We start from the raw sequence: 72089 nt of genomic DNA, 5'->3' as shown, positions 1-72089 counted from the left end.
CCATGGTTAAACTACTATTTGTTATGGGCTATGAAGCAAGCCAACTCAAATGAGACAATGCATCTTAAATAACTGGAGAAGTTGACAAGGCAGAATTTGGATCAAATCCTGTATACTCAAAGAAAAAAGCACACATTTACAAAATGTAATTCTCATGAAATACCTGGCACTTCAAATGATCAGAAAACCCTTCACAAACCTCCATTACTCTAAGCATTACTCTCTCACTTTATGAGCAAATCACAGAGAACAGGGGTAAAAATAAACAGGTTAGTTCAATGGCCATCCCATCCTGATGAAGTACAATATAGATACACCATAAATTCAACCTTCCTACAACAAACTCACACTCACAACAGTTGAAGTCAGAAGCTTACATACACCTTCGCCAAATACATTTAAACTCAGTTTTTCACAATTCCTGACATTTAATCTGAGAAAACATTCCCTGTCTTAGGTCAGTTAGGATCACTACTTTATTTTAAGAATGTGAAATTTCAGAGAGAATGATTTATTTCAGCATTCATTCCTTCAGTCATTTATTTATTTATTTATTTCATCACTTTCCCAGTGTGTCAGAAGTTTACATACACTTTGTTAGCATTTGGCAGCATTGCCTTTAAATTGTTTAACTTGGGTCAAACATTTTTGGTGGCCTTCCACCAGCTTCTCACAGTAAGTTGCTGGAATTTTGTTCCATTCCTGCAGGCAGAACTGGTGTAACTGAGTCAGGTTTGTAAGCCTCCTTGCTCGCACATGCTTTCTCAGTTCTGCCCACAAATTTTCTATCGGATTGAGGTCAGGGCTTTGTGATGGCCACTCCAATAACTTGAATTTGTTGTCCTTAAGCAATTTTGCCACAGCTTTGGAGGTATGCTTGGGGTCATTGTCCATTTGAAAGACCCATTTGCAACCGAGCGTTAACTTCCTGGCTGATGTCTTGAGATGTTGCTTCAATATATTCACATGATGCCATCTACTTTGTGAAGTACACCAGTCCCTCCAGCAGCAAAGCATCCCCACAACATGATGCTGCCAGCCCCATGTTTCACGGTTGGGATGGTGTTCTTTGGCTCGCAAGCCTCACCCTTTTTCCTCCAAACATAACGATGGTCATTATAGCCAAACAATTCAACTTTTGTTTCATCAGACCAGAGGACAGTTTTCCAAAAAGTAAGATCTTTGTCCTCATGTGCACTTGCAAACTGTAGTCTGACTTTTTAATGGCAGTTTTGGAACAGTGGCTTCTTCCTTGCTGAGCAGACTTTCAGGTTATGTTGATATAGGACTCGTTTTACTGTGGATATAGATACTTGTCTACCTGTTTCCTCCAGCATCTTCACAAGGTCCTTTGTTGTTCTGGGATTGATTTGCACTTTTCACGCCAAAGTACATTCATCTCTAGGAGACAGAATGCGTCTCCTTCCTGAGCGGTATGACGGCTGCGTGGCCCCATGGTGTTTATACTTGCGTACTATTATTTGTACAGATGAAAGTGGTACCTTCAGGCATTTGGAAATTGCTCCCAAGGATGAACCAGACTTGACATCATTTTCTGACCTCAATCCGACAGAGAATTTGTGGGCAGAACTGAAAAAGCATGTGCGAGCAAGGAGGCCTTCAAACCTGATTCAGTTACACCAGGTCTGCCTGGAGGGAGGAACAAAATTCCAGCAACTTACTGTGAGAAGCTTGTGGAAGGCCAGCCAAAACGTTTGACCCAAGTTAAACCATTTAAAGGCAAAGCAAACAAATACTAACAAAGTGTATGTAAACTTCTGACACACTGGGAAAGTGATGAAAGAAATAAAAGCTGAAATAAATCATTCTCTCTACCATTATTCTGACATTTCACATTCTTAAAATAAAATAGTGATCCTAACTGACCTACGACAGGGAATTTTTTTTAGGATTAAATGTCGGGAATTGTGAAAAACTGAGTTTAAATGCATTTGGCTAAGGTGTATGTAAACTTCTGACTTCAACTGTACCTCCATCCCACCATTTCACTACCAATCCTACACTATGTCCAATATTAGGAAAAATAAAATAGGAAAAAAACTTAGGAAAGGACTTCAGAGTTCTTCAATATCAATCAACAAATGGCAACAGTGATTAGTTTTATTTCTCCCTATCAAACCCACCATCCTTAACTCAGTATATGCACTAACATCAACTTGCCCAGCTCACTCCAGAAGGCTTCTAGCAATTCACATTCACCAGACACAATGGTGAACTTTTTGAATACTTCAGTTTCAAACGAATTTGGGATCCAAATGAACTTCATACTTTTTAAAGCTACACTGCTGCTCTTTAGTCTACCACAGCTAATCATATATCATCAGGACCCTGAATTCAATCTCCTTTAACATGTTAAAATTTCAATTATATTACACAAATTATTCTTCAAAATAAACCACAGATTTTGTTTTGAAACCTAGAAATCTGAACCCAGCTGCTGAAGGAAGTAACTGACAATTTGCATATCCCAACACATGAATCACCAATCTCCACAGGCAGTACATTAGCCTTTGCCACTTCCACCTGCTCTAATGGAATCCCACACATCTTCATCTTTCTCTCCCCCCCCCCCCCAATCCTCACCTCCATTCTGCTTTCCACTCTCTCTGGCTCGCTGGTCTATTCATTTCCCACCCAATCCCTTCCCTTGTACTTTACAATGGTCCAACACTTGTCCCTTAACTGCCATCCTGTGTCCTGAATAGTCTTTCCAGGTGAGGCAAAGATTCACATGCACATTCACCAACCTGATTCAATGTAGTCAGTGCTCATGATATGGCCTCATTTACCTCAGCAGGCCCAGCATAGACTTGACAACTGTTCTGCAGAGTGCCTGCACATTGTCCTGAGCTTCTGGTTGCATGTCATTTCAATTCTTCATACCTGTCCTCAGCCATCTCCACTGCCATGATAAGGTCAAATACAAACAGCCCAACATAGATTGGGAGACCGCTTCACCAAGCTCCTACACTCCGTCCGCCAGAAAAAGCAAGATCTTCTGGCGGCCACCCATTTCAATTCTATTTCCCATTCCCATTCCCATTCTGATATGTCAATCCACGGTCTCCTCTACTGCCACAATGAGGCCTCACTCAGGTCGGAGGAGAAACACCTTATATTCTATCAGGGTAGCCTCCAACCTGATGGCATGAATATCAATTACTCGAATTTTCACTTATTGCCCCCCCACTTCACCATTCCCATTTCCCTCTCTCGCCTCATCTCCTTAACTGCCCATCACCTCCCTCTGGTGCTCCTCCCCCTTCCCTTTCTTCCATGGCCTTCTGTCCTCTCCTGTCAGATTCTCCCTTCTCAGCCCTTTATCTCTTTTACCAATCAACTTTCCAACTCTTTACATCACTCCCTCCCCCCTCCCAGTTTCACCTATGACCTACCATCTTGTACTTCTTCCTCCTCTCCCCCCACCTTCTTGCTCTGACTTACCTTTTCTTCCAGTCCCAATGAAGGGTCTCAGCCCAGAACGTCAACTGTTTACTCTTTTCCATAGATACTGCCTGACCTGCTGAGTTCTTCCAGCATTTTGTGCGTGTTGCATAAATATTGAAATTTCCAGTTTCAGGAAATTTCACCGTTTTCTTTTTCTGTTCTCTCCAGCCCCCTTTGTTTACCTTTTCTACCCCTCTCCTTCCCTCCAACCATTACCTGAACTGATTACCCTCTCCCATCAGGCCACCTGGTTCCACCAGCCCCTCACTCACATATCTATCTACCTGGGTTGCTTGATTCGCTTTCTCTGCCCCACTCCCCCAACTGGTTTTGTCCATTCATTGTCATCTTATTTGGTTCCACTATCATCCACCAGCCTGTTTCAACACTTATTCTCCACATCTCTCACCTACCCATCATCTAACAACTTCTGTCTAACCCTTCCTCTCACTTCTAATACTGTCTACCTTTCCTCTTTGAAGGTCTCATATTGAAGCATCAGCCATCCCCTTGCTTCCACACATGCTGTTTGATCGACTGAGTTCTTCTGGCAGTTCATTTCTTTGTAAAGATTCCTGCAGTTTCTGATTCGCTATCCCATCATTCCAAGCATGAGGTCAGAAATGTCTGCCTGGTCACTGTTATCAAGGTTAGAATTTTGAATAGAGAAAGATTGAAGAGGTATTCAATTTGTTTGAAGATCCAATTTTCAAATGAAACGTTAATTTGAGAATCTGCGTGCCCAATCACATTAAAAATATTTTGTTCTCTTTCCAGAGACTTGATCAATGTCCCACCTTGAAACAGGGGAACAATTAGAGTATTTAAAACCATAAAAGGAATGATAAATCCTGTAGAGCAGTTATACATGCTCAGATTAATGTGGCAAAGTTATTTGTACTAGCTGCGGCTTTTTGCAGTGAGGGGCAAGTGCTGACATCAATAGAGAACCTGAAATGGTCCTAAATACTGTTGAACTTTTGAGCATCTTATAGTCACCTAGAGACTAAATGGATAACTCGGAGTTGAAGATATGTGTTGCTCTTTTGATTCATTGCGTCAGGGCTCATTTAAATGGGTTGGGTTTTATTTTCTCTGTCCTTTTTATAGTTGACAGTTTGGAGATAAGCAGAACATCTGTTCCACATCTGTTGGTTTCTGATACGTGTTGGTAGAAGTCTACCAACAGTAAGAATATTTCAAATTGACGGCTCAGAGAGAAGAAATGTAAACACTCATTCCAGTTGTATGGTGGGGATCTCAGAGGGGAGCAAGTCCGGAGAAGATGCCAATGATTGGAAAAGGGGTACCTGATGGTTTCTTGGAGAAAAAGACAACACGTTTCTGTTGAAATACATCATAAGGGTCAGTTTAATATCACTGGTGTCAAGCACCTTCCACTTTCTGATCCGTTGGTCAGCATGTGAAAAGAAGACAGCAACCTGGCCTTGTGCACATCCATAAATATGATTCTGCAAAGCCAGTGAATTGGCAAATGTTTATATACAGATAAGTCAGGAATGACAATCAACAACTGAATCATCTGTTTGTTGATACCATGCTGTAGCAGCACAAAAAATAATTCATTCAGCCCACTGAGAAAAAGCCAACTCTTTCAAGGGAAAATCAAATGCCTTCATTTTTCTCACAAGATGTCCCCTCCATGTCATAAACAAGAGAAAATATGCATACGCTGGAAATCCAAGCAACACACACAAGGTGCTAGAGCAACTCAGCAGGACAGGCAGCATCTAGGAAAAGAGTACAGTCAATGTTTCAGGCCGAAACCCTTCGACAGCACCTGCCATATCATTGCAATTTTCCCTCCCTTGTTTCAAAAGGATTGACAATACTGTTGAATCTGTACCTACACCCTTTCTGAATCCTCATCATTTGTTCCATGAAAAGTTTATGGTGCCAAACACTTTTGATGTGTACCCTTCAGTTATTGACCTCTCAACCACCTGAAACAATTCTGCTTCATTTATCAAAAGAAGTGTTCCCACAACATGCATAGCTTACTTTGCAAAGAAGTTCTTGTTCGTTCCACACTTTCCACATGCTTGAGTGAACAATGATTCAAAGACTTTATTTCATTCAGGAATTTTGACTCTCCCATTCTTGCTTTCTGTGCTTCTTTCAAGGCCTTTGTCAAAATTATCAAATCCCAGGGATTCTGACTAAAAAAATACATAATCCAAATTATATTTTCATATATTGCTAATTCTGATTTACAGTGCAGTTTATTTTCAAAGTTAACATTAAAAAATCTGGTGTCTATAAGACCAGGAGAGGTTTCAGAGAAGGGATTTAAAATTATATGTCGAGCGCATTACGACAGAAATATTTAAAACGGAGTACTCAGATGCTGGGGACCAACTATGGGTCCAAGCAGACAACAGTGAACAAATAAACTCTTCTTGGGCTTCTAGCTGGGTATAGGTATCGATTATGACCAATGTTTTGATGACAAATTCTGGCATTTTCTTCAGGGCTGATGCCAGGGTATGTCTAGTCCGGTGGTATATAGACCACCATAGTTTGTCCCTCCTGATTGGTTAGTCCTCATCCAATCAGTTTTCTGCTTTCCCACCATATTTACAATTGAATTCAAGGATTTACGATGGTAAAGGAAGCCATTGAACTAAAACTAGAGGAAAAGAATTTTAACAAAGATGAAGGTCTCGCTCTAACTAGGAACACTGTTCTTCAGAACTGGCTGTAAAATGAATTTTTCCAAAATGCACAAAAAAGCAATTTCCCCAAAAATAATATTGTGAAATCTTAGGTCTCAACTGCCCTTGTTTGGGGAGTGATTAGCAAAGAATAGAGAGGAGCCCAGTCTAAATGATAAGAGTTGCCACCAGCCAATGAAAAAAAATGGTGCTTGTGGTAGATGGTGGCATTTTGTGCTGGAACTCCAGTATGCTGGAAGTTCAAGAGTGTCAGAAGTGTATGTAGTTGCCAATACTAGGGAGAAGGTCCTTAACAAACTGAAACGTCCGAAGGTAGATAGGTCACCTGGACCAGATGGTGTACACATTAGGGTTCTAAAGGAGGTGGCTGAAGAGATTGTGAAAACAATAGTAATGATCTTTAAAGAATCACTAGATTCGGGGATGGTTCCAGAAGACCGGAAAATTGCAAATGTCACTCCACTCTTCAAGAAGGGATAGAGGCAGAAGAAAGGAAATTATAGGCCAGTTAGTCTGACCTCAGTGGCTGGGAAGATGTTGGAGTCAATTGTTAAGGATGTGGTTTCGGGGTACTTGGAGGCACATGATAAAATATGCCAGAGTCAGCATGGTTTCCTCAAGGGAAAATCTTACCTGACAAATCTGTTAGAATTATTTGAAGAAATAATTGAGCAGGATAGAAAAGGATAATTGGTGAATGTTGTGTACTTGGATTTTCAGAAGGCCTTTGACAAGGTGCTACACATGAGGCTGCTTAACATGTTAAGAGCCCATGGTATTACGGCAAAGATACTAGAATGGATAAAGCATTGGCTAGTTGGCAGGAGGCAACAAGTGTGAAAAAGGGAGCCTTTTCTGACTGGTTGCCGGTGAGTATTAGTGGCACCGATTCTTTTTACATTATATGTCAATGACTTGAATGACAAAATTGATGGCTTTATTGCAAAGTTTGCAGACAATACGATGATAGGTGAAGGGGCGGGTTGTTTTGAGGAAGCAGGGAGTCTGCAGAAGGACTTAGACAGATTAGAAGAATGGACAAACAAGTGGCAGATGGAATACAGTGCTGGGAAGTGTATGGTCATGCACTTTGGTAGAAGAAATGAAAGGATAGACTATTTTCTAAATGGAAAGAAAATACAAAAAACTGAGGTGCAAAGGGACTTGGGAGTCCTTGTGCAGGATTCCCTAAAGGTTACTTTGCAGGCTGAGTCGGTGGTGATGCGCTGTTAGTGTTCATTTCAGGGGGAGGAGAATATAAAAGGATGTAATGTTGAGACTTTATAAAGCACTGATGAGGCCTCACTTGGAGTACTGTGTGCAGATTTGAGCCCCTTATCTTAGAAAGGATGTGCTGAAACTGGAGAGGGTGGAAAGGAGGCTCACAAAAATGATTCCAGGATTGAATGGCTTGTCCTATGGAGAGGATCTGATGGCTCTGGGCCTGTATTCACTAGAATTCAGAAGAATGAAGGGTGACTTAATTGAAACCTAGTGAATGTTGAAAGGCCTCAATAAAGTGGTTGTAGAGAGGATGTTTCCTATGGTGGGAGAGTCTAGGACCAGAGGACACAGCCTCAGAATAAAGGGGCATCCTTTTAGAAAGGAGGTGAGGAGGAATTTATTTAGCCAGAGAGTGGTGAATCTGTGGAATTTGTTGCCACACTTGGCTGTGGGGGAAAAGTCTTCATGTATACTTAAAGCAGAGGTTAATAGATTCTTGTTTGATCAGAGCATGAAGGGATACGGGGACAAGGCAGGAGACTGAGGTGAGAGGAAAATGGATCAGCCACAATGAAATGGCAGAACAGGCTAGATGAGCCAAATGGGCTAATTCTGTTCCTATACCTTATGGTCCTATGGTGGGTTATGCTAAACGTGAAGAAATGGAGAAAGCTCACATAGACACAGAGAAAGCTCGTGTAGACATGGAGAGAACACGTTTAGAGGCTATATTAAGTGTACTCAGGGAAGAGTATTAAGCTGAGCCTGCCTTAGCAAAGGCAAAGATGTATGAAGCAGCAGCTTAGTTAGATAGTGGCCAGTATACAACCAGAATCTGTCATGCTTTTCTGTCACAACAGCCAGTGCAGCTTACTAAAGAATATGTCCAAATGCTCTTTAGTTATAAAAAAAATGCTTCAGCTCTACGAGGAGAACCCTTGCACTCCATGCAGCCAACATGCCTCTCACATAATCCGGGTATTGACAGTCAAGATCCACAGCAGCAAAGACTCACAACATCCCCTTCCGCAGTTTCATCACAGCAAAATCTTCAGTCTGTAGTTACTTACCAATATCAGAGGCTTTTCACTAAATGTCAGCGAACCAAAGAGCTGATTATCAGTTACGGGAAGAAGAGGCCAGAGGTCCATGAGACAGTCCTCATTAGGGGAATGGAAGTAGAGAGGGTGAGTAGCTTTAAATTCTGTGGCATTAACATATCAGAGGATCTTTCCTGGGACCAGCATATACTGTAAGTCCCGTCACAAAGAAGGCACAACAGCACCTCCTATTTCTGAAAAATTTGTGTATATTCGGCATGTCACCAAGAACTTCGATAAACTTCCATTGATGCACAGTAGACAGTATCCTGACTGGTTGCATCACTACCTGCTTTGGAAACGCCAATGCCCAGGAATGGAAAAGGCTAGAAAAAGTAGTAGATACAGCCCAGGCCGTCACAGGCAAAACACTTTCTGCCATTGAGTACATTTACATGCAGAAAACAGCATCCATCATCAAAGACACCCACCATCCAGGCCAAGCTCTCCTCTCACTGCCACTATCAGGCAGGGGACACAGGAGCCTTAGGTCTCACAGCACCTGGTTCAGGAACAGTTATTACCCGACAACCATCAGCCTCCTGAACCAATGTGGATAACTTCACTCACAACAATTCTGAACTCATTCTATGACCTACAGACCCACTTTCAAGTACACATTACAACTCTTGTTCTCAGTATTATTTTTATTTGGACAGTTTGTTATGTTTTGCACATTGGTTGTTTGTCAGGCTTTATCTGTTAGTGTATAATTTCTTTTTTTTCTATAAATGCTTGCAAGAAAATGAACCTCAAGGTAATATATGGATAATACATTTATTTGATCAAATGTTTGTTGAACATAGCCCAGCTAGAATGTAGGTGGGAGCTGATCTACTAATGAACAACAAACTTATCAGCAATAATACCTGGAAACATGCTTTCATAAGAGGAGGCTCAGAATTTGTAATATTTTATTTTACATGAATGGGGAGTTTGGAGAAAACATGAGTACTGGCATTTATTACTTACAATTTGAATTGATCAGATATACATTTTGTCCCAGATAGTTGCAAACAAGCTCCATGGTTCATTGTATTACTGCAGCAAAGGATCCCACTCTAATCGCAAAGGAGCAATGCACTGCTTTTCTGCCTTTCTTCAGACACCTGCTTTATAAAAAGAGATTAATAAATTGTTGATGGAGATTTTCTAATCATTACATAGATCTAATAATTTGAAAAAGAACAAGATGTGCATTTCCCAAGGAACATCTGATGATGATGTGCGGGCTGCTTTCAAGAGAGTGACTCCAAGCAAAGCACCAGGTCTGGAGAGAGTACCTGGCCGAGTACTGAAGGCCTGTGCTGACCAACTGGCTGGTGTATTCTCGGTTATCTTCAACCTGTCGCTCCAGCAGTGTGTGGTATCCATCTGCTTCAAACAGGCTTCAATTGTACTGGTGCCCAAGAAGAGTGTGTTAACCTGTCTGAATGACTATCACCCAGTGGCACTTACATCCACAATGATGAACTGTTTTGAGAGGCTGGTGTTGAAGCATATCAGCTCCTGTCTGAGTGCTGACTTGGATCTGCTTCAATTCGCCTACCAAAGCAACAGGTCAACAGCAGATGCTATCCTGTTGGCTCTTCACACAATGCTGGAATACCTGGACACCAAAGGTGCATACATCAGGATGCTATTTATCAATTACATCTTGGCATTTAACACCACCATCCCCTCAAAAGTAATCAGACCTGGGCCTCAATACCCCCTTGTGCAATTGGATCCTGGATTTCCTCACTTGTAGATCCCAGTCAGTTCGGATTGGCCAAAACATGTCCCCCACAATCTGCATCAGCACAGGAGCACCGCAGGGATGCGTACTTACCCCCCTGCTTTACTCACTTTGCACCTATGACTGTGTGGCTAAGTACAGCTCCAACACCTTATACAAGTTTGCTGAGCACACCGCTGTTGTGGGCTCTATCAAAGGGGGTGATGAATTATTATACGTATATGAGGGAGATTGAAAACTTGTCTAACTGCTGTAAGAACAACAGCCTCTCACTCAATGTCAATAAGACCAAGGAACTGATTGTAGACTTCAGGAGAGGGAAACCAGAGGTCCAAGAGCCAGTAATCATCAGAGGATCAGAGGTGGAGGAGGTCAGTAATTTTAAATTCTTGGTGTCACTCTTTGAGAGGACCTGTTCTGGACCCATCATATAAATATAATTTCAAAGAAAGCATGACAGCGCCAGTACTTCCTCTGGAGTCTGCAGAGATTCAGCTTGTCATTGAAAAACTGGGCAAACTTCTATAGACATGTGGTGGAAAGTGTGCTGACTGGCTGTATTATGGGCTGGTATGGGAAGGGCAATGCCTTTGAGCAGAAAATCCAAAAAAAAGTAGTGGATTTGGCCCCGCACATCACAGTAAAACCCTCCCAACCACTGAGCACATTGATATGAATCATTGCTGTAGAAAAGCAGCATCAATCAAAGATCCTCACCAACCAGGCCAAGCTCTTTTCTCACTGCTGCCCCTCAACCATCAGGCTCTTGAACAAAAGGGGACAGCTACACTCATTTAAAGACTCTGTTATATTGTTATTTCAGTCTCATTATTTATCGCTAATTATTTATATCTGCATTGCAATTTGTTTACAATTAAGTTTTCATTGATGTGTACAGCTTACAGTTACTGTTCCAAGGATTTGCTAAGTATGCTGGCAGAAAGTGAATCTCAGGGTTATATGTGGTGACATGTATGTACTCTGATAATAAATTTTACTTTGAACTTCGTCTTTCTACTTACTCATACAAGTCTGAGAATGTTAACTGGTCCTTTTTTCTATTGGGCAGCATATAAAGAAGACAAAACATCATTGTTAGTATTCTATCAAGGTATTTCAAATGCTACTAAAGTGGATTTGTTTATTACTTCTTTGGGTTTGGTTTTCTCTGGACTTTATTTTCACATGAAAAAGGAATTTTCCCTCGTATTTTCCCTTATGGAAAGTATGACAATTAAAGAAGAGGAAGTACTGACACTTTTAAAGAATATAAAAGTGGATAAGTCTCCAGGTCCGGACAAGATATTCCCTAGGACTTTGAGGGAAGCTAGTGTAGAAATAACAGGGGCTCTGACGGAAATATTTCAAATGTCATTAGAAACGGGGATGGTGCCGGAGGATTGGCGTATTGCTCATGTGGTTCCATTGTTTAAAAAGGGTTCTAAGAGTAAACCTGGCAATTATCGGCCTGTGAGTTTGACGTCAGTGGTGGGTAAATTGATGGAAAGTATTCTCAGAGATGGTATATATAATTATCTGGATAGACAGGGTCTGATTAGGAACAGTCAACATGGATTTGTGCATGGAAAGTCATGTTTGACAAATCTTACTGAAGTTTTTGATGAGGTTACTAAGAAAATTGATGAGGGTAAAATGGTGGATGTTGTCTATATGGACTTCAGTAAGGCCTTTGACAAGGTTCCACACGGAAGGTTAGTTAAGAAGGTTCAATCGTTAGGCATTAATATGGAAGTAGTAAAATGGATTCAGCAGTGGCTAGATGGGAGACGCCAGAGAGTAGTGGTGGATAACTGTTTGTCAGATTGGAGGTCGGTGTGTAGTGGTGTGCCTCAGGGATCTGTACTGGGTCCAATGTTGTTTGTCATATACATTAATGATCTAGATGATGGGGTGGTAAATTGGATTAGTAAGTATGCAGATGATACTAAGATAGGTGGTGTTGTGGATGATGAGGTAGGTTTTCAAAACTTGCAGAGAGATTTAGGACAGTTAAAAGAGTGGGCTGAAAGATGGCAGATAGAGTTTAATGCTGATAAATGTGAGGTGCTACATTTTGGTAGGACTAATCAAAATAGGACATACATGGTAAATGGTAGGGCATTAAAGAATGCTTTAGAACAGAGGGATCTAGGAATAATGGTGCATAGTTCCCTGAAGATGGAATCTCATGTGGATAGGGTGGTGAAGAAAGCTTTTGGTTTGCTGGCCTTTATTAATCAGAGCATTGAGTATAGGAGTTGGGATGTAATGTTGAATTTGTATAAGGCATTGGTAAGGCCAAATCTGGAGTATTGTGTACAGTTCTGGTCACCGAATTATAGGAAGGATGTCAATAAAATTGAGAGAGTACAGAGGAGGTTTACTAAAATGTTGCCTGGGTTTCATCTCCTAAGTTACAGAGAAAGGTTGAACAAGTTAGGTCTTTACTCTTTGGAGCATAGAAGGTTGAGGGGAGACTTGATAGAGGTGTTTAAAATTATGAGAGGGATTGATAGAGTTGACGTGGTTAGACTTTTTCCATTGAGAGTGGGGAAGATTCAAACAAGAGGGCATGAGTTGAGAATTAGAGGACAACAGTTTAGGGGTAACATGAGGGGGAACTTCTTTACTCAGAGAGTGGTAGCTGTGTGGAATGAGCTTCCAGCAGACGTGGTTGAGGCAGGTTCTATGTTGTCGTTTAAAGTTAAATTGGATAGATATATGGACAGGAAAGGAATGGAGGCTTATGGGCTGAGAGCAGGTCGGTGGGAATAGGATAGGGTAAGAGTTTGGCATGGACTAGAAGGGCCAGGATGGCCTGTTTCCATGCTGTAATTGTTATATGGCTATATGGTTATACATACCGAAATGTTCATGAGGAATAGGCAACCCTTGTCTTGTTAAAAATTGAAATGACTTTAAACTATCATGAGCAATAACTACAGATAACCAATATTGACAAACAGCATCACAAATATCCAAATATGGAATTTTCTCAGGACATTATATACAGAGAACTTTTTAAGAACTCTAAAACTATGTTATAATTCTCATATTTTAGTTAGAATATACACATTTTGGTGATTGTTTTTGTCATTTAGCTAAAGGAAGCTTAACTAATCAAATGAGGTAATTTCAAAAGGAGGCACTCTCAGTAATGTGCACAAACACTGCATGTAGAAGAAAAATAGTAAGACATTGTGATGAACATTAAGGGGTTAATGACCTTGTTCTAGTCTGTGAATTCAAAGTCTGTAATCACTTATCTGCGACTAACGTACACTGTGTGACTGAAATGTGCTTTGTAGACGGGATGAGAAAGTAACCATGTCTGTCCTTTCTTGTTCTAAGAATCATCACATATCTGCGCTTGGGGAAGCCTGATACACTGTCCTGAGAACTAACACTTAGGAAAATGTATAACCTCACAAGGACATTTTGTGCAGCTTCGCTATTCTGTAGAATTGTAGTTTAGATTCCTCCTTACAGCTTTGAATGCTTCTTGTCGCGTACGTTTGGGGTATAAATAAGAGTGTACTGTATTGTTAAGCAGAGTTCCAAGATCCCACTTTTAAGTGTTTGGGCTCTCCATGATATCATGTAAATAAAATCCTTTAGTCTGAAACAACTCTCTGTGTCGGCCTGATCTATTCTGTCTGCTGCTCCTGAAATTTATCTGCAACACTGCAAAATGGTGTAATCCTAGCCACACAAGAAGTATTCATGTAAATTTATTGTAGAATAACATATATTTTAATTTTCATAATTTTGATCTTTTACATTTTGCACATCACAGTTATTCACAAGTGATCAATTGGTCTGATTATGAGTCAACAGAAGAGATGCTTCATTAAAAGCCTCAGCACATGGATAAGGCCAACTTTCTGGCTTTTTTGATTGATAACAGGGTACCTCAGAGAGTAAACTGAGGATGACAGCTAAAATGTTTTGAAAAGTTTTTGTGTAGTTAAACCAAAGAGTATTAGAGTGATATGACAGCAATGTTCAAAATTGTGAAGGATGGGGAAAGCAAATAGTAACAGATCCTTTCGATTGAGTAATGAGATATTGGCATTAGATTAAAAAAAAGAGCAAGCTACCTTTTAGAGTTTTATAATACCATGGCATATGCAACTGAAGTTAATGGCTAAGGCAAAGACCAATCAACAATTGTGAAATTGATGAGGCAGTGAAAGTAAAGAAACAATGACATATTGAAAGAAAAGAAATAGGTGTTGAGGATGAACAAAAAGGACTGGTTGATAAATCACCTCCTATTTTATCGTTTCTATCCAATTTAAGATGGCGCTAGAGATATACAGCAACGTTTTGCAGGCTGCTCACAAAACTATTCGATATTCTTCTAGATATACTTCTGAACTACGATCACTGCAATCCGCAGCCTGTAATTTCCCAAATTAAAAATGTACTTTTGAATCATCTAAATGAACTAGTGACCAGATCTTATGATCTCCTGAAGGATTTGGCAAACTTAACTCTCAGGAATTCAGGTATCTTGAAGAGGAAGAAGGTTGGTCATCGCTGGAGCAGACTTCAAGCCAAATTAAAGTGTCAAGGTAAGAGGCTACCTCTTCCAAGCAAAATATTGACCAATATACAGTCACTGGAGAACAAGATAAAGAACCTAAGGGCAAAATTGCTGTATTGGAGAGGAATGAGGGATTGCTGTGTTCCCCGTTTCACCGAGACATGGCTAACTCCAGTGCTGCATTTCAGGGGGTCCTCCATCCACCAGATGGGTTGAACAGCAAAACATTTGGGGAAGTCAAGTAGTTGGGGAATCAAAATCAGAATCAGGTTTACTATTACCAGCGTGTGTTGTGAAATTTGTTAACTTAGCAGCAGCAGCAGTACAATGAAATACATGATATTATAGAAAGAAAAAATAAATAGGTAAATCAATTACAATAAATATATATACGTTATTGAATAGATTAAAAATACAGCAAAATCAGAAATAATATATTTTTTTAAAAAGTGAAGTAGTGTTCATGGATTCAGTGTCCATTTAGGAATCAAATTACAGAGGGGAAAAAACTGTTTCACACACCTTAGTGTGTGCCTTCAGGCTTCTGTACCTCCTACCTGATGGTAACAATGAAAAGAGGGCATGGCCTGGGTGATGGGCGTCTTTAGTAAAGGGCGTTACTTTTCTGAGGTACCACTCCTTGAAGATGTCTTGGATACTACAGAGGCGAGTACCCAAGATGGAGCTGACTAATTTTATGACTTTCTTTCGGTCTTGTGAAGTAGGTCCCGTCCACTCCCCCCATATCAGAACACTCTCCACGGTACATCTGTAGAAGTTGTTGAGTCTTTTAGGTGACAAACCAAATTTCTTCAAACTTTGTAATGCTGCTGTCTTGCCTTCTTCATGGGTGCATCAATATATTGGAAGCAAGTCAGATCCTCAGAGATCTTGACACCCAGGAACTTGAAATTGCTCACTCTCTGCACTTCTGATCCCTCTATGAGGATTGGTATGTGTTCCCTCATCTTACCCTTCCTGAAGTCCACAATCAGCTCTTTTGTCTTACTGACGTTGAGTGCCAGGTTGTTGCTACAACACCACTCCACTAGTTGGCATATCTCACTCCTGTACACCCTCTCATCTCCATCTGAGATTCTACCAACAATGGTTGTATCATCAGCAAATTTATAGATGGTATTTGAGCTATGCCTAGCCACACAGTCATGTGTATACAGAGAGTAGAGCAGTGGGCTAAGCACACTCCCCTGAGTTGCACCAGTGTTGATCGTCAGCGAGGAGGAGATATTATCACCAAGACCGTGGTCTTCCAGTTAGGAAGTTGAGGATCCAATTGCAGAGGGAGGTACAGAGGCCCAGGATCTGTAGCTTATCCAGAGGACTGATGGAAAGATCGTGTTAAATGCTGAGCTATAGTCAATGACTAGCATCCTGACATAGGTGTTTACATTGTCCAGGTTGTCTAAGCTGTGTGAGGAGCCATTGAGATTGCGTCTGCAATAGATCTGTTGTGGTGACAGGCAAATTGCAGTGGGTCCCGGTCCTTGCTGAGGCAGGAGTTCATTCTAGCTATGACCAACCTCAGATCACTGTAGATGTGATCTACAGTGCTATGAAGTGCTTCGAGAGATTGATTATGGCACACATCAACCACAGCCTACCGGTCAACCTTGACGCTTTGCAATTCGCCTACCGGAGCAACAGGTCAATGGCAGATGCCATCTCTCTGGCCCTACATTCCTCCTTAGAACACCTGAAGAATAAAGACGCATACGTAAGGCTCCTTTTCATTGACTACATCTCTGCCTTTAATACCATCATTCCAAATAAACTGATTCCTAAGCTCCGGAACCTGGCCTTAGCACTCAGATCTGCAGCTGGATCTTCAACTTCCTCACAGACAGGACCCAGGCTGTAAAAATAGGGGCAACATACATCAAAATTGCTGGTGAACGCAGCAGGCCAAGCAGCATCTGTAGAAAGAGGTGCAGTCGACGTTTCGGACAAGCTCTCCTCTACAATCACTCTGAGCACCAGTGCCCCACAAGGCTGTGTACTCAGCCCCCTGCTGTACTCACTGTACACCCATGATTGTGTAGCCAAGTTTCCATCAAACTCAATATATAAGTTTGCTGATGACACAACAATTGTAGGCCATACCTCGGGTAATGACGAGTTTGAGTACAGAGAGGAAATTAAGAACCTGGTGGCATGGTGCGAAGACAATAACCTTTCCCTCAATGTCAGCAAGACGAAGAAATTGGTTGTTGACTTCAGAAGGAGTAGCGGACTGCACGACCCAATTTACATCGGTGGTGCGCAAGTGGAACAGGTCAAAAGCTTTAAGTTCCTCGGGGTCAATATCACAAATGACCTGACTTGGTCCAACCAAGCCGAGTTCACTGCCAAGAAGGCCCACCAGCACCTTTACTTCCTGAGAAAACTAAAGAAATTTGGCCTGTCCCCTAAAACCCTCACTAATTTTTATAGATGCACCGTAGAAAGCATTCTGCTAGGGTGCATCACAACCTGGTATGGAAGTTGTCCTGTCCAAGACCGAAAGAAGATGCAGATCGTGAACACGGTGCAGCACATCACACAAACCAATCTTCCGTCTGTGGACTCACTTTATACCGCATGCTGTCGGAGCAGTGCTGCCAGGATAATTAAGGACGCGACCCACCCAGCCAACAGACTTTTCATCCCTCTTCCCTCCGGGAGAAGGCTCAGGAGCTTGAAGACTCGTACGGCCAGATTTGGGAACAGCTTCTTTCCACCTGTGATAAGACTGCTGAACGGATCCTGACCCGGATCTGGGCCATACCCTCCAAATATCCGGACCTGCCTCTCGGTTTTTTTGCACTACCTTACTTACTATTTTTCTATTTATTTATAATTTAAATTTTTAATATTTACTAATTTTAACTATTTTTAATATTTATAATATTTAATATTTTAATCCAGGGAGTGTGAAGTGCATAATCAAATATTGCTGTGATGATTGTACGTTCTAGTACCAATTGTTTGGCGACAATGAAGTATAAAGTATGTGAGTGCTCCTGGGCGAGAGTCATTAAGGCAGCTCACACTGCTCTTGGGCACTGGTATAATTGTTGCCTTTTTGAAACAGGTGGAACTTCCGCCCGTAGCAGTGAGAGGATGTAAATGTCCTTGAATACTCCCACCAGCTGGTTGGCACAAGTTGGGGGACTGTATTTCATGGCAAACTCTTCATGATGCTCAGACGTAGTGGTCTTGTTGCACTCTTGTTTTACCAACCTGGAACATCTAATAATTAAGTGCTGACCATTCTACTTATCAAGAGAGTTCTCTGCTGTGATTCTGACTGCAGATATTAAGCAAGCACTTGGTGTATTGAGTGCCATGATTAGCATACAAGAAACAGCCTACCCTGACACCTTTCACATCCTTGCCGGATACTCCAGTCAGGCTTGCTTAAAGAAATCACTACCCAATTAACATTAGCACAATAGCCGGAGCACCAAAGATCCCTACACACCCGACCACAGCTACACTACCATTGGGAATGCCTACTGTTACATCCCTAAACTGCATTTTGGAAAATCTGATCACTTAGCTGTCCTCTTCCTACCCACATATAGGCTGAGGCTAAACAGCAAGGTATTAGAGGTAAAAGCATCACAGGAAAAGCCCTCCCCACCATTTTGGTCCTACAAGGAGCCCTGTCACAAGAAAGCAGGATCCATCATCTAGAACCCCTACCATCCGGGCAAAGCTCTCTCCTCACTGCTGCCATCGAGAAGGAGGTGCAGGAGCCTTAGTTCCCACATCACTTGGTTCAGCAACAATTATCACCCTTCAACTATGAGGCTCCTGAATCAGCATGTATAACTTCACTGTCTTAGCTCTGAAGTGATCACGGAACACAATGTATGGACTCATTTTCCAGGACTCTGCAACTCTTGTTCTCAGTATTATTTATTTATTATCATTAATTTTTTCATATTTGCATAATTTGTCTTCCCCTGCACATTGGTTATTTGTCAGTCCTTGTTTGTATGCAGATGCTTTATTGAGTCTAATGTATTTCTTCGTTCTAATGTATTGCCTGCAAGAAAATGGATCTCATATTTACAAGGGGTGATTGATAAGTTCGTGGCCTAAGGTAGAAGGAATGAATTTTAGAAAACCTAGCACAATTTATTTTTCAACATATGTCCCCTCCAACATTTACACACTTAGTCCAGCGGTCGTGGAGCATACAGATCCCTTCCTTGTAGAAGTCGGCTTCTTAGACTTTCAGAACGTGGTCCACAGCAGAGGTGATTGATAAGTTTGTGGCCTAAGGTAGAAGGAGATGACTTATTAACTTCAAACTTGCTGCGTTTTCACTCAAAGAGTTGAACAGCATGTGCATGGTGGACAGATGGATAAAAAAGTTTGGAACTAGGGCTGCCCAACAAATAAAACACAGTGTAAACTGGTGAAACGATCTATGAATTATTCATATTAGATGATCAGATAATTTAGGGGAAAAGTCTGTCTTTTGTTTGCCAGGTAGGTCATATAAAAACTTGTATATAACATGAATAGGAAATGGAACAGGTTAACGAAAAAGGTTAGTTTAAAAAAAAAGTAAGACACATATTACATTTAAAGGTAGGAAAATGAAACACAAAGTATTCCAAAAAGCCAGTTCCACTGAAATGACAGAACAGCAATTATCTTTGTTGCTGCATTCCTACTCACAAAAACTATACGAAAGTGCTAACACATTTCCTGTGTTAACATTAGTACTGACTAATCCACATGTCATGATTTGCAAACAATGAGGGGGAAAATTGTGCCATCTGATTCATAACTTAGTAACACTATGACGAAGTGTAACAACTTACTCTTCTGCCTCTGAAATTTGTTACTATATTGCAGTCCACAGGATGAGTTGCAATGTAAAAGGCAGACAAAATTCTGAAAGGGTGAACACAGGTCTGAAGGTGCTAAATGTGAATGCGCACAGTACACAGAATAAGCCAGATGACTTTGTTGAACTTGTAGCACAGTTACAGATTGACATTTATGATGCTGTAGATATCACCGAATCATGGCTGAAAGAAGAATATAGTTTGGAGTCTAATGTCCAAGGATACACATTGTAGCAAAAGGAAGGGCAGGGAGGCAGAGGAGGTGGTGTTGGTAAAATATGAAATTAAATCATTAGAAAGAGGTAACAAAGTCAGAAGGCATTGAATCATTGTGAATAGAACTAAGGAACTGCAAGGGTAAAAAGACCCTGATGGGAGTTGTATACAGATCCCAAAATAGTAGCAAGGATGTGGTTTACAAATTACAATGGGAGACGGAAAATGCATGCCAAAAGGGCAATGCTACAATGGTCATGGGGGATTTCAATATGCGGTAGATTGGGAAAATCAGGTTAGTGCTGGATCACAAGACAGGAGTTCTCTAGAATGCCTATGAGATAGCTTTTTAGAGCAACTCATTGTTGAGTCCATTAGGAGATCAGCTATTCTGAACTGGGTGGTGCAATGAACTGAAATTGATTAGAGACCATAAAGCAAAGGAAACCCTCGGGGCAAATGATCATAATATGATCGAATTCACCCTGAAATTTGAGAAGGAGAAGCTAAAGTCGGATGTAACAGTGGAGTAAAGGGAATTATAGAGGCATGAGGGAGGAGTTGGCCAGAATTGACTGGAAAAGAACACTGGCATGGATGCTGGCAGAGCAGCAAAGGCTGAAATCTCAGGAAGCAATTCGGAAGATACAGGATATATACATCCCAAAGAAGAATTATTTTAAAGGCGAGATGACAAAACCGAGGCTAACGCGAGAAGTCAACATAAAAGCCAAAGAGTGGGCATATAATAGACAAAATTTAGTGGAAATTTAGAGGAATGCGAAGCTTTCAAAGCCAGCAGAAGGCAACTAAAAAGTCATTAAGAAGGTAAAGATGGAATATGAAAGTAAGTTAACCAGAAATATTAAAGAGGATACCCAAAGTTTCTTCAGATACATAAAAGAGAGACAAGACTGGATACTGGACTGCTGGAAAACAACCCTTCTGGTTGGCTGCTGGTGACTAATGCTATTCCACAGGGGTCTGTGTTGGGACCGATTCTTTTTATGATGAAGACAGGAGGGTATGGAACTGAGGGGGGTGTATCTGGGACACCAGGTAGCACCGTTGAGCCCTCTGGAGACGTCGTGGGCTTATCAACGAAACGTCAAAGGAGGGTACCCACCTGATGACCCTGATGATGTACCTACCCTCCCTCCTTGTCACCACTCCAAACCCACTGCCAACATCGAGTGTGCCAACTTACCATAGGGATTGAAACATTAAGTCCTAGTAGCTCTACTAATATTACATGTCAATGATACGAATGACAGAATTGAGGGCTTAGCTGCAAAATTTTCAGATGATATGAAGATAGGTGAAGGGGCAGGTATTTTTAAGGAAGTTAAGAGGCTACAGAAGGATTTAGACAGATTAGGAGAATGGGCAAAGAAATGGCAGATGGGATACAGTGTTGGGAAGTGCATGGTCATGCACTTTGGTAGAAGAAATGAAAAGATTGACCATTTTCTAAATAGAGAGAAAATACATAAAAACTGAGGCACAAAGGGACTTGGGAGTCCTTGTGCAGGATTCCCTAAAGGTTAACTTGCAGGTTGAGTCTGTGGTGAGGAAAGCATATGTGATGTTAGCACTCATTTCAAGAGGACTAGAATATGAAAGCAAGGATGTAATGTTGAGACTTTATAAAACACTGGTAAGACCTCACATGGAGTACTGTGAGCAGCTTTGGGCCCTTTAGATTAGAAAGGACATGCAAAAACTGGACAGGGTTCAAGGAGGGTCATGAAAATGCTTCCAGGATTGAATGCTTGTCCTTTGAAGAATTTTTGATGGCTCTGGGCCTGTATTCATTGGAATTCAGAAAAATGACGTGTCCTCATTAAAACCTATCGAATGGTGAGAGATCTTGATAGGGTGGATATGGAGAGGATGTTTCCTATGGTGAGAAAGTAAGACCAGAGAACACAGCCTCAGAATAGAGGGGAGTCCTTTTAGAATGAGGAGGAATTTCTTTAGCCAGGCAGTGGGAAATTTATGGAATTCATTGTCACAGTCCACTGTAGAGGCCATGTCTTTAGGTATATTTAAGACAGCGGTTGATAGATTCTTGATTGGTCCGGACATGAAGGAATAGGGAGCAGGTTGGGGCTGGGAGGGAAAATGGATCAGCAATGATGAAATGGCAGAGCAGACTCAATGGGCCAAATGGCCTGATTCTGTTCCTACATCTTATGGTCTTATATTTAGTGCTATCCAATGAATATCTGAATTAGGAATTATATGATAAATGGTTTGCCTGGTAATACACCAAAGATTTTCCACCATCTTTAGGGCAAAAGTCAAGAACTGAATGAAACTTTATTGCTGTATCCAGCTGTTTAAAAAATCTTGAATCAGTGAAAAATTGTTAGTAGCCATGCGCATCAAATGTCATTCAATATCTGCAAAAGAGAGGCTGGAAGTCAGACCTCCCAGTGTATACTTACTGCACACAAAGACCTATATTGCCAGAAACACAATTCCTTGAACTAGTTAATTTAATGTAAACATGTTTTTGTACTGCTTTATGGTGAATTCTAATAAGCTCATTAAAAGATTAATTACCATGCAAAGAGAAACTAGATAAACTCTGTACCCTAATAAAATGGATATATAGAAAAAAGCTACTGTCTCATTAATTCTTGCAGGGATTTCTGAGATGATGGAATAAAACAAAGCAAGCTTTAATAGGAAGTCTGGAGGGTAAAAAGAATCCATTTGGGGCTTTTTTGGAAAGAAATTAACACTGCCAAAGGTAGTTCTATAGAAACAAAAATCTTTCAGTTCAGTTGTTCAATACTGAGCAACTGAAAATAAATAATAGTCATGATTAATACATGCTTTTAAAATTATCTTATTGACCTAAGTTTTCTGCGGAACTTATTCTTTGGAATCCAACGTGAATATTCATTTACAAAATTATATCAAAAGAAACTATTTGGCTTATTCACCAGTTTACAATTCCCAGTAATATATAGATACCTTAAGGTATCAGTGGACTTAAATAAAAAATCAACTCTCTTCGAATCGAAATGCAGGTAACAACTACGGAAGAAAAAGAGCAGGTCCTCGCCTCTTATCGCCTGCTCCCTCCTGCTCTCCGTTGTTGCTATTGGAGACTAACGCTTGTAACTCCAACTCTTGGGGAGATTAAAGTGGCTTCGGTTGGTCCAGGCAGCTGGAAGTCATCGAAATGAACCGCGAAGTAATTCGCTTTTGCAGTTCACGACTGCGAACGATCTCTACCTCCTCTCGGTATCAGGCTCCCGAAGTGAACCAGCTGGTTTCCTGCCGCTCCCCACCACCACTTTTTCCGCGGGCCGCTCAGACGTGAATTTCCGACCAACTTTCCCGCGAGTCGATCAGGCCTTTCGGTCCTCTGCCTGACCACTTTGACGCGTTTCGGCGATGCTGGAAAACGCAAAAGCTTTTGTTCCCGTATCTTAGTAACTTGAGAAGCACCCGTAGCATTTTGATCCCCCCACTGCTGTCCACCGCAGCTAGTACCGGCGGACAAAGCAGATGTGACAATGGAGCGTCTGTGACCACCTGACGCTGACGATTCAACTACTGTTACTGTGTCCAGGTGCAACCTAGTCCTTGATTGAATTTAGGGTCGGTGTGGCGTGGGGTTCTCTCAGGACAGAAAGAAGCTGCAGAGCTAGTCGGCTCCATCTTGGGTACCAGCCTACAAAGTACCCAGGGAGCGGTGACTCAGAAAGGCAGCGTCCATTATTAAAGACCTCCAGCACCCAGGGCATGCCCTTTTCTCACTGTTACCATCAGGTAGGAGATACAGAAGCCTGAAGGCACACACTCAGTGATTCAGGAACAGCTTCTTCCCCTCTGCCATCCGATTTCTAAATGGACACTGAACCCATAAACACTACCTTACTTTTTAAATATATTATCATTTCTGTTTTTTGCACCATTTTAAATTTATTCAATATGGGTATACTGCAATTGATTTATTTATTATTATTATTTTATTTTTTATTCTATATTATGTATTACATTGAACTGCTACTAAGTTTACAAATTTCAGGACACATGCTGGTGATAATAAACCTGATTCTGATTCTCTAGCCATGTTTACTGGACAACAACTGATCCTGAGTGCAAATTCTGACAGGGTGGCTGAGAAAAAAATAATAACCTAATTATTTAACTGTAGTGTGAATGGAAGGCAAGGATGAGGCCTATGGATTTCATGTCACATGCGGGTGGTAATAAACCTAATTCTGATTCTGAACTGGGCTGTTGTGATTGACCTGCATGATGGCTCTGTCTTGTGTAATGAAAATCTTGCAATCACTCAGCATTCCAGATACATCCCTGGGAAGAAAAACAGTTAGTGTTGCCACAGCATCTGCAGAATCTCCTATGTTTATGATTTGCTCCTCCACTGCGTAGTCTCATTGAAGGATGCCTTCCCAGAAGAAGTTTAAATCTTCTCTTTCGACAGGACTTCAGTGAGACCCTCTCTCAGTGCTACCCCAAATAGGATCTCTGTTGCTCTCCCTCCCACTCAAGTTCAACTTTATGTGTCTGCCGGACAATACTAAGGATGTTCTATGAGTCTGTGGTGGCCAGTGCTATCATGTTTGCTGTTGTGTGCTGGGGCAGCAGGCTGAGGGTAGCAGACACCAGCAGAATCAACAAACTCATTCGTAAGGACAGTGATGTTGTGGGGATGGAACTGGACTCTCTGACGGTGGTGTCTGAAAAGAGGATGCTGTCTAAGTTGTATGCCATCTTGGTCAATGTCTCCCATCCACTACATAATGTACTGGGTGGGCACAGGAGTACATTCAGCCAGAGACTCACTCCACTGAGATGCAACACAGAGCGTCATAGGAAGTCATTCCTAGCTGTGGCCATCAAACTTTACAACTCCTCCCTTGGAGGGTCAGACACCCTGAGCCGATAGGCTGGTCCTGGACTTACTTCATAATTTACTGGCATAATTTACATATTACTATTTAACTATTTATGGTTCTATTACTATTTATTATTTATGGTGCAACTGTGACAAAAACCAATTTCCCCCGGGATCAATAAAGTATGACTATGACTATGAATATAAATAGAAAATAGAAAAATGGAAAGTGAGGTAGTGCAAAAAAACCAAGAGGCAGGTCCGGATATTTGGAGGGTATGGCCCAGATCCGGGTCAGGATCCGTTCAGTAGTCATATCACAGTTGGAAAGAAGCTGTTCCCAAATCTGGCTGTATGAGTCTTCAAGCTCCTGAGCCTTCTCCTGGAGGGAAGAGAGACGAAAAGTGTGTTGGCTGGGTGGGTCATGTCCTTGATTATCCTGGCAGCACTGCTCTGACAGCGTGCGGTGTAAAGTGAGTCCAAGGACGGAAGATTGGTTTGTGTGATGTGCTGTGCCGTGTTCACGATCTTCTGCAGCTTCTTTCAGTCTTGGACAGGACAACTTCCATACCAGGTTGTGATGCACCCTAAAAGAATGCTTTAGATATATATATATATGTGTGTATATATAGATATTATTCTATAAATAAGTTAATAAAATATAATTAAAATGCATGTAGTCATGCAGCACAGGTAAACAGTAGGTAGTGAACAGTTCGCTGTCCTAGTAACAAGACCTCAGTGGTGGAAGGGTATTCATTACTCACACACCCTGAGGGAAGAACCTGTTACCCAGTCTGGCAGTCCTAGTCCTGATGCTTTTGTACCTCCTTCTTGATGGTAGTGGTTCAAGGAGATTGTGGGATGGGTGGTAGCGATCCTCAACAATGCTTAGAGCCTTTCATCTGCAACACTCCTGGTAAATGTCACAAATGGGGGAAGGGAGACCCTGATGGTCTTCTCAGCATTTTTTACTGACCCCTGTAGGGCCTTGCAGTCCAATGCCTTGCAGTTTCTGTACCACACAATGATGCAGCCAGACAGGATACACTCGATGGTGCTCCTGTAGAAAGTTATTAGAATGGAGGCGGGCAGCCTTACACAAATCAATCTCCTCAGAAAGTGTAGACGCAGAAATGGCAGATGAACTTAATGGCTTCTTTGTATCTGTCTTCACTGTGGAAGATACCAGCAGAGTGCCAGAGGTTTGTGAGTGTCAGGGAGCAGGAGTGAGCGCCATTGCTATTACAAAGGAAAAAGTGCTAGGCAACCTCAAAGGTTTTAAGATGGATAAGTCACCTGGACCAGATGGACTACATCCCAGAGTCCTGACAGAGGTTGCTGAAGAAATAACGGATGCATTGGTCATGATCTTTCAAGAATCACTTGATCCTGGCACTGGAAGATTGCAAATGTCACTCCACTCTTTAAGAAGGGAGGAAGGCAAAAGAAAGGAAATTATAGGCCAGTTAGCCTAACCTTAGTGGTTGGGAAAGTGTTGGAGTCATTATTAAGGATGAGGTTTCGAGGTACTTGGAGACTAATGATAAAATAAGTCAAAGTCAGCATGGTTTTTGTAAAGGGAAATCTTGCCTGACAAATCTGTTAGAGTTCTTTGAGGAAGTAACAAGCAGGGTGGACAAGGGAGAGGCAGTGGGCATCCCAGCCGCTCAACAGATGACGCCATCGCCACCACCCTCCATCTAGCCCTCACCCAGTTGGACAAAAAAGACACATACTGTTCATAGACTTCAGTTTAGCATTCAACACAATTATTCCTCAGCACCTGATTGGAAAGCTGAGCCTGCTGGGCCTGAACACCTCCCTCTGCAACTGGATTCTAGACTTCCTGACTGGGAGACCTCAGTCAGTCCGGATTGGGAGCAGCATTTCCAACACCATCACACTGAGCACGGGGGCCGCCCAGGGCTGTGTGCTCAGTCCACTGCTGTTCACTCTGCTGACCCACGACTGTGCTACAACACACAGCTCGAACCACATCATCAAGTTCACCGATGACACGACCATGGTAGGTCTCATCTGCAAGAACGATGAGTCAGCACACAGAGAAGAGGTGCAGTGGTTAATGGACTGGTGCAGAGCCAACAAACTGTATCTGAATGTGAACAAAACAAAAGAGATGCTTGTTGACTTCAGGAGAGCACGGAACAATCACTCTCCGCTGAACATCAACGGCTCCTCTGTGGAGGTCGTTAAGAGCTGTCATGATCCGGTCCATAAAGTCCGCATTCTGGTTCACGGACTGGTCCATCGATCCTTATTCCAGGTTTTCTGGTTTTCCCTTGTTCTGTTGGTGTCTTAATTGAGGCACATGATTCTCATTTTGGGCTGGTTACATAAACAACTCCTGGGTTCAGCTTCAGTTGTTGGACTCTTCCCTTCCCTTCCCCTTCCTCTGAAGCCTTGCCTGCAACCTCGCCTGCGTCCTTGTCTGTATCGCTGTCAAGTTCGACCACCAGAGCAAGATGGAAGCCTTGCTGTGTCTAGATAAGGAACTGTCTTTTGTTGTTTGGAACTGTCTCTTTGTGTTCTTGCCTTCACTAGGTAGGTCCGGCTGTTTGCCATTATATTCAGTTGGGAACTGTCTCAGTGTCTGTGCCTTCTCTAGGTAGGTCCGGCCGTTTGCCGCTACCTTGAGTTGCGAACTGTCTCTGTGTCCACGCCTTCGCTAGGTAGGTCTGGCTGTTTGCCACTACCTTGTGTTGGGAACCGTCTCTCCGTGCCCTTGCCTCCACTGGGTAGGTCCAGCTGTTTGCCGCTACCTTGAGCGGAGAATTGTCTCTCAGTGTTCTGTGTATGAGTCCCGACCCTACGACCTGCTCCCTAGGAGGGGTCCTGACTCTTTGTAGAGCTCTGGCCCCAAGTCCTGTTCCCAAGGAGGGGTCCTGGCTCTGTGTCCTGCGTTCCTGTTCTCCCAGGTCCAAGGCTCTGTGTCCTGCGTTCCTGTTCCCCCAGGTCCAAGGCTCTGTGTCCTGTGTTCCTGTTCTCCCAGGTCCAAGGCTCTGTATCCTGCGTTCCTGTCTCCCAAGCCCAAGGCTCTGTGTCCTGCGTTCCTGTATCCCAAGACTAAGTCTGAGCTTCGTGCCCTCATCCAGTTCTGGTCCCGCGTCCAGTCCTGTTGCCTTGCCACGTCTTGTCTTTGGCTAGATCCGGAGTCCGAGCCAAGTCCCTGTCCAGTCTCTGGCTCAGAGTTCATACCCTAGCCTCCTTGTTCCTCGTCCAGGTCCTGCTTTCCTAGTCTAGTCCTAGCCCAGGCCCTGTGTCCTAGTCTTGTCAAGGGCCTGTGTCTTGTCCAGTGTCATTTCTTCCCCACTTCCCTTGCTTCCCTGACACACCTAGTCCTGTTCTACCTCAGTGTCTGTGTCTTGCATTTGGATCCATTCCCAGCATCCCCGTTATGACAAGAGCACCAAATTTCTTGGTGTTCACATGGCGGAGAATCTCACCTAGTCCGTCAACACCAGTTCCATAGCCAAGAAAGCCCAGCAGTGTCTCGACTTTCTGCGAAGGCTGAGAAAAGTCCATCTTCCACTCCCCCCATCCTCACCATATTCTACAGAGGTTGTATTGAGAGTATCCTGAGCAGCTGCATCACTGTCTGGTTCAGGAATTGCACCATCTTGGATCGCAAGACCCTGCAGCGGATAGTGAGGTCAGCTGAAGAGATCATCGGGGTCTCTCTTCCCGCCAATACATTTACACCACACGCTGCATCCACAAAGCTAACAGCATTGTGAAGGACCTCATGCACCTCTCATGCAAACTCTTCGCCCTCCTGCTATCTGGTAAAAGGCACCGAAGCATTCGGGCTCTCATAACCAGACTGTGTAACAGTTTCTTCCCCCAAGCCATTAGACTCAATTCCCACAGTCTAGTCTGACACCAACCTACACACACACACACTCTCAACTGAACACCACTCCACTCCCTTTGCAATTTTTGCTCATTTCTTTCTCAATTTCTGCTAAAACATTGTTTACATTTACATCATTTATTATATTGTAATTTGTCCTTTACTGTGCCTATTGTCTTGTTTATCAATTATTGTACTGTCTTGTGCACTTATGTAGTCCCGTGTAGGTCTGACGTCTAATGTAGTTTTGTGCTGTTTCATGTAGTCTAGTGTCGTTTTGTATTGATTCAGGTAGTTTAGTGTAGTTTTGTGTTGTTTCCTGTAGAACTGTGATCCTGGAGGAACGTTGTTTTGTTTTTACTGTGTACTGTACCAGCAGTTTTGGTTGAAATAACAATAAAAGCAACTTGACCTAACTTGACTTGAATTTACTTGGGATTTTCATAAGGTTAGGGTTAGGGTTGGCACGTGGCCAAGTGGTTAAGGTGTTTGTCTAGTGATCTGAAGGTTGCTAGTTTGAGCCTCAGCTGTGGCAGCATGTTTGTGTCCTTGAGCAAGGCACGTAACCACACATTGCTCTAGTGTCTGTGCGAGGAGTGGTGCCCCACACAGACTTCCAATCTGCGCCTTGTAAGGCATGAAAATGCCCGATGCAGGCCTCTCATGGTCTGAGTCGACATTCCTTCCTTCATAAGGTATTTGATAAGGTACCACACAAGAGGGTACTTAACAAACTAAAATCCTAAGGCGTTACAGGAAAGATACTGGCATAGATAGGGGAATGGCTGATGGGCAGGAGGCAGCAAACAGGAATAAAAAGCGCCTTTTCTGGTTGGCTGCCAGTGGCTTTTCACCGCTTTTCATATTGCTTCTCGATGATTTGGATAATGGAATTGATGGCTTGGTGGCAAAGTTTGCAGATGATACCAACATAGGTAGGGCTGAAGAAGCAATGCGATTGCAGCAGGACTTAGACAAATTGGAAGAATGGGCAAAAAAAGTGACATACAGAATACAATATTGGGAAATGTATGACAATGCAGTTTGGTAAAAGGAATAATAGTGGGGACTATTATTTAAATGGAGAGGAGGTTCAAACATCAGAGTTGCAGAGGGACTTAGGAGCCCTCATGCAAGATTCTCAGAAGGTTAACTTACAGGTTGGGTCTGTGGTAAAGAAGGCAAATGCAATGTTGGCATTTATTTCAAGGGGAATAGAATATAAAAGCAAGGAGATAATGCTGAGCCTTTAGAAGACACTAGCCAGGCCACACTTGGAGTATTGTCAACAGTTTTGGGCCTCATATCTCAGAAAGGATGTGTTGTCATTGGAGAAAGTCCAGGGGAGATTCATGAGGATGATTCTGGGAATGAAGAGGTTAACATATGAGGAGCATTTGGCAGCTTTGGGTTTGTACTCACTGGAATTTAGAAGAATGCAGGGGGATCTCATTGAAACCTACTGAATGTTGAAAGGACTAGATAAGGTGGATGTGGAGAAGATTTTCCCACAGTGGGGGTATCCAGAACTAGAGGGCACAGCCTCAAAATTGAGGGGCGACCCGTTAGAACAGAGAGTAGTGAATCCATGGAATGCTCTGCTACAGACGTCAGTGGAGGCCGAGTCTGTGAGTACACTTAAGGCAGAAATTGTTTGTTTCCAGATTGGTCAGGGCATCAAAGGATATGGTGAGGATGCAGGTGTATGGGTTTGAGTGGGATCTGGGATCAGCCACGATGGAATGGCAGAGCAGACCCAATGGCTGAATGGCCTAATTCTGTTTCTGTGTCTTGTGGTGTTGTGGGTCCAGACTAGATTGTCCATTATGCACACACCAAGGTGTGGTCTTCCCTCGCTCCAGGACAGAGCCTTCCTGAAGTCCACAATCATCTCTTTTGTCTTGCTTTCGTTGAGTCAGATTGTTATTCTCACACCATATGACAAGACTCACTGCCTCCCTCTCTTTCTGCTGACTCGTCATCGTTGCTGATGAGTACAACCACGGCAGTATCATCATCGAACTTGATGATGCAGTTTGAGCTGGATCTGGCCATGCAGACTGAGCACACAATGCTGGGGAGCACCAATGTTTAACATGATGGAATCCTGGGGAGCACCGGTGCTCAACGTGATGGGATCATGTGCTCCCTCTTCTGCACCCTTTTACCTCTCCCACCCATCTGACTAGCTAGTCCTCCTCCCCCTCCCAACCTTTTTATTGTGGCATCTTTCCCCTTCCTTTCCGCTCTTGGAGAAGGTGTCCGGCTGAATCATCGATTGTTTATTCCTCTCCATAGCTGCTGCCTGGAGTTCCTCCAGCATTTTCAATTTATTGCTCTAGATTTTCAGCATCTGCAGAATCTCTGGTCTCGGCTGCTGTCAACCAGAACTGAGCCTATGTGTGCTCCTCTCCACAGACGATGAGATGATGAGAGGGAGAGGGAGAGGGAGAGGGAGAGAGGGAGAGGGAGAGGGAGAGGGAGAGGGAGAGGGAGAGGGAGAGGGAGAGGGAGAGGGAGAGGGAGAGGGAGAGGGAGAGGGAGAGGGAGAGGGAGAGGGAGAGGGAGAGGGAGAGGGAGAGGGAGAGGGAGAGGGAGAGGGAGAGGGAGAGGGAGAGGGAGAGGGAGAGGGAGAGGGAGAGGGAGAGGGAGAGGGAGAGGGAGAGGGAGAGGGAGAGGGAGAGGGAGAGGGAGAGGGAGAGGGAGAGGGAGAGGGAGAGGGAGAGGGAGAGGGAGAGGGAGAGGGAGAGGGAGAGGGAGAGGGAGAGGGAGAGGGAGAGGGAGAGGGAGAGGGAGAGGGAGAGGGAGAGATATTTAAAGCAGTAGGATAACAGACTAAACACTTGAAGCAAATATAGAAGTTAGAAGTTAACTAGCCCAGTAAGCAGGATGGGTAGGGGGAGTACAGGGACTGAGGAAGCTCTGATAAGACCAAACTGCATTATTTCAATGCAAGGTGTATAAATTGGCTTCTTATTGTCACAAGCATCACAGTACAGTGAAAAATTTGTACTTCACACCATCCATAGAGATCAATTCATTACAACAGTGCATTGAGGTTGTACAAGGTAAAACAATAACAAAGAGCAGAAGAAAATATTACAGTTACAGAGAAAGTGCAGTGCAGGCAGATAATAAGGTGCAAGGCCATAACGAGGTATGTAGATTGTGAGCTCAAGAGTCCATCTTCTTGTACTAAGGGACCATTCAATAGTTTTATAACTGTGGTATAGAAGCTGACCTTGAACCTGGTGGTCACGAGGAAATCTGCAGATGCTAGAAATTCAGGCATGGTGGTGAGGGAGGAAGTGTAAGGACATATGTAGCACTTGTTCCGCTTACAAGGATAAGTGCCAGAAGGGAGATCGGTGGCAAGGGATGGGTGGGACAAATGGACAAGGGAGTCACGTAGGGAGCGATCTCTGCGGAAAGCAGAAAGGAGGAGGGGAGGGAAAGATGTGCTTGGTGGTGGGATCCCGTTGGAGATGGCGGAAGTTACGGAGAATTATATGTTGGACCCAGAGGCTGGTGGGTGGTAGGTTAGGACAAGGGGAACCCTATTCCTAGTGGGGTGGCGGGAGGATGGGGTGAGAGCAGATGTGCGACTTCTGCCACCTCCAGCTGGAATATAAAACATTATAGCTCCCGAGGGGAAAATAGAGTTAGACGGTTATTTTCACAAGTGGATGACTTATTAAATACATAGAAAAAATATCAGATGGAATACTTGAGTCAAACAGGGAGTCAAACAGAGTAGGAGGCAGTTATTTTAACAAATGGACTACAAATACATATGTAGAAAAATATCAGATGGAATAGGGAGATATTTGAGGGACATGAGGGAAAATGGACAGGAAATGGGTGCGATGGAATAAGATCAGGAACTTTCTTGCATTGTGAATTAACACCAGCAAAGATCTGTTGGACCAAGTGATGTGCTGTAAATTAGTTCTTGCTTCTTTGCGTGCAGATGTTAATAGACTAGAAATTTTACAGTGGTCAAGGATTTTCAAAACGGATGTTATGAGCAAAAGGCTGAGGCGCTCGAGCTAAAGTTATTTTTACTTTTAGTTTGAACAACAGAGAACAATGAAAGAGGACCTGAAAAAGCTGGCAACACTCCACAAGTCAAACATCATACACAACATACAGAGCGAAAGCAATTAGAAAATGTTAACACTTCAAATATTTCAACTGTAAGTAATTCGGCTATATTTTGTTGTGCCCAATGGAATGCAGCACATGCATTACTAATGAACTGTAACAAAAGACAGACTGGACAGTTGTGAGACAACACACATTTGTGTGTGATTAGTCAGAGTTGGACAGAACAGGACACAGGCACTTTGCCCAGCTTGTTCATGCCGATTAAAGTGCCTACTCATTTGCCCGCATTGGGTGTACATCACCATAAACCATTCCTATCCAACTACTAGACTAAGTATCCTCTCAACTTTGTAGTTGTTCCTGCCTCTACCACTTCTTCTGATAACTTATTCCATATACCTATTACTCTCTGTGCCAAAGTCCATTTAGGCTACATAGTCCTCATCAACCTTCTTGTTCAGAATACTTAATTAAATTCATGGGACACAACTTCCCACACACAAAGCCATGTTGACTATCCCTTACCAGTCTTTCTTTTTTCCAATGCAGATAGATCCTATCATTTAGAATCCCCTCAGTACCCACCATTAGGCCTGTAGTTCCCTGGCTTGTCCTTGCAGCTCTTCCAAAATAAAGGCACATCTTTAACTACCTTGCAGTCTTTTGGTACATTATCTGTGCTTCTTTTTCCCTGACAAGAACATCAATATTCCTTGTTATCCAGGGTTCACTAATTCTGCCAACATTGCCCTTCACTCTAATGAAAACATGTTGACAGCCCTGCACTCTTCATTTCTCATGTTTAAATGCTCCCGTCGACCTACAAACAGCTTCTCCCAATCAACCTTTGGAAGTTTCTGTTGAATGCCATTAAAAATTAACCTTGTCCCAATTTTGGACTTCAATTTTTAAGAACTAATCCTGTCTATTTCCATAAAAATTTTAAAACAAATAAAATTACGGTCACTGTTCCCGAACTGCTCCCCCACTGGCACTTCAGTCTCTAGACCCAACTCACTTCCCAAGAGGAATCCCATTGTTGCGCCCCTTTTAACATGGCAATCTACATATTGTTTCAGAAAACTTTCCGGGTTACAATTGAAGAAATTCTGCCCCATCTAATCCCATAGTCCGGGGCAGTCTCAGTCAATATTGGGGAAGTTAAAATTCACTATTCTATTGATATCGTTATTATCTGTGATCTCTCTACATATGTGGTCCTCTAATTGCCACTAGCTATTGGGTTCAGAGTACAGTCCCATCAAAGTGTTCACCCTCTTCTTATTTCCAAGTTCCACCTGTATAGCTTCACTGGACATTGCTCCAAGAATACCCTCTCCAAAGACCATGATATTCCAGCATTTAACACCATCATTCCCACAATCCTGATTGACAAGTTGCAGAACCTGAGCCTCTGTACCTCCCTCTGCAATTGGATCCTCGACTTCCTAACCAGAAGACACAACCTATGCAGATTGGCAATAACATCTCCTCCACGCTGACGATCAACACTGGTGTACCTCAGAGGTGTGTGCTTAGCCCACTGCTCTACTCTCTGTATACCCATGACAGTGTGGCTAGGCACAGCCCAAATACCACCTATAAATTTGCTGACGATACAGCCATTACGGGTAGAATCTTAGGTGGTGACGAGAGGACGTACAGGAGTGAGATATGCCAACTAGTGGAGTGGTGTCACAGCAACAACCTGGCCCTCAACATCAGTAAGATGAAAGAGCTGATTGTGGACTTCAGGAAAGGTAAGACAAAGGAACAGATACCAACCCTCATAGAGGGATCAGAAGTGGAGAGAGTGAGCAGTTTCAAGTTCCTGGGTGTCAAGATCTCTGAGGATCTTACCTGGTCTCAACATATCGATGTAGTTATAAAGAAGGCAAAACAGCGTCTACACTTCATTAGGAGTTTGAAGAGATTTGATATGTCAATAAAAACACTCAAAAACTTCTATAGATGTACCATGGAGAGCATCCTGACAGGTTGCATCACTGTCTGGTATCGGGGGGTAGGTGGGCTACTGCAAAGGACCGAAAAAAAGCTGCTGAGGGCTGTAAATCTAGTCAGCTCCATCCTGGGCCCTAGTCTACAAAATATCCAGGACATCTTCAAGGAGCAGCGTCTCAGAAAGGCAGCGCCCATTATTAAGGACCCCCAGCACCCAGGGCATGCCCTTTTCTTACTGTTACTATCGGTAGGAGGTACAGAAGCCTGAAGGCACACACTCAGCGATTCAGGAACAGCTTCTTCCCCTCTGCCATCCGATTCCTAAATGGACATTGAACCCTTGGACACTACCTCACTTTTTTAATATATAGTATTTCTGTTTTTTTGCACAATTTTTAATCTATTCAATATACATATACTGTAATTGATTTACTTATTTATTATTTTATTTTGCTTTTTTTCTTCTATATTATGTATTACATCGAACTGCTGCTGCTAAGTTAACAAATTTCACGTCACATGCCAGTGATAATAAACCTGATTCTGATATTCTCCCTAATCAAATTCACAACCCCCTCCCCTCTCACCCTCACTGCTCTCATACTTATAACCACCTCCCCACAAATAAAAACAGATCAGGCACATTGAACCCCCCCCCCCACCGCCCACCAGCCCGATCCCTTAACCTGCCGCCCTTTGTCTCCACCTTCCAGCCTCCGTCACTATCACTGCCATCCGTCTCTTATCTGACTCCATCTGCCAATGAATTCCTTCTCATCCAAATCCACCTATTGCTTGACAAGTCTTGCCCCAGCCCTCCACCCTCATTTCTTCATACTGGCTCTTCCATCTATCTCAGTCCAGCTGAAAGATCTCGATCTGAAAAATGGTCTCCATTTTCCTGCACAGATAATACCTGATTCACTGAGCTCCTCCAGTAGCTCCTTTTTTTTTGTTCTATATTCGAAATCTGCAGTTTCTTGTCTTCCCCCAGGTGTTATGCCTCATTGAAAAATTAAGCTGAAAATAAAGCATTTCTGGCCCTGAAACTGGTTCAATGTTTCGGATCTAATTATTTCTTGAATAAGAAAAATTATCTGTTATTTTATCTTCTGGCTTCTAATGAGTTTACATGTGCATTCCAATCTTCAATTTACCCCATTAAACTGCATATATTAATTAAAAGCTAGAGCTCTGATTATTTGTTTTGCCATGTACATGGATTCTGCATCATGATTGCCTACTCATCCATATGACTTATTGCCGAATGTCAGAGTTCTGCATGCAGGGGAAATTGGAAAGCATACTGCAAACAGAGGTAAATTATTCTGACAACACACATCAAAGTTGCTGGAGAACGCAGCAGGCCAGGCAGCATCTCTAGGAAGAGGTACAGTTGACGTTTCCGGCTGAGACCCTTCGTCAGGACTAACTGAAGGAAGAGCTAGTAAGGGATTTGAAAGTGGGAGGGGGAGGGGGAGATCCAAAATGATAGGAGAAGACAGGAGGGGGAGGGATGGAGCCAAGAGCTGGACAGGTGATTGGCAAAAGGGATATGAGAGGATCATGAGACAGGAGGCCCAGGGAGAAGGAAAAGGAGGAGGGGGGAAAACCCAGAGGATGGACAAGGGGTATAATCAGAGGGACAGGGGGAGAAAAAGGAGAGAGAGAGAGAGAGAGAGAGAAAGAATGTGTGTATAAAAATAAATAACGGATGGGGTACGAGGGGGAGGTGGGGCATTAGCAGAAGTTTGAGAAGTCAATGTTTATGCCATCAGGTTGGAGGCTACCCAGACGGAATATAAGGTGTTGTTCCTCCAACCTGAGTGTGGCTTCATCTTTACAGTAGAGGAGGCTGTGGATAGACATGTCAGAATGGGAATGGGATGTGGAATTAAAATGTGTGGCCACTGGGAGATCCTGCTTTCTTTGGTGGACAGAGCATAGGTGTTCAGCAAAGCGGTCTCCCAGTCTGTGTCGGGTCTCGCCAATATATAGAAGGCCACATCGGGAGCACCGGACGCAATATATCACCCCAGCCGACTCACAGCTGAAGTGTTGCCTCACCTGGAAGGACTGTCTGGGGCCCTGAATGGTGGTAAGGGAGGAAGTGTAAGGGCATGTGTAGCACTTGTTCCGCTTACACGGATAAGTCGCGTAGGGAGCGATCCCTGCGGAAAGCAGCGGTGGGGGGAGAGGGAAAGATGTGCCTAGTGGTGGGATCCCGTTGGAGGTGGCGGAAGTTACGGAGAATAATATGTTGGACCCAGAGGCTGGTGGGGTGGTAGGTGAGGACCAGGGGAACCCTATTCCTAGTGGGGTGACGGGAGGATGGAGTGAGAGCAGATGTGCGTGAAATAGGGGAGATGCGTTTGAGAGCAGAGTTGATGGTGGAGGAAGGGAAGCCCCTTTCTTTAAAAAAGGAGGACATCTCCCTCGTCCTGGAATGAAAGGCCTCATCCTGAGAGCAGATGCGGCGGAGACGGAAGAATTGCGAGAAGGGGATGGCATTTTTGCAAGAGACAGGATGAGAAGAGGAATAGTCCAGATAGCTGTGACAGTCAATAGGCTTATAGTAGACATCAGTAGATAAGCTGTCTCCAGAGATAGAGACAGAAAGATCTAGAAAGGGGAGGGAGGTGTCAGAAATGGACCAGGTAAACTTGAGGGCAGGGTGAAAGTTGGAGGCAAAGTTAATGAAGTAAACGAGCTCAGCATGCGTGCAGGAAGCAGCGCCAATGCAGTCGTCGATGTAGCGAAGGAAAAGTGGGGGAGAGATTCCAGAATAGGTTTTGAACATAGATTGTACCACAAAGCCAACAAAAAGGCAGGCATAGCTAGGGCCCATATGGGTGCCCATAGCTACACCTTTAGCTTGGAGGAAGTGGGAGGAGCCAAAGGAGAAATTATTAAGAGTAAGGACTAATTCCGCTAGACGGAGCAGAGTGATGGTAGAGGGGAACAGATTAGGTCTGGAATCCAAAAAGAAGCGGAGAGCTTTGAGACCTTCCTGATGGGGGATGGAAGTATATAGGGACTGGACATCCATGGTGAAAATAAAGCGGTGGGGGCCAGAGAACTTAAAATCATCGAAAAGTTTAAGAGCGTGAGAAGTGTCACGAAGTTCCACATCCCATTCCCATTCTGATATGTCTATCCACAGCCTCCTCTACTGTAAATATAAAGCCACACTCAGGTTGGAGGAACAACACCTTGTATTCCGTCTGGGTAGCTTCCAACCTGATGGCATGAACATTGACTTCTCTAACTTCTGCTAATGCCCCACCTCCCCCTCGTTCCCCATCCGTTATTTATTAATATATACACTTTCTTTCTCCCTGTCTCCTTTTTCTCCCTCTGTCCCTCTGACTATAACTGTTGCCCATCCTCTGGGTCCCCCCCTGCCCTTTTTCTTTCTCCCTCGGCCTCCTGTCCCATGATCCTCTCATATCCCCTTTGCCAATCACCTGTCCAGCTCTTGGCTCCATCCCTCCCCCTCCTGTCTTCTTCTATCATTTTGGATCTCCCCCTCCCCCTCCCACTTTAAAATCTCTTACTAACTCTTCCTTCAGTTAGTCCTGACGAAGGGTCTCGGCCTGAAACGTCGACTGTACCTCTTCCTAGAGATGCTGCCTGACCTGCTGTGTTCACCAACAACTTTGATGTGTGCTGCTTGAATTTCCAGCATCTGCAGAATTCCTCATGTTTACGTTTTTAAATTATTCTGAGTTGTTTCCTTGAAGGTCACTGTCAAGCACTATTACTTTGTAATTTCAGATCAGGTCTAGGAATGTACTCCCTTTGTAATCACTGTGGTGCTTCCTTCAGTAAAGAATGACCATAACATGCTTCATTAAGATATAAAGTGTATGTTGATGCAAAAGCACGCTTCTAAACATCACCAAAGTGAACTATGAAGGTGGTCATCATCATGAGTACTTTAAGCATGAAAGCAGTCTAGCTGTGGCCACACCATGACTTTGCATACAACTGTTGCCTGCACTATGCACAGTTAAGTCAGAAGTTTACATACACCTTAGCCAAATACATTTAAACTCAGTTTTTCACAATTCCTGACATTTAATCCTAGAAAACATTTCCTGTCTTAGGTCAGTTAGGATCACTATTTTAAGGATGTGAAATGTCAGAATAATAGTAGAGAGAATGATCTATTTCAGCTTTTATTTCTTTATCACTTTCCCAGTGGGTCAGAAGTTTACATACACTTTGTTAGTATTTGGTAGTATTGCCTTTAAGTTGTTTAACTTGGTTCAAACATTTTGGCCGGCCTTCCAGAAGCTTCTCACAGTTAAGTTGCTGGAATTTTGTTCCTGCCTCTAGGCAGACCTGGTTTAACTGAGTCAGGTTTGAAGGCCTCCTTGCTCGCACACGCTTTTTCAGTTCTGCCGACAAATTTTCTATCGGATTGATGGCAAAGAATGATGTCAAGGCTGGTTCATCCTTGGAAGCAATTTCCAAACGCCTGAAGGTGCCACGTTCATCTGTACAAACAATAGTACGCAAATATAAACACCATGGGACCACGCAGCCATCATACCGCTCAGGAAGGAGACGCATTCTGTCTCCCAGAGATGAATGTACATTGGCGTGAAAAGTGCAAATCAATCCCAGAACAACAGCAAAGGACCTTGTGAAGATGCTGGAGGAAACAGGTAGACAAGTATCTATATCCACAGTAAAACGAGTCCTATATCGACCTAACCTGAAAGACTGCTCAGCAAGGAAGAAGCCACTGCTCCAAAACTGCCATTAAAAAGCCAGACTACGGTTTGCAAGTGCACATGGGGACAAACATCTTACTTTCTGGAGAAATGTCCTCTGGTCTGATGAAACAAAAATTGAAACTGTTTGGCCAGAATGACCATCGTTATGTTTGGAGGAAAAAGGGTGAGGCTTGCAAGCCGAAGAACACTATCCCAACTGTGAAGCATGGGGGTGGCAGCATCATGTTGTAAGGGTGATTTGCTGCAGGAGGGACTGGTGCACTTCACAAAATAGATGGCATCATGAGGAAGGAAAATTATGTGGATATATTAAAGCAACATCTCAAGACATCAGCCAGGAAGATAAAGCTCGGTCGCAAATGGGTCTTCCAAATGGACAATGACCCCAAGCATACCTCCAAAGTTATGGCAAAATTGCTTAAGGACAACAAAGTCCAGGTATTGAAGTGGCCCTGACTGCAATCCGATAGAAAATTTGTGGGCAGAACTGAAAAGGCATGTGCGAGCAAGGAGGCCTACAAACCTGACTCAGTTACACCAGTTCCGTCTGGAGGAATGGAACAAAATTCCAGCAACTTACTGTGAGAAGCTTGTGGAAGGCCAGCCAAAATGTTTGATCTAAGTTAAATAATTTAAAGGCAAAGCAAACAAATACTAACAAAGAGTATGTAAACTTCTGACCCACTGGGAAAGTGATAAAAGAAATAAAAGCCAAAATAAATCATTCTCTCCACTATTATTCTGACATTTCACAGTCTTAAAACAAAGTAGCGATCCTAACCGACCTAAGACAGGTAATGTTTTCTAGGATTAAATGTCACGAATTGTGAAAAACTGAGTTTAAATGTATTTGGTTAAGGTGTATGTAAACTTCTGACTTCAACTGTAAGTGAATAACTGAACAAACTTTGTAATGTTGGATGAAAGGGAATTGTATAAATGGAAGTTTTTTTTTCTTTACTTTCAAACTAGGTAAAAGGTAAATGATGTTTTTGCTGGCCATATTGAGGAAGAATGTCAATAAGTATTTTAAATGTTGAGCTGAAACATGGTAACTTGAAAGCTACCAAAATTAAATGGTCACAGGTTTTTTTTAAACCATGGAATTCTAGTTGAAATTTTGAAGTTTTGAGTCAGAGTAATTTTTCATTTCCTCACTGCAATATTTTCACATTGGAGGACGGTCTGTATTTTCCACAGATTTACCCACAGAGAGCTCAGATAAATGACATGTAGGGCCTCAGCCAGATTATAAAGCACTGTACTAAGTAATCCTTGGTGGAGGACTCCAAAAACAGGTTTGTTCATGAAACACAAGGTTGTTAAACATTATTAGTAGCTTTCTCAATTTACATTTCAAAATAAAAGCTTGGATATCCAATGCAAAAACCAACATAGAGCAGATATGCAAAATTGGTTTCGGGTTGATGGCTTTACGTCAGAAATGATCACCAAACTGAAACATTATATCTATCAATCTATAAACTTCCTTTATTTGCCACACTCTTCATCTCTGCAATGCTAAACATGTGGTTTGTAAATTTTCCTAATGCTGAAGGTTACAAAAAATAAAAATTAGCTTTATCCATCACATGTACATAACGGTGAAATGTATCATTTATATCAAATCAAATCAGCGAGGATTGTGCTGGGCAGTCTGCAAGTATTGTCACTATAGCATGCCCACAACTCTCTAGCTCTAGCTGTACGTCTTTGGAAACATGCAAGGAAATCAGAGCACCCGAGCAAAACCCCATTGCACTAAGCAATTCCATGAACCATTACACTACCGTATAACAATTTTTTGCTGATCTGCTGATTAAGGTTTTATTTTTTTTTAGTCCAGATTAGGACTGTAAATTGTATTTTATTTCGATAGGAATCCAAAAGATTCATAGCAGATGAAGAAAAATATGTTCTCCGTGTATTTTTCTTATCTTTCCTCCCACATTCATTTCTATGAATGTTAACAGATACTGAAAGAAATCCAATTTAGCCCGTTAAAAAAATCCAAAGAAAATATGTTGTAAAATTAACAAATGAAGAAAGATTAGGATAATGTGTCACACATCAATCACTCTAAGTAAATGCTGTAGGGAACTTGTGCTAATGTTCTCATGGCATATTAAACTATTTTTAAAAATTTTATAAAGTTGAACAGCAAAATATTATATATATATAAATAAAATGTCCAATTATATAACTCCTTTAAGAAATAAACAAGAGCATTTGCCAGTTGACAATTAACAAGAATCAAAGTACAATAGTTGCTTTTATCCACATACCGCATGCCCATCTCATTGATATCCTGGAATTGTCTATGATTTCCTTTGAAGGATTTATGGAGAAACCTATTGCTTCAGGGAATAAAATGAGCAGGAAAGACCAAACTGGAAATTATTTATACAAATACTGCAAAGTAACTGTTTTGATTGACTGGTGTTCTTTTCCTAATATTGATTGACACTCCTTAGTTCAAAAGGTGGTAGATAAGGCAGAATTTGTTAGGCATGTCCAGGAAGGATTCCTGACACAAAATGTAGACTGGCCAAATGGAGGAGAGGCCATCATGGATCCAGTACAGGGGTACCCAACCTTTTTAATGCCATGAACCCGTACCATTAACCGAGGGATCCATGGACCCCAGTCTGGCAATTCCTGATCTAGCACTAGGCAATAAACCTAGTCAGCTGACAAATCCCTTCATAGGTGAACAGCTTAGTGACAGTAACCACATCTCCCTGACATTTACCATATGCTTGGCCAGGGATAGGAGCAGAAAATATGTAAAAGTTTAATTGGGGCAAGGCAAATTAAAATACTATTAAGGAGAAACAAAGCCATAATGAAATGTCACAGCAGACACAATGGGCCAAATGGCCTAATTGTGCTCCCATGTCTAATGGTCTTGTCATCCAGGAGGATCATATAACAATTATTCTTTCAAGAGCTCCCTTATTTTCTGCTCAAAACTTTGAAAAACTTAAAGACACATCTGCCTGACCTAATGGCAAAAAAGCAACCACCAAGTTTTAACACAATGATAAAATAGTGAAAATGTTTCTAGTGCACAATAATAACAAATACAAAAGTACAAGTGCCACGGTGGATCAACCCGATGCAAGGGCACAAATACCACGAACACAATAAAACAAGCAATACTTTATCAAACTTTACTCTTTACTCATAGCATGCTATGGGGGAAGTTACAGACTGATCTCCCAGAGAGCCAGTCCGGACACTACCCCCCCCCCCCCAACCAAATCACAATTCTTCACAACTCATAATATTGATCATCACGGATGCAGGAAATCTTACAATTACGCGAGTCAAGACAGGTTTAGAATAGTTTCAATTACATGTTAATAGTTTCGATCATATGCTAATATACTATTAGTTGTAAACTCATCATTGGTTAGTTATAATTATTTTCTGCCAAAGCTAGCCTGGATACGTTAGTTCCTTATATTGACACCTTCCCCTTTCTCACGAACTTTCTTTCCCCTACGCTATCCTTCCCATATTTAATTATACCTTGAGATGTTCTAGCATTTTCAGAGAACAATATCTAGTACGTCACCAGTTGCGGTGTAGGGTTTCTTTCTGACTTGCCCAGCGACAGTAATATAAGTTACTCATAAGGTTATTGATCATTAGCTAATCATTGGTCTTAGTCTATACCCATATTTACCTATCCCTCTACTCTATCACAAGCAAGTACTTTCATGGTAGCACCTTGACTATTGGATGGAATAGAAGCTAGTCTCACTCATGCACAGGTGTTCATATACATATAAACTATGTATAATTGATGTTATATATCATCACAAGAAACTGCAGAGTTGTACACAGAACTCAGCATATCATAGAAACCAGCCATCCCCTCCATAGACTTCAATGATGCTTCTCTCAGTAAAGTAGACAGCACCCACTTTCCCCTTGCCTCCCCTATTGGATGGCCTGAAAGTACAACCACCAAGCTCAAAGAAATGTATCCTGCTATTATCAGTCCCTTGAATGGAACTTGTATATAAGATACTCTTAACTTCACAGTGTACCTTGTTCGGCTCTTGTGCTTTATTGTTTACCTGCACTACTACGCTGTCTCTGTAGTGTTTACACTTTATTCTGAAGTCCTGTTGTTTTTCCTTGTTCTACCTCAATGCACTGTGTAATTATTTGATTTGTATGAACAGTGTGCAAGATACCTTTTGGTACATGTGACAATGATAAACTAACAGCAATATTTATTCTATTTGTCCTCATCTTGTTATGTACTGTGTTGCTGCTGCCGAAAAATTCTAACTTTCATGGCATTCACTCCTTATCAATGCCTATAACAATAAACTAGAACTTTGACTTGAACAGTGATATTAAACCTGATTCTGATATTACTGCAAATTATTTATTTATTCATTCATTCCTATTCAAATAAACTTTACTTATTTAGTTAAATTTGGGAACTGACCCATAATAATGTCACGTGGTAAACCACAAATACTGAATTCTCTGAAAATGAGGCAATATACTAAACAAGAATGTAAAACAATATCTGGGAGCATCATGAACATTAAAACAACTTTAGTGTAATCCAAGAGTGATTTAAAAAAAAATAGGAAAAAAAGCCAGAGCAATAAGAATACTCTTCAAAACTTTTGCAGCACTTGAAGAGGAAACTTATTCCCAAGAGACAGCCTTATTGGAATCTACTGAGTACAATGAAGGTTACAGTGAATAAACATCATAACTACTGCTGGTTAATGGATGCTGGAATAAAATAAAATGGAGAAAAATCACATATTAAGCAAGATTACAAGCAGACAATGTCCTTTGAATCTCCTGACCATAATTAAATATAAAAGTACAACATTGAAAGAAAAAGAGGCTAACTCATGCTGCCAAAATATGGAAATAAAGTCGACAACTACGGGTACTGCAAATCCAAACTAAAAACTGAAAATACTGAAAACACTCAGTAGGTCAGACTGCAGCTGTGGAATAAGAAGCAATTAATGTTTCAGGTCAAAGACACTTAATCAGAACTGGATCGAAGAATTAATTTCTGTATCCTAGCATGAGAAATGATAAATAACAACACACTGCGGGATTATTGGCCATTATTCAACACTACGCTGTAGATTTCAACATATATGGTGCATCCCTAACATGAAAGAAAAATGTACTTTGTTAATCTTAACAAAGGATATAACAACGCTAACATCCCAGACAGATCAAGCTCTGCAAATAAAATATTAAAATCCTTGGCTATAAATTTCCATCTCTATTTTAGGAGATTAGAAATGTTCTTTTTAATATCTAAGATCAAAGACTTAAGATAAATTGATGTCAGCCCTTGTTTCTGAACAACCTAAAGCAATGTAGTGTCTCATCAGCGGAACAATTGCTTTCTCCCCAATATGACGACTTGCATTCACCAGTTCAAAAATCTGGATCTAGTTAAATCCGGCACTTATCCGTGTAAGCGGAACAAGTGCTACACATGCCCTTACACTTTCTCCCTTACCACCATTCAGGGCCCCAAACAGTCCTTCCAGGTGAGGCAACACTTCACCTGTGAGTCGACTGGGGTGATATACTGTGTCCGGTGCTCCCGGTGTGGCCTTTTATATATTGGCGAGACCCGACGCAGACTGGGAGACCGCTTTGCTGAACATCTACGCTCTGTCCACCAGAGAAAGCAGGATCTCCCAGTGGCCACACATTTTAATTCCACATCCCATTCCCATTCTGACATGTCTATCCACGGCCTCCTCTACCGTAAAGATGAAGCCACACTCAGGTTGGAGGAACAACACCTTATATTCCGTCTGGGTAGGTTCCAACCTGATGGCATGAACATCGACTTCTCTAACTTCCGCTAAGCCCCACCTCCCCCTCGTACCCCATCTGTTACTTATGCACACATTCTTTCTCTCACTCTCCTTTTTCTCCCTCTGTCCCTCTGAATGTACCTCTTGCCCATCCTCTGAGTCCCCCCCCCGCTCCTTGTCTTTCTTCCCAGACCTCCTGTCCCATGATCCTCTCGTATCCCCTTTTGCCTATCACCTGTCCAGCTCTAGGCTGTATCCCTCCCCCTCCTGTCTTCTCCTATCATTTTGGATCTCCCCCTCCCCCTCCAGCTTTCAAATCCCTTACTAACTCTTCCTTCAGTTAGTCCTGACGAAAGGTCTCGGCCTGAAACGTCGACTGCACCTCTTCCTACAGATGCTGCCTGGCCTGCTGCGTTCACCAGCAACTTTGATGTGTGTTGCTTGAATTTCCAGCATCTGCAGAATTCCTGTTGTTTCTAGTTAAATCTGACTTGTTTAATTCCTCAAGTTTCAATAAAATTGAGTCCTGATGAAAAGTCTCAGATTGAAATGTCAACTGTTCATTTCCCTCCACAGATGCTGTCTGACCTACCAAGTTCCTCCAACATTTTGTATGTAGCTCAAGATTTATAGCATCTGCAGAATTTCTTGCGTATTGTTTTGTTTAGTTGCTAGAGGAATTACAAGTAATAGACTAAATACAAAAATACAGCTACCCAAGGACAATCTTAAAATCATATTTTAATGGTCATACAAATAAAATACAGGAATTAAAATATGGCAGAGGTCTGTCTCCCTATGCTCACTATCTTCTGACTTGGCACAGTATTGATATTTTCTGACAAACATATAGATGAATAATACAAAAGAGTCTATCTTGTTTGGTGTGTACAAGGTACAGAAGAATTCTGTTTACTACCACTCCCCAACTAACCTATCACAGCTTGAGCAATTATGCAAGAAATGGGCAAATCTTGCTCCATCATATTGTACAAAGACTTATCCAAAAAATTACTGGCTGTGCGTGGAATGGGCTGGCGGCGGTGGTGGAGGTGGAAACGACAGGGTCTTTTAAGAGACTCTTGGATGGATACATGGAGCTTAGAAAAATAGAGGGCTATGGATAAGCCTAGGTAGTTCTAAGCTAAGGACATGTTCAGCACAGCTTTGTGGGCCGAAGGGCCTGTACTGTACTGTGCTGTAGATTTTCTAAGTTTCTATGTTCAATAGCTGTGAACCTCCAAGAGGACCACAACCTTCTTGTGGTTTGGAGGCTTGCATGCCTCAATAACTCAGAGTCAGGGCCTTGTGCTTTGGCTCTTGGTAGTGTCAACCATGCCAAACAGGTCAAAGGGTAAAGTCCAGACTAAGAGTGGTCCACTGGTCCTCCAGGTTCAGGGGGTTCAGCTTAGGGTTAACAACCCTGACCAGTCAAACAAAACTATTACAGAAACAGCAATGAAGAATCCTACATCTGAGTGCGACAGTGCCTTGTAAAGTATTTGGCTCCCAATCCTTTCTTTACATAAATGAGTATTATATCTAGGGATTTTGATCAATTTAACTGAGAATTTTTACTTGGGAATTGCATGATCCTTTTGTCATAGTATAGCCCAAAAAAGCAGGAAAAACTAAAAATACAAAAACTGAAAAGCCAATAATTCAGAGTATCTCCCCCTCCCCCCCCCCCCCCGCTCAGTACTTGGTTGAATCACCTCTTGCAGCTATTCTTCTTTTGCCCGTTACACCACTGGAATTTAGGAGAACAATGAAGGTTCTCCATCCCTGGCGGCAGTCACAGCTTTTTTCACCAAGTCAGTAGTTTCCTCTTGGATTACTGTAAGTAATGCAAGTCCAGGATGGAGACTCAGGAACACTGTATGGGGATTGGAAAGCAGCAAATGTTTTACGAGACAGGAGTAAGGGAGAAATCAGGGAGAAATGGCCAAGGATACAATACGATCTTGGGGCCTTGTCATTTTTCTTGATGGTCTGGCGAGATGGTGAGCATGAACAACACTAGTGTCCAAGACAGAGATGCAATGGAGGTCATCTTCAAGTTTTCCTTACAAGAGGTACAGAATGTCTTCCTAGTTTTGACAAGCGCACCTTCATTCTTGGACCCGGATATATTGCATACATGGTGAAATATGCAAAAAAAAACGAGAACTACACAGATTTACAGTCAGTAAGACTCTTACCAAGCTCATTTTAAATCCATCTTGCTACCTTCCTTTTTATCTCGTGGGATTCGATTTCTGAGGAATTTGTCCAATGCCTTGGTAGAATCTATGATTCATATCTAGAATTTAACCTCTTCAACACTTGTCGTTAAATCTGCACAGCATCGCAATTAAAGTTAGTTAGAAACCATAGAAAACCATAGAAATTACAGCACAGAAACAGGCCTTTTGGCCCTTCTTGGCTGTGCCGAACCATTTTCTGCCTAGTCCCACTGACCTGCACATGGACCATATCCCTCCATACACCTCCCATCCATGTATCTGTCCAATTTATTCTTAAATGTTAAAAAAGAACCCGCATTTACCACCTCGTCTGGCAGCTCATTCCATACTCCCACCACTCTCTGTGTGAAGAAGCCCCCACTAATGTTCCCTTTAAACGTTTCCCCCCTCACCCGAAACCCATGTCCTCTGGTTTTTTTCTCCCCTCGCCTCAGTGGAAAAAGCCTGCTTGCATTCACTCTATCTATACCCATCATAATTTTATATACCTCTATCAAATCTCCCCTCATTTTTCTACGCTCCAGGGAATAAAGTCCCAACCTATTCAACCTTTCTCTGTAACTGAGTTTCTCAAGTCCTGGCAACATCCTTGTAAACCTTCTCTGCACTCTTCCAACCTTATTTATATCCTTCCTCTAATTTGGTGACCAAAACTGAACACAATACTCCAGATTCGGCCTCACCAATGCCTTATACAACCTCATCATAACATTCCAGCTCTTATACTCAATACTTTTATTAATAAAGGCCAATGTACCAAAAGCTCTCTTTATGACCCTATCTACCTGTGACGCCACTTTTAGGGAATTTTGTATCTGTATTCCCAGATCCCTCTGTTCCACTGCACTCCTCAGTGCCTTACCATTAACCCTGTATGTTCTACCTTGGTTTGTCCTTGCAACGTGCAATACCTCACACTTGTCAGTATTAAACTCCATCTGCCATTTTTTAGCCCATTTTTCCAGTTGGTCCAAGTCCCTCTACAGGCTCTGAAAACCTTCCTCACTGTCTACTACACCTTCAATCTTTGTATCATCAGCAAACTTGCTGATCCAATTTACCACATTATCATCCAGATCATTGATATAGATGACAAATAACAATGGACCCAGCACTGATCCCTGTGGCACACCACTGGTCACAGGCCTCCAATCAGAGAAGCAATTCTCTACTACCACTCTTTGGCTTCTTCCATCGAGCCAATGTCTAATCCAATTTACCACCTCTCCATGTATACCTAGCGAGTGAATTTTCCTAACTAACCTCTCATGCGGGACCTTGTCAAAGGTCTTACTGAAGTCCATGTAGACAATATCCACTGCCTTCCCTTCATCCACTTTCCTGGTAACCTCCTCGAAAAACTCCCAACAGATTGGTCAAACATGACCTACCACGCACAAAGCCATGTTGACTCTCCCTAATAAGTCCCTGTCTATCCAAATGCTTGTAGATTCTGTCTCTTAGTACTCCCTCCAATAACTTACCCACTACCGACATTAAAATTAGCCTATAATTTCCCAGATTACTTTTCGATCCTTTTTTAAACAACGGAACAACATGAGCCACTCTCCAATCCTCCGGCACCTCACCTGTAGACAGCGACATTTTAAATATTTCTGCCAGGGCCCCTGCAATTTCAACACTAGTCTCCTTCAAGGTCCGAGGGAACACCTTCAGGTCCCGGGGATTTAATTTTCCTCAAGACAGCAAGCACCTCCTCCTTTTCAATCTGTACAGTTTCCATGATCTCACTACTTGTTTCCCTTAATTCCATAGACTTCATGCCAGTTTCCATAGTAAATACAGATGCAAAAAACCTATTTAAGATCTCCCCCATTTCCTTCCGCATATAGCCGACCACTCTGATCTTCAAGAGGACCAATTTTATCCCTTACAATCCTTTTGCTCTTAATATACCTGTAAAAGCTCTTTGGATTATCCTTCACTTTGACTGCCAAGGCAACTTCATGTCTTCTTTTAGCCCTCCTGATTTCTTAAGTATTTTCTTGCACTTCTTATACTCCTCAAGCACCTTATTTACTCCCTGTTTCCTATACATGTCATACAACTCCCTCCTCTTCTTTATCAGAGTTGCAATATCCCTTGAGAACCAAGGTTCCTTATTCCTATTCAATTTGCCTTTAATCCTGATAGGAACATACAAATTCTGCACTCTCAAAATTTCTCCTTTGAAGGCTTCCCACCTACCAATCACATCTTTGCCAGAGAACAACCTGTCCCAATCCACACTTTTTAGATCCTTTCTCATTTCTCCAAATTTGGCCTTCTTCCAGTACAGAACCTCAACCCTAGGACCAGATCTATCCTTGTCCATGATCAAGTTGAAACTAATGGTGTTATGATCACTGGAACCAAAGTGCTCCCCTACACAGACTTCTGTCACTTGTCCTAACTCGTTTCCTAACAGGAGATCCAATATTGCATCCTCTCTAGTTGGTCCCTCTATATATTGATTTAGAAAACTTTCCTGAACATATTTTACAAACTCTAAACCATCTAGACCCCTAACAGTATGGGAGACACAGCCTTCTGTTAACAAATCAATATTGATGGACTTGATTGATCAGTGTTTCACTTGAGATTGATATACACTCCGAATGTTTTCCATTAATTCCCTTCCACTAATATTAAGCTGACTTACTTCTTTCTAACCATCCACACTTTGTCTTATTTTTCTATCCTTTTCAAAAAAAGATTGTCTTCATGGCCTCTGGCGCCACCAACTGTGATCAAAGAGGATTGAAAAGTAACACACAGTCCTATTTCCTCCTTGTATTCCCTCTCTGAATAGCCTAGTATATTTTATCCAAACATAATAACTTATGTTCTTTAAAAGATGTCTGAACCCTTAATAGCATACATTTCATGCTCTGCATCCTAAATATCAATGTTTTATCCTCTAATTCTGTGAAGACACAAAAAATTTCCATTTCCACAGTTAAAAATTATGATTTCATTGTCTAATAGCCCAGCCTTCTCCCCCCATTATAATTTTCTTTCCCAAAATATATCTATAAAATCCATTTCAGTTTCCCTTGATTTGACCATCTCCTAATTACATCCTTTGGTAAAGCTACCCTTACACAAATTCAGAGCTTTTTAAATTATGGTACATCTTTGCCTTTTTTCGTATCTATACTAAATATATCTAAATAAAAGACGTTGTTTCTAAAATGTTCCCCCCCCCCGCCCACTATTTTCACTTGCCTGGGTCCATTCCCTAAATTTTAATCCGATAATGCTCCTCTTTTTCTACACACTGATGGAAAAAGTTCCAATAAGCTCCAACATAACTTTCACACTGCTACTCTAAAGTTAGAGTACAAACCCCATTTCCAGAAAAGTTGGGATATTTTCCAAAATGCAATAAAAACAAAAATCTGTGATATGTTAATTCACGTGAACCTTTATTTAACTGACAAAAGTGCAAAGAAACGATTTTCAATAGTTTTACTGACCAACTTAATCGTATTTTGTAAATATACACAAATTTAGAATTTGATGGCTGCAACACACTCAACAGAAGTTGGGACAGAGTTAACATGAGATTGAAAAGTGCACAGAATATTCAAGTAACACCGGTTTGGAAGACTCCACATTAAGCAGGCTAATTGGTAGCAGGTAAGGTATTGTGACTGGGTATAAAAGTAGAGTCCATCAAAGGCTCAGTCTTTGCAAGCAAGGATGGGTCGTGGCTCACCCCTTTGTGCCAAAACTCGTGAGAGAATTGTTAGTCAGTCCAAAAGGAACATTTCTCAATGCAAGGTCAGGATTACTTCGGAAAACCATTGTCCGTCAACACAGTCCGTCGCTGCATCGAGAAATGCAACTTGAAACTGTATTACACAAGGAGGAAGCCATACATCAACTCTATGCAGAAATGCCGGTGAGTTCTCTGGGCCCAAGCTCATCTCAGATGGACCGAAAGACTGTGGAACCGTGTGCTGTGGTCAGATGAGTCCACGTTTCAGCTAGTTTTCAGAAAAAATGGGTGTTCAGTTCTCCGTGCCAAAGATGAAAACGACCATCCAGATTCTTATCAGCGAAAGGTGCAAAAGCCAGCATCTGTGATCAGTGCATCAGTGCCCACAGCATGGGCGAGTTGCATGTATGTGAAGGTACCATTGACTCTGAGGCGTATATTAGGATTTTAAAGAGACATCTGTTGCCATCAAGGCGACGTCTCTTCCCGGGACGTCCATGCTTATTTCAGCAGGACAATGCCAGACCACATTCTGCGCAGGCTACAACAGTGTGACTTTGTAGACACAGAGTGCATGTGCTTTACTGGCCTGCTGCCAGCCCAGATCTATCTCCTATTAAAAATGTATGGCGCATCATGAAGAAGAGAATCAGACAACAGAGACCACGGACTGTTGAGCAGCTGAAGTCTTATATCAAGCAAGAATGGACAAAATTTCCAATTGCAAATCTACTACAATTAGTATTCTCAGTTCCAAAATGATTAAAAAGTGTTATTAAAAGGAAAGGTGATGTAACACAATGGTAAACATGCCTCTGTCCCAACTTTTGTTGAATGTGTTGCAGCCATCAAATTCTAAATTTGTGTATGTTTACAAAATACAATTAACTTGGTCAGTAAAACTATTGAAAATCTTTTCTTTGTACTTTTGTCAGTTAAATAAAGGTTCACGTGAATTAACATATCACAGATTTTTGTTTTTATTGCATTTTGGAAAATATCCCAACTTTTCTGGAAATGGGGTTTGTAGTTGAATTCATCATTACTCGCCTTGCTAGGTTTGTATTTACTGGAAATTTACCTAAATCACTTTCCCTCAGATCGTTGAGGAACTACAGTAGCAAGATTGTCCATTCTTTGCTTTTTATTTTAACCGAGATGGCCTCATTTATCAATGTTCTATTATACTGTTGTAAACCAATGCTCTGAAGCTCCCACCATTTGTAGCCAGAGAGTAAACACCTGAATCATGGCATCCTGGAGACAACATGGCATCCTGGAATCACATCTGTGTTGTAGAAACACCCTCTTGCCCCTTACTAATTGAATCCTCAACCACTGAAGCTTTCCTCTCCTATCTATCTCAGTGAACTATTCCAGTCATGTCCTTGGCTCTGACTCAATCTCAATGGCTCTTCACATGGCTTTAGACCACCTGGACAATACAAACACCTATTTCAGGATGCTATTCATCAACTACAGCTTAGCATTTAACACCATCATTCCCACAATCCTGATTGACAAGTTACAGAACCCAGGCCTCCGTACCTCTCTCTGCAATTGGATCCACAACTTCCTAACTGGAAGACCACAATCTTGGTGATAATATCTCCTCCTCGCTGACGATCAACAATGATGCACCTCAGCGGTGTGTGCTTAGCCCACTGCTCTACCCTCTCTAGACCCAAGTGTTGCAAGATATAGGTCAAATACCATCTATAAATTTGCTGATGATACAATCATTGTTGGTAGAATCTCAGATGGAGACGAGAGGGCGTACAGGAATGAGATATACCAACTAGTGAAGTGGTGTCGCAGCAACAACCTCACTCAACATCAGTAAGACAAAAGAGCTGATTGTGGACTTCAGGAAGGGTAAGGCGTAGGAACACTTACCAATCCTCAAAGGGATCAGAAGTAGAGAGAGTGAGCAGTTTCAAGTTCCTGGGTGTCAAGATCTCTGAGGACCTAACCTAGCGCCAAGATATCAATGCAGTCTAAAGAAGGCAAGACAGCGACTATACTTCATTAGGAGTTTGAAGAGATTTGATATGTCAACAAAAACAGTCAAAAACTTCTATAGATGTACAGGCTGCATCACTGTCTGGTATGGGGGTGGGGGGGGGCGGCTACTACACAGGACCGAAAAAACTGCAGAGGGTCACAAATTTAGTCAGCTCCATCTTGGGTACCAGCCTCCAAAGTACGCAGGACATCTTCAAGGAGTGGTGTCTCAGAAAGGCAGCATTCATTATTAAGGACCTGCAGCACCCAAGGCATGCCCTTTTCTCACTGTTACCATCAGGTAGAGGTACAGAAGCCTGAAGGCACACACTCAGTGATTCAGGAACAGCTTCTTCCCCTCTGCCATCCTATTCCTAAGTGGACATTGAACCCGTGAACACTACCTCACTTTTTTAAAAATATACGTTATTTCTGTTTTTGCATGACTTTTAATTATTCAATATATTTACTGTAATTTATTTATTTATTTTCTTCTACATTATGCATTGCATTAAACTGCTATTGCTAAGTTAACAAATTTCACGACACATGCCGGTGATAATAAACCTGATTCTGATTTTGATTGCACTCCTCAGGAAATTTTGCCACTTTCACTATTAGCTATAAGGCAGAATGATGCATTTGGGACACTTCTCCTTTTGTACACATACCCACTGTGTCAGCACTTAAGTTATGGGGTGATCATCTTCTTAAGCATGCTAGATTCAGATTAGTTTATTGTCATATACAACAGGACACAATGAAATTTCTCACTTGTGTGCCAAAATCCAGATCTCTACTTTCTCTGCTTGATGACATTTCTTGCATGCATGGATGTCTAGAACACAAGGAGTTTCCTGGAGTTCACACGTGGAACTGAATATGCAACCAGTTGGACAAGGAATCTCTGTTTATTAAAATAGCTAACTATCCAACAATTCCTTCAAATCAACATACTGTCCTTAATACTATTCTCATCTACTCTTTTTTTAAACCAAGTATTTGTCATGTTCTTCTTCAACGACATGGCGGACTTTTAACATTGTAAACCAGCGAGTTGTTTATTACGTCTCCCTACTCGCTGGGAAAACAGAGACACTTCTTTCTCCCTTATTAGGGAGAGAGATAACCCGTGGTATGTTGAATACTGGTGAAACGCGAAGTCTTTGGAGTCTGTAAGTCTGTGTCTTTGCTGTTGCTTTGCTCACACTTGAGTGCCTGGTGGCAAGTGCCGATGCTATTTTATTTGCCAGTGGGGGGGGGGTATTGTTGCTTGCAGCCGCTTACATGCTGGGGGGGAGCTCGAGGGGACTTTGGGGTTCTAACATTTGACTGTCCTTCATCCTTTGGATCACTCCTCTGTTTTCGTGGATGGTTGCGAAGAAAAAGCATTTCAGGATGTATATTGTATACATTTCTCTGACATTAAATTGTACCTTTGAACTTAACCAGATTTATTGATTAACAGTTGATGCCTTCCAGTATTGTTGATTTGAGCCCTTTTGGAAACTCAGAATGAAAGCACAGTAATCAACTTTCTTCTAACTTCTCATGTCACCCAATATCCTTTAGTTGTTTTTCAAACCCACAAATTGACTTCCTTCCCTCCCCCACATATTCCCCTCACAAATCCACTGCTACACCCACTTAGATCCATTCCTCCTGTTCCTCAGGTAACACCGTCCCTGCAGCCCTGATCGAAAAGCTACAAAACCCGCACCCCTCTACCTCCCCCTGCAACTGGATCCTCGACTTCCTAACCAGAAGACCACAATCTGTGCGGATCGGTAATAACATATCCTCCTCGCTGACAATCATCAACTGGTGCACCTCAGGGATGTGTTTTGACCCCACTGCTCTACCTCCTACACCCATTACTGTGTGGCCAGGCACAGTTCAAATGCCGTCTATAAATTTGCTGATGATACAACCATTGTTGGTAAACTCTCAGATGGTAACAAGAAAGCATACCGGAGCAAGATATATCGGCTAGTTGAGTAGTATCATAGCAATATCTTTGCACTCAATATCAGTAAGACCAAAGAACTGATTCAAAAAGGGTAAGATGGCGAGGGAACCACACACCAATCCTCAGGGAGATCAGAGATGGAGAAAGTGAGCAATTTCAACTTCCTTGCTGTCAAAATCTTTGAGGACCTAACCTGGTCCTAACACATCAATGCAGCCACAAAGGCGGCAAGATGGCGGCTGTATTTCATTAGGAGTTTGAGGGGATTTGGAATGTCACCTAAAACACTCCAAAATCTCTACAGATGTTGCGTGAAAAGCATTCTGACTGATGACATCACTTTCTACACAGTGTAGAGAGTTGTAAAATTAGTCAGCTCCATCATGGGTACTAGCTTCCATAGCATCCAAGACATCCTCAAGGAGCGGTGCCTCGAAAACTAGGCATTCATCTTTATGGACCCCCACCGTGCAGAACATGCCCTCTTCTCACTGTTACCATCAGGAATGAAGTACTGCAGCCTGAAGGCACACACTCAGTGATTCAGGAACAGCTGCTTCCCCTCTGCCATCCGATTTCTGAATGGACGTTGAACCCACGAACACTACCTCACTATTTTTTAATCTCTGTCCTTGCATTGCTTATTTAATTTTAACCATTTAATATATGTACACTGCATATAATTACTGTAATTCAGTTTTATGTATATTTATCAGGTATTGCATTGCACTGCCGCTGCAAAGTTAACAAATTTCGTGACATATTCTGGTGATATTAAACCCGAATCTGATTACCAAAAGATACTCCAATTTACACGATCAGAATAAGCAAGCACATTATCTAGATCATCTTTCAGTTCATGTTAGACAAGGAAAATGATTGAGTTGTGAAATTTGTGCAGAAATGATTCCAAGAATAAATATTTCTCCTCTCCATTAGGAAGATGGTTTAGCTAGTCTGTGCTAACAACTCTCACTATTCAACCAAGAGTGCTAACACAGACAAATATCAGGAAATCTAAACTGCAGAACAACATGAAAATACAGTAATGAGCAAGGAGACAGAGAAACCTGAAGGTTTGGGTTTATAAAGAGAGATAGTTTAACACTGCAGTGGATATGAAGAAGGAAAAGTTCCTGGAATGAGCTAGAAGCCTTGTAGAAGTCCAGCTATAACCAGACAGCCAAAAGGATACCTTCGGTTTAATGCCACACATAAGGATTCACCAGCTGCTAAAACAGGAGACAATCTACAGAAATGAAACACAGTCATAAATTGGGATTTCTTCCCAAAAATCTGCTATTCTTGCTATTAAGAAAAAGCACTCAAGATTTGTGTCATTTTCCTGCAGATTGTGTTGCAGGTTTAGGACTTCTATTCTAGAACTGTTTTTTTTCTGTGCTCCTTTTTCAGTGCTAGGCATACTCCACATAATAGCTACAACTCTAAAGGTCGTCCAAATTCATTTTACTGAATTGAAAATGTTTCTGTTAAGAGAGAACATGTGTGGGGTTTCATCTATAAAGCAAATGCTCTGTAATTCAAAGAATATTTATACTTCCAGGGTTTTCCCTTAGTTTTCTGAAATCCAACAGTCAAGAGCTCCTCTGATCCTGACCAAAGTGTCACATTTACAGGCATCACAGTTGAAGAGTACATATTTACAGTCAGGAAGTCAAATTCTATGTCATAGTGCAAATTTGAGCAGGCATTAAACACTGCCAAAACAACACCTGAGTTATACTGCCTTTTGATAAGGAACAGACAATCCTCATGAATTGAACTGAAATTAGTCTCCATCCAAGACACTGATGAGGTCAAAGTATTCTTCCAATATGGATTGGGTGCTTCCTGGATATTTTCTACATCACAAATGCACAATCTTAAATCAATCTTAAATCTTAGATCATGATTAGCACAAATCTCATAAGGGCTGTATGGAGTCAAACGGTCAAATCCTACTAAAGTCATTGAAGCATCGACCAGAAAGTTGAAGTCTATAACTACCAAGTATTTTTCTTCCTCACGGCCTGTAATTTCAGAACCCTTTACATAAAGGTCAAGTTTCACAACAGTCTCATTTCTGAGCTCTTCACGAATTTTCACATTGTCAAATCTAACACCAACTAATTTTTGACAGGCCCAGTATCCTCCATGAGCACCTTTTGCAGTTACCTGTTGTTGAAGGATCTCATGGTTCATTTGACCAAGTGCAAATTCCGCAAGCAGCGCAAAACTGAAATCACTCACTACCGGTTTTTCCAAATCTTGGCAAATGCAAAAGTTCGGAGGAATCCTTGGAATGCTGTCACAGGTCCTATTTGGAGAAACTGGGCTCAGCAATCCATCAATATTTATCCCATAATTCACACTATTCTCTTCCATGGCTCCAGCACGTGGTAATAGACCTTGTAAGGTATGATGAACATCAAGGAGGCTGATCAGCCTGTGTTGGTTCGTATGCAAGGATCGAATCTTCTCTTCACCTAGTAAGGCAGCTGCTCTATCTGGGACAATGACAAAAAGTGTGGTGTGGAATAACTCTATTTGAGATTCTGTAGACATCAAGACAAACTCCCCATAGCTATTGCCATGGTCTGAAAGAATGAAGGTTAGAGTGTTTTGTTGATCAGCCAAGAAAGTTACGTGTTTGGACAGGTCCTCATCTACTTGCTTTAACCTGAGACCTGTATCTTCATGATTAGTGTCCAGCATAAGAAAGCTGAAAAAGGGCTTTTGCAGGAAAGAAAAACGCGTGACAAAGTGCTCAATATACTGGAGGAGGTAGGCGTGTTGATGGATACCATTGTAACATAGAGCAGCGGGACCATGGAACATATCCTTCACCCCATTTTCTTGAAGAATATCACAGCTAGAATATGAAACATCCATCCTGTCAATTCCACTTCTCCTGGCTGCTTCCAAAAACAGCTGTGCCCTTTCTGAAAATGGTACTTTTTTATTAAGAGCTCTCAGCTCTTTCACCAAACCCCAGTCCCACTTCCAGCACATGTCTTCCAAATATAAAGTCTCGTATCCAAATCTTTTAAAGCTTCCAAGTGTTTTGTTGAAATCCACAGCCTTTGGTGGCAGATCAAATGAACTGAATGGTTTAAGTGGCTTGAATGACTCACCACCAAACAGAGCCTGAAGAGACTCAAATGTCCTACTTTTTATACCTTGAACCAGTTCAAAGTCAAATACTTGTCCAGTTTTGAGCACATTAGTATTCAGATTTCTGAATGCATCAATAGTTTTTGATAGACTTCTATAAAAATGGTGCCTGGATACAGAATCCAAGAGTAAAATATTCACATTCAGTGCAGGTTCATTTGTAAGTTTGCTGGTGGATCTGTGATCTTCATGCAGAACAGGAGGTAGAATAAGAAGTTGTGACATCTTCCTCCCATGATGGCTGAGACAGCGTATAAAACAGTAACCATGGTGATAGGTCCTCCCATCCATCAGCAGCTCTTCATTAATAAACATCACTGTTTCCACTGTGGACGTAAACTTCAGCCACTGATTAACACCCAGCTCTTCATTGTACAATCCTACAACTACCGAGGATGATTTACTGCACAGATCGTGGCGACAGGTTGCTTCAGGCTTTGAGGGATTATATTGCTTTGAGAAAACAAAATATAAAAGGGTGTAAATTGCAAGTATTACAATTCCCACCACAACGCTTCTGATCAAACAATAAATAACAGAACCACACAGGCTGGACACATTTCTATTTGGGTTTCATTCTGCACTTAGTTAATTGATCAATGGTTAGGATACAACAAACCCACGTATTTCACAGAGACCACTCCGATTCAGAGTTTGGATTTGAACTCCGAACTCTGGTATGCCCCAAGCTTAAGGGTTGCGCTAACTGCTACACTACCATGGTGCCCAATAATTTTAGTAAGCATTCCCTCTAGTGCTGAAAGGTTATTTCTCAATTGAATTTAAAATTCATACCGTAATCGTACAAATCACATCTGAGAGCTGGTGGGAACAGTTGGCAGGCTCTTTATCGGCGAACAACTCTTTCATGATGCGACAAGAACCTGGTACAAAATCTGCTCGGATGCAAGCTACCTCCTTCTGTGGCCTCTCTTTCTCTGACTGCAGCCTGAAAACTGGACAGGTGTCATCATATGTGGAAGTTTTCAAGCTGGTGGCAACGGTGCTGAGATTCTGTATGTACTACGAAATGTACAAAATATTCAGTTAAAGGCAAAGAATACACTTTCATGTTTCTGTATCAATTCTTCAAAATTACCTCAACCATTACCACTCTCCAAGTTCAATCAAGTTCAGCAACATACACTATGGAATTATTAAATTACAGAGCCTTCATCTTAAGTAACAGTTTAAATAAAACACATATTCAAGAAGATTGGTGCATTTTTTCAGTTGGGGATTGTCATCAAATAATATTGGGCATAGTACTTTCCACCACTTTAGAATATTTATTAGCCCAATATCCACCTCAAACAACTTGCGCACAGTGGCCACTTTATTAGGTACCTTCTGGACCTAATAAATTGGCCACTGTGTGTATGTCTGTGGTCTTCTGCAACTGTACCCCATTGACTTCAAAGTTTGACATGTCATGCATTCAGAGAGGTCCTTCAGAGAGTTAACCTCTCTCGTTAACATTTTCACCCACAGTACTGCTGCTCACTGGATGATTTTTGCTTTTTCCCACCAACCTTTGTAAACTCCAGAGACTATAATGCATGAAAGTCACAGATCAGCAGTTTCTGAGTTACTCAAATCATCCTGTCAGGCTCCAACAATCATTCCATTCTCAAAATCACTTAGATCACATTTCTTCCCCCATTCTGATATTTGGTCTGAACAACAACTACTGAACCTCATGACAATGTCTGCATGCTTTCATGCATTGAGTTGCTACCACATAATTGGCTGATTAAATATTTGCATTAATGAGCATGTATACCTAACAAAATGGACACTGGCTATATTTACCTCATGAGTGGTCCAAGTGTTTTTCAGTGGCATTACTATACTATATAATACTATGATCACTGTTCTCTCAATAGAAACGTGGGTTTGCACCCATCAATGCTACTGCTCCCAGAGTTAAGTTTTGACCTTGAACTTAGCTTCTATTTTTTGGAGACCACTCGGACTTCCACCAGGTTCTCCGATTTCTTCTCAGAACCTTACGGTGTACTGGTAGATTAATTGTTGTACATTACACATCAGTGTAGCTTAGTGCCAAAGGTTTTGGAATTGACATATACCACCACATCTGGCTCAAACCCTTCCCCACCCTCATTCCAATCACAGAAAACTTGTAGTCTCCTTTGCCCTGGCACCAGAGAGACAATGCAACATAGGGACTCACATTAACTAATGCGGAAATGAGTTTCTACTGCATTTCAATGACTCACTACTCCCAATTGTCATGTTCTGCACCACACTCCTTCCAGCTGTCTCCTCCAGTCTCTCCCTCTAAACCTGGCAACATCCTCAAACCTTTTCTGAACCCTTTCCAGCTTAACCACATCTTCCCTAAAACAGGTCAACCAAAACTTAACTCCAAGTGTGGCCTCACCAACAATTTATACAACTGCAACATAATGTCCCATAATGATGAAAGAGAGAGAAGTTGCCTTTAAACTCACAAGAGAGCATAGGCCATCAACTTTTTGCTGTTGATGTTTCTGTAGCAGGCAATTTCTTTTTTACGAGGTCAAGTTGCTAGCTCGACGCTCAACCCAGCATGGATGGAAAGTGTACCAGGGAGCCGGCTGGGTTCGAACTCGGGAGCCTTCGCTCTGAAGTCCAGCGCTGATGCCACTACGCCACCAGCCAGCTATAATGATGAAAGCCAGCAAGCTAAATGTCTTTTTTTTTTAAAAAACAACCCCATCCACCTGTGACTCTTCTCTTTATCAATGAACGGTGCCCTTGTACTGAGTCCCTCTTTTCAATTACACTGCCTAATGCCCTACCATTCATTGTACAAGTCCTATACTGGCTGACTTTCCAAGTGCATCACTTCACACTTGTTTGTACTGAAATCTATATGCCATTCCTCAGCCCACCTCCCTGATTGATCAAGATAACCTTCTTCACTATCAAGAAGAACTAATTTTGTGTCATCAGCAAACTTCACTCATGTATTCACATGCAAACTATTACATAATTAATTAATAACAGGTTTCCAATACTAACCCTTGCAGTATACAAGTCACCGGTTTCCATTCAGAGAAATAACCTTCAATGATTACCTTCTGCTTCCCGTCTCCCAGCCAACTTTGAATCCACTTAAATAGTTTTCCGTGGATTCCACTGGATATCATCTTTATCTTGAAGGTACAGATTACTTGTCACATGGACAGTGAAATATCAAAACATACAGTAAAATGCATCCTTTGCGTCAAATCAAATGAGTGAGCATTGAGCTCAGCAGCCCACAAGTGTCGGCATGCTCCCAGACCCAACAGAGTCCACTGACCCTAGCCATACATCTTTGGACTGTGGGAGGAAACCAGAGCACCCGGAAGAAACCCATGTGGTCACAGAAACTCCTTACGGGAAGTGGCGGGAGTTGAACCCCAGTCGGAGATTGCTGGTGCTGCAAAGCGATGTGCCAACCACTGCGCTACCACGCCATCCATAACCAGCCTATCATGCATGACCTTGTCAAAGTCCAAAACAGACAACATCCCCCATCTACCCTCATCTACCTTTTTGGTAACTCCTTCGAAAAAAAAACGCAGATTGTCAAGCATGACTTGCAATGCTGACTCTTCCAAATAAGACCACCTATTTAAATGCTGGTAGAACATGTCCCTCAGAATTTCCTCCAGCATCTTCTGCACCACTGCCAGGCTGACCCTTCCGAAGTAATGGAAGAATAACTACCTTTTAAGGTTTGAATCTGACTAGACAAGCTCTAGACCTCCCTTACCCCTCGCACCTCACCGCCAACCAGAGACCCAAGTTAAGCAAAGGTTCACATTATCTCCTCCAACCTTGTCTACGGCACTCACTGCTCCCAATGTGACCTCCTCTACGTCAGCAAGACCAATCGCAGCTCAGTGTTCACTTTACAAAACACCTATGCTCAGTCCACAGTGACCATCCTAAGCTCCAAGTTGCAGACCATTTCAGCTCCCCTTCCCATTTCCTCAATGGCCCATCCATCCTTAGCTTTCTCTACTGCCAGGATGAATCCCAACACAAACTGGAAAAGTCACACTTTCTATGACACATACAACCTAATAGAATGACATTGAGTCTTCCAATATTAGGTACCTTCCCCCCCCTCCCCCAGCGCCAACACCACACACACTATTTTCCTTTATCCACCGCCCCCCCCCCGCCCTTTACTCCCTTCCCTTCTCCTTCTGATCCTCTGGCCCTCATATCTTTGTCCCCTTTGCACACTTTCCTCTATTCACCCAATTCACAGTTTTTGCACCCCTACACTTATTTGGTTCCAAATGTTGTACACCTCTTCCCTGGTGGTTCCCACTCTCATCTCTTTTGCATATCCAAAACTAGCTCTGATAGTGCTAAGTGGTCCTACTTATCTCTCTCCCATAGCTGTCTCACATCCTCACACTTCCCCCCACCTTGCTCCATCACAACTTAAGTCAGTGACAATAAACCCGACTATGATTCTTATTGTAGACTGTGTTGAACCTACTCTTATCTTTTTATCTTAGTTTCACAGTCTAACCTAAATATTTAAGTCAGTGATTAAACAAGTGTTAATTTCTTATTACCATCCTGCATTTTATTAGTCACCAAATAGCACTTCTTCTACTGCTTCATCAAGTTCCTGGTCTCTATGTATGGTACAAGCTACACTCTTGAAATGGTGCATTGCGCTGTGTATAATAAACACAATGAGAATCAAGGGGAAAGCTCTCAACTGGCTTGAACTATACTAAACACAAAACATGATTGTGAATTTTAGAGAGAAATCATCTCAAGCCTTGGGATATCACTACTGGAATTTCTGAGGGCAGCACCCATAAGTCCAAAATTTTGATATACTTCAGCAATGATCTGCCCTCCTTCAAAACTTCAGAAGAGGGGATGTTTGTTAATAAAGAAAAAAATAAAGGTGATAAAGATTAGCATCGAAACACCCAGTGAAATACAATCAAATTGGCAAGGACTGTGCTAGGGGCAGCTTGCAAGTATCACCACCCTCCCAGCACCAACATAGCATGCCAACAACTTGCTAACCTTAATCATACATCTTTGGAACATGGGAAGAAAAGAGGACACCTAGAGGAAACCCACACAATCATGGGGAGAACGTACAAGTATCTTGCAGACAGTGATGGGAATCAGTGCTTGCTGACGCTGCAAAGTGAACTGCCCTAATTACACATCGTTCAATCATAAGTCTTCAGATAATGAAGATCTGCACATGATAAAACCCAAATAATATTCAGGTTTCTGCTGCTACAAGGTAAGAACTAACACTCAAATTCTAGACAACAGCCAACTCCAAGAACAGAATCTAACCATCTCTTCATATTCAATGACAGCAGCATCATCATCATCAAAATCAATTTCACAGGATATCATTGACCAAAAGCTTAGTATTTTCCAATGAGTTGTTCACCTCCTACATCCCCAAATCCTTTCTATCATAGGCTTAGAGAATGATGGAGCACAGCTCTACAAATCCTCCCCAAATTGTAATTTTAACCATCTAAATGGGTAAAAGACTAAGTTCCACTTCAAATCACAGGCCATCCCGACTCGAAAATATACTGTAGTTCTTTCATCATAAGTCAATATCCCTGAATTTACTGCCAAGCATTGCGAATGCACCTTGACCACATAGACTGTAGTAATGCAAGTCATGAAATCACCTCCACCATCTTAACAGCACTGAAGAATGGCCTTTTTAAAAATGACCTCATCAATGTCCACATATCTCTATTACAATTGGATTCTGTAGTAAAATCTATAACAAAATAGGTTCGTTCCACAATTTCACATGCATTAACACCACTAAGAGAAAGGCGCTTACACCACTCAAGGAACTAATATGCCCAAACGTACTATTTCCAAGACTGGCCTGAACATGTAAAAAATCGTTATTAATAGATTATTCCTATGAAAGCATGATTTGGTGACGAATGTATACATTGGTCTTCTGAGTGTAATAAAGCAACAATCTTATATAGCAGAGCAATATGCAGTAAAATGGAAATGAATATTTATATCTTAGTTTTTAATTAAATGTTTCAGAAATCTAAATGGTGTTTCAAAGTAACTAGAAGTAGTCACATAACAGATGTTTATAGATAAATCATGACTAATGCAGGATTTATCACAGGCAGGCTAGTACTTACAGTGGTTGTCCTGTCCTTGTTTGCATGACCTGACGTATGGTGAATTTGAGTGGATACTTCAAGGAAGAAAAACTGTAAACAAGCCTGCTCAAGAGAAGTTAAGGATGCATATTAGTTAAGGATAACAATGTCAATCAATACAGAGGTGGGTGTAACATACAGTGGGACAACTGCAAATCAAGAACATTATTCAAATTCTAAAATGGAATTGTTATTTTAACAGTTCTTATATACCTATCTATTATAAAAGCAATTGTCACTTGGCATACTGATATCACAAATGTTCCAATATAATCCACCTTGGCACATTATATTTACTTTGGACAATATACACTTTCTGTGTTGTTTACCCTCACCTCCCACTTTTTCTTTCCTCCACCTCATTTTGTCAAAGTTCACTTGGAATGATAAACATCTGAAATGACCAATTAAATAGGTTAAAGGAAAGATATATAAAAATAAAAATAAAATCCAATTTATATGGTACTTTTTATGACATTGGTGAAGCCCAAAATAGCTAAGGAAGCACTTTTTAAATGAAGTTCCTTTCAGTGCCATGCAAAGCACCTTTAAAATGAAGCAACAAACAATCCAGTATCTGCAGTCTTTTGAGTCTACCTATTAAAGTGATGTCAAGTTATCAATGATACCACAATAAAACAAAGAATTGGTCGAGTAATTGGATAGATTAATCGGTTGCTTACTAATTAGATAGGTGACTATGAAACAACATCCATGGTCGACCCTGACCAACAAGGGCCTCTTCCTCAATAATCAGAAATACTAACGATGAGTAGCATCTCCCAGTGCTGTCCACTGACTGACCAGTATCTCACTAATAAAGAAAGACCAGAGTGGATATCAGACCATTGGAAAATGACAATGGGGAGGTAGCAAAGGAGGGGACAAAGAAATGGCAGACAATATGTATTTTACATCAGGGTTCAGTGTGGAAGAAACTAGCAGTATGCTAGAAATTCAAGAGCATCAGCGGGCAAAAGTCAGTGTAGTTGTTGTTATTAAGGAGAAGGGGTTTGAGTAGCTGAAAGGTCTGAAGGTAGATAAGTCACCTGGGTCAGATGGACTACACCACAGGGTTCTAAAAGAGTTAACTGAACAGTTTGTACAGGACTTTGGAATAGTTCTGGAGGACTGGAAAACAGCAAATATCACATCACTCTTTAAAAAGGAGGGGGGAGGGAGACAAAGAAAGAAAATTATAGACCAGTTAGCATTCCTTCAGTGAATAGTAGAATGTTGGAGTCCATTACTAAGGATGAGATTTCAGGGTACCTGGAGGCATTGATAAAATAGAGAAAAGTCAGCATGGTTTCCTTAAGGAGAAATCTTGCCTAACAAATCTGTTGGAATTTTTTGAGGAAATAACAAGCAGTATAGACAAAAGAGAGTCAGTAGAAGTTGTTTAAATGGATTTTCAGGCCTTTGACAAGTTGCCGCACATGAGGCTGCTTAACAAAATAAGACCCATAGTATTACAAGAAAGATACTACCATGGATAGAAGATTGGGTGACTGGTAGGAAGCAAAGTAAGAGAATAAAGGGGTTTGGTTCTGGTTTGATGCCAGTACTAGTGGTGTTCCACAGGGGTCTGTGATGGGACCACTTCTTTTTATGATTTAGATGATGAAATTGATGAATTTGTGGCTATGTACATGGGTGATGTGAAGATAGACGGAGGGGCAAATAGTGTTGAGGAAGCAAAGAGGCTGCAGAAGGACTTAAAACAGATTGGGAGAATGGGCAAATAAGTGGCAGATGGAATATAGTGCAAGGAAGTGTATGGTCAGCATTTTGCTAGAAGTAATAAAGATGTAGACTATTTTCTAAGTGGGGAGGGAATTCAAAAATCAGAGATGCAAAGGGACTTGGGAGTTTGTAAAACCATAAGATATAGGAGCAGAAGTAGGCCATTCAGCCCATTGAGTCTGCTCCGCCATTCAATCATGGGCTGATCCAATTCTTCAGTCATCCCAACTCCCCTGCCTTCTGCTCATACCCTTTGATGCCATGACTAATCAAGAATCTATCTATCTCTGCCTTAAATGCACCCAATGACTTGGCCTGCACAGCTGCTCATGGCAACAAATTCTACAGATTTACCACCCTCTGACTAAAGTAATTTCTCTGCATCTCTGTTCTAAATGGACGTCCTTCAATCCTGAAGTCATGCCCTCTTGTCCTAGACTCCCCTACCATGGGAAATAACTTTACCATATTTAATCTGTTCAGGCCTTTTAACATTTGGAATGTTTCTATGAGATCCCCCCTCATTCTCCTAAACTCCAGGAAATACAGCTCAAGAGCTGCCAGATGTTCCTCATACAGTAACCCTTTCATTCCTAGAATCATTCTCATGAATTTTCTCTGAACACTCTCCACTGTCAGTACATCCTTTCTAAAATAAGGAGTCCTTGTGCAGGATTTCTTAAAGGTTAACTTGTAGGTTAAGTTGGCGGTAAGGAAGGCAAATGCAATGTTAGCATTCATTTCAAGAGGACTAGAAAATAAGGGCAAAGGTATAACAGTGAGCTTTTATAAGGCATTGGTTGGACCACACAGAGTATCACGAGTTTTGTGCCCCTTATCTACGAAAAAATATGATGATATTGGAGAGGGTCTGGAGGAGGTTCATGAGAATGATTTGAGAAATGAAAAGTTTAATATACAAGAACCTTTTGATGGCCCTGGGCCTGTATTAATGGGTGTTTAGAAGGTGGGGTTGGGGAGCTCATTGAAGCCAATTGAATACTGGAATGCCAAGATAGAGTGGATGTTTCCAATAGTGGGGGAGCCTACAACCCGAGGACACAACCTCAGAATAGAAGGGCATCCCTTTATAGCAAAGATGAGGAGGAATTTCTTTACCTGAGCGAGGTGAATCTGTTGCCACTGATAACTGTGGACGCAGTATTTAGCAGTACAGCGTGTATAAGGCCCTTTGAACCGCATCGCCCCAGCAACTGCCAACAACCCCAATGAAACATAACCCAATCACTAGACTATTTATAATGACCAATTAACCTGCCCAGTACATCTTGGGTATAGGGGAGGAAACCAGAGCACCTGGGGATGACACATGAACTCCATGAGGAAGATGTACAGACACTCCTTACAGAACAGTGCGGGAATTGAACTTTGAACACCAACACCATGAGCTGTAATAGCGTCACACTATTATACTACCATGCGTAAGGCACGCAAGCTGCATAAGGTTCTGTTAAGCCGAGGGGATAAGGACTGAATACTAGAGGTCTCATCTTTCTAAAGCCAGTGAACTCATATTCTCTTTAAACACAGATAGTGCCCTGATTCACATCTTTACTGTTATGCTGTAGGTATTTCATTTAGCAGCTCTGTAAGAGCTGTTTGTTCTGCTTTCAGCCTGTTTAGGTTATTGTTGAAGATAAGGGATGATGTGGAATGTGTGCCATCCAATTAGCGGGAGGTTTTTCTTGGTGAGGAACAATAAGGTTGGTCTTGGGCTTTTGTTCAAGAGGAGACGAAGAGAGAAGACGCTGGGGAAAGCCAGTCGTAGCACACGATCCGCTGGAGGACCTGTTTGTTCAATGGATTATGAGCGGCGTTTGGAAGGTGGTGTGTGCTTTCACGTTGACCGAGGGCCCAGCATGTGAGCGACAGAGAAGTTCAAGATGAGCTTCAACTTGTGCACATTTGACTGTTCAATGAGAATGGGCCCTTTTCTTTTTGTTATTCCTTATTAACCCTTTAGTTAAGATTCATAAACAAAATTCCTTTAATCGTATGCAGTGTACTGTCTGATATTTCGTAGCATCAATTTGTAACAGGGTAGTGAATCACACAGCATCCACACAAACTGGGGGTTGGGGAAGGGGGCTCACGCCTTAATCTCACACGCTTGGCGGGGCCGGAGATAGTCTTCCCTAGATTTATGCAGCCAAGGAGACCAGAATGTTTCATACATAAAAAATAAAAACCAGAAATTAGTAGCTTTGTGCATTACTACAGTTCAAAATTAATTGACATGGATCTATTTGTAACATACCATAGAAAGATCACAATAATGAGTGACTGCAAGTGATCTTCCCATAAATCATGACTAAATTTAAGATGTATTTCTGCATTTTAACGAAGCAGGGGAGGAAAGAACCATCCATCATATCTTTTGTTAATTCAAATGTTGCCTATCTCATTCATACAGAACATTACAGGACAGTACAAGCCACTTGGTTCACAATGCTGTGCCAACCTTTTAACCTACTGTAAGATCAATCTAACCCTTCCCTGCGAGATAGCCTCTATTTTTCTATCATGCATGTGCCTATCTAAGAGCTTCTTAAGTGCCTCTAATGTATCTGCCTCTTCCACCACCACTGGCACGGTATTCTGTAAACTCAGCACTCTGTGTAAAGTACTCTGATATTCCCCCCTCCCCATATTTTCCTCCAATAACCATAAAATTATGTCCCCTTGTATTAGCCATTACCATACTGGGAAAAAAAATGACTCTGGCTACCCACTATCTATGCCTTTTATCGTCTTGTACACCTCTATCAAGTCACTTCTTAAACTTCTTTGCTCAAAAGAGAAATGCCCTAGCTCACTTGACTTATCTTCATTAAGACATGTCCTCTAGCCCAGGTAGAATCCTAGTAAATCTCTTCTGTACCCTCACATCCTTCTTACAATGAAGTATCCAGGACTGAGCACAATATTCCAAGTGTGGTCTAGCCAGAGCTTTCCACAGCCTCTGGATGCCCCCAAAACAATTTACAACCAAAGTACTTTAGAAGTGCTCGAAAAAAGCGACGAAACAGACTTTTAACATCGTAAACCAGCAGGTTGTTGTTATGTCTCCCGCTTGCTGTGAAAATGGGGAACACCTCCCTCTCCCTTGCCAGGGAGAGAGAGAACCTTTGGTTTGTCGATTGTCAGATGAAATGCAAAGCTTTTGGGGTAGCTTTGGTCTGTGTCTTTGCTATTGCTTAGCACACGCTTGGGCTCAGTGATGGTACCGATGCACGTTTTTTTTGGTGGTGGGAGGGGGGAATCGTTGCTCGCTGCCACTTACACACGGGGTGGGTGGCTGGGGGGATTTGGGGTTCTCACGTTTAACTGTCATTCATTCTTTGGGCACTTCTCTGTTTTCCTGGATGTTTGCAAAGAAAAAGCATTTCAGGATGTATATTGTATATATTTCTCTGACATTAAATTTGACCATTGAACCTTTGAAGTGTGATATAGTACTTTGTTTATTCAGCCTATGACCTATGCTTTATTACTTTTAAGTCAGTGGAGACCAACCAGTCACAAATGTAGGAGACCAAAAGACTATGTTTGCAAAAATTTGACCTGTATACAGTGGGAAAAATGTTATAAATTCAAAAGTCATAGCTATTTCTGATTAAATACTTTAATCTGTTTCCAAGGTGTTCCTGAGAAAGTTGCTTCAAAAAAAATCTTGGTTTACTAATACAACAAACCTTTTTTGCTGTATTCTAAGCAAGTTATATATATTTAAACTATTAAAAACATACACAAGTGAGAAAATCATCTTAAGAGACCAGTTCAAAAACAGGGAAAATCATTATGTTGCACTATTTATCCTAAATGAAGATACAGTATATTGATCAGCAATATTGGAATGGACAAAGGTCTATAAATGAGAATGTTATTGAGCAAAAAAACATCAGACTGAAGAAAAGTGGATCTCAATGTTAAAAAAGAATTAGCTGAATATGTTCTCATACCATCCTCTAGTCTAAATAGAGAATAAATATGGTACATATAAAGTCAGAGTAAAATATGTATAACAGAGGATCTACGTCACAATTCTTTGTGTGTGCAATCATTTATCCAAAGCAGCACAGCCAGTCATTGGGGACAGCATATAGCTACAAAGGTGATCATCAGGCTAGATGCAAAACAATATTCAGTGTTGATTGATAACATTGTAAATACATATCTGTTAAACTTCACCTCAGGCATTTCAACCAAAAATAGTGTATCACATAATTCACCAAAGTTATACATTCTTCACAGACAACCAAAATCTCAAGTCTCTGAAATGTAAGATCTAAATCATGTGAAAAAGAATCCGTCAGAATCTTTTTAAAAGTTAATAATGGGATTAAAAAGTGACAATTTTGTCACAATTAAAGAGGAAATAGGTAGCACTAGAAGAGTGGATAGCAGTTCCAACATTTTGAGATCCTGAAAAAGGATCTAGTACTTCCCTGGTGTAAATGACACTTAAACTCTTCTCAGGCTTCCAGCCGGGTCAGGTGTAGATTTTAACCAGCATTTTGATGACAAACTCTGCCACCTTCATGATGATGGAGAAGCCCGAGAAAAGTTTATGCATTTTGAAATCCTTCATTGAATGCAAGAACCACACACAGCAGAGAAGTAGGAGTTGCAAGGAGCTACAGAAATGTAATGACACGCTGTATAACTAAAAAGTGGGGCTGCCCAAAGAGTTCAAGTGAGAAAATCACAAAAGCCCACTAGTAGGAAACAAATCTCTAATGGCTAAGCCCCTATAAACAAAAAACCTTCTTGTTACCCCAGAGTATGGACGAGTAAGCACAGCATACAAGAACGTTATTACTAATATGATTTGATTTTATATAAAAAGTTAACACTTAGTTCATCATTACTAATCACAGAGCTCAAAGTAAGTGTTCTCTGTAAAAGAAATGCATGGATACAGTTTTAAATATTTCCATAATAGAGTACCTGAAGTTCCCAGTCATTACCAACCGATCTTGCATGTTCATTTGATTCAGCAGTGTATGCAGTTACGGTAGTTGTAAAAGACTTAGGTTTATTTATATGCATTTTTTTTACTTCCTCGAAACATTTGATTTGTCAATGTTGTTACGCAAGAAAACACGACCATTTACCTTTGCTAAGTTTAATGAGTTGAAGTTGTGGCCAGGTCATATTCCTGCAAAACTGGTCAAAGTTGACAATAACAAACTTTTCGTAAACGTAGCATGATTATCACATTGTACCTAGCTCAAGCTTTGTCAGAAATATCCCACAAGGAATACAGGGATAATACCAGTATCAACTGCACCTACCAAGGAGAAAAGGGCGCAGCACAGAAGAATGCACCAAGTACACCGTTTACGATTTCGCCGGGACATCACTGTTCACTCCACACTGCCACCTGCAGCACTTCACAACAATATACTTAACCTCTCATGCTTAGTTATTAGTTGACTTATTTGTTCGTACATCCGCTCCGGCAATCTCACACCAAGACATTAAGTTGACGGAAGGCCGATTCCTCTGAAAGTTCAGGTCTGCGCCCCCCTCCCAAGAGACAACAGCGCGCATGCGCCTAGTACAGCGAATCAAACGCTGGTGTTGGAGAACGGGAGCGAAAGGGGAAATAGTGTAACCATGGCGCCAGCATAATCGAGGGAACAGTGTAAACAGAGTGACAGTATCCTACCACTAAACTTATCTTTACCTCCCTTTCCCCTCCGCTTTCCGCAGGGATCGCCCCTCCGCGATCCCCTTGTCCAT

At 41.8% G+C, this 72089-nt stretch overlaps 1 protein-coding gene across 1 annotated transcript; it reads right to left on the bottom strand.

The window, feature by feature from the left end:
- Positions 1-52243: 52243 nt before the first annotated feature.
- On the bottom strand, positions 52244-71872 carry LOC134344163 (uncharacterized). The gene is made up of 4 exons (XM_063043502.1): positions 71639-71872; positions 64554-64637; positions 59170-59397; positions 52244-58827 (listed from the first exon to the last, which is right to left on the bottom strand). The coding sequence occupies exons 1-4, from the start codon at positions 71702-71704 to the stop codon at positions 56719-56721; spliced, it is 2487 nt and encodes an 828-aa protein (XP_062899572.1). The 5' UTR covers positions 71705-71872; the 3' UTR covers positions 52244-56718.
- Between the last annotated feature and the right edge of the window lie 217 nt (positions 71873-72089).

Source organism: Mobula hypostoma, chromosome 3 (assembly GCF_963921235.1).
Source record: "Mobula hypostoma chromosome 3, sMobHyp1.1, whole genome shotgun sequence".
Classification (NCBI taxonomy): domain Eukaryota; kingdom Metazoa; phylum Chordata; class Chondrichthyes; order Myliobatiformes; family Myliobatidae; genus Mobula; species Mobula hypostoma.
This window is presented reverse-complemented; position numbering and strand designations above follow the sequence as displayed.

Excerpts from the sequence above, each read along its gene's own strand:
- LOC134344163 (XM_063043502.1), bottom strand. The coding sequence starts at position 71,704 with ATGTCCCGGCGAAATCGTAAACGGTGTACTTGGTGCATTCTTCTGTGC. Across the intron at positions 59,398-64,553 it reads ACAAGGACAGGACAACCACT|TACATACAGAATCTCAGCAC; the intron begins GTAAGTACTAGC and ends TACATTTCGTAG. Across the intron at positions 58,828-59,169 it reads ATGTGATTTGTACGATTACG|CAATATAATCCCTCAAAGCC; the intron begins GTATGAATTTTA and ends GTTTTCTCAAAG.